The sequence below is a fragment of the Phodopus roborovskii genome, unplaced genomic scaffold, assembly GCF_943737965.1.
Source record: "Phodopus roborovskii unplaced genomic scaffold, PHOROB, whole genome shotgun sequence".
NCBI classification, from domain to species: domain Eukaryota; kingdom Metazoa; phylum Chordata; class Mammalia; order Rodentia; family Cricetidae; genus Phodopus; species Phodopus roborovskii.
The window spans coordinates 19,345,294-19,417,382 of NW_026126418.1; the positions used below are offsets into that span (position 1 = coordinate 19,345,294).

The following is a 72,089-nucleotide window of genomic DNA, read 5'->3' on the forward strand; positions in this document are numbered from 1 at the left end:
ACCCACCTATCATTCCTTGATCTTAGTTACTCAACTGTCATCACACCTAAAACTTTAGAGAATCTGCTGACTTCCCAAAAGAACATTTCCTTTATGGGCTGCTTCATCCAATTGCACTTTTTTGTCCTCTTGGCAGCCACAGAATGCTTCATACTCTCCTCAATGGCCTATGACCGCTATGTAGCTATCTGCAATCCCCTTCACTATCCAGTGATTATGTCCACAAGGCGCTCTCATGCTCTTATCACTGTGTCTTACATGATTGGCACTATGGATTCCTCTGTCACTGTCTTTTGCTTAAGCACATTAAATTTCTGTAACTCCAAGGTAATTCATCATTTTTTTTGCGACACATTCCCAATTTTAGCCCTATCCTGCAGCGATACCTATGATGCTGAAGCCATCATATTCATTTTAGCTGGTTCCACTCTACTGTTGTCCCTTATCACAATATCCTCATCTTATGTGTCCATTCTCTCTACAATTTTAAATATAAGTTCTTCTTCAGGTAAGCATAAAGCCTTTTCCACATGTGCCTCTCATCTCCTGGGAGTCACTATCTTTTATGGAACTATGATTTTTACTTATTTAAAACCAAGTAAGTCCTACTCCCTGGGAAAGGATCAAGTGGCTTCTGTTTTTTATACTATTGTGATCCCCATGCTGAACCCACTCATTTATAGTCTCAGAAACAAAGAAGTGAAAAGCGCTGTGATTAGAGTTGTGAAAAAGAGAGAGACCACTCAGAAATTAAAATAACAGTATGGCTACATAATTAAATTTTTCTTTTTCCTACTTCTTTCCCCTCTCTGCCTGCATAAGTGTGGCAGCATTGTTTCTTCTTCCGATTTGTATAGAGATCCCTTCCCATGAACAAATTTTGTGTATTTCTTAGAATGTGACTTTAAAAGTCTCTGTCATTTTTGGAAATTGAGACATACATATTAAACCCAGACTCTAAATATTTAGAGTATTGGGGCAAATAGCATGTGATGTGAAAAACATACTTGTGATTCTTAAGTGTATGCACTAGTTAGTATATTATTAAATGTCCGTGTTAAGGAACATAGCATTGACAAATTAACAATTTCAAAAGTCATACTCTTTATAATATGAAAGAGTTCATTATAGGTACTATCAATACTGTTTGTGAAATTTTAAGCCTCAGTTCTCTTAGTTATGCAAAGTACATAATAATCCTATGATATGACTCTGAAGAAAATGAAATTCATTGCTTATTATCATTCAAGATATTGCTAAATTTTCACTCATAGTATTAAGAATATTCACAAATATTTAACACATTTTTCAGTTAATTTAATCACAATTATACAAATAGCTCAAAAGAAAATCAAAAGTTCTGAAAATTGGTTTCAAGCTAAATTATTGAAGTTAAATGATAAGGAAATGGCATATCATAATATTGGTGGCAATATAGAAAATATTTAAAGTTGTTTAGGAAAAGAAGTACTGTAATAATTATTACATTTTTATCTATGTTCTTATCAATCAATAATTTAGTTGTATATTTATATATGTATAACAATAAAACTCATAATTTTCTATACTTTTTGCAACTTCCTTCATTCACTTAAAAGTCTAATATTTGAGCATCTTTGTTACTGCAAGTTTTCTTGAATGTATACTCAGTATGTGAGCAAGATCTTCCTTCTTATCTTACTTTCCTTTAGAGCTCATATCCTCTAGATGCACCAGGTAAGAATACTAGATATAGTAATATCCCCTTTGTGTGCAGCGCCTAAACTTTTAAAAGTCAGGTCATGTAGGATACAACAAGTATTTATTTCCAATAAACTGCTTCAACGCTTTTTGTATTATTAATTTTCATTGGTAAAATATTTAAAATACATTTTTAAATTAAATGGCTGACAGAGTTTTTATTGTATTATAGAAAAACAATCTAATGAATACTATTGACAAAACATTTATATTTTGTTGGAAGTCATAAATATTTTCTGATGGAGTAGTAAATTTATTTTGTTTTAGAATTGTATGTATATATCTTATCTCTGTTTATATCTCTTATTTCAGCATTGTATTAGAGAATGTATTACAACTCCATTGATGTTTAACTTTACTGCTGATCTCTTGTAATTATAGGTATGAGTTAAGCATTTATATATTATTTTTGAAATATATGTAAAGTATTTATTTAGAATGATATGGATTTACTATATTTGTCTCTCTCTCTCTCTCTATATATATATATATATATTCAATTATGCTTACCTTTACAACTTCAAAATACCAGTTTATTCAAATAATAAGAACATAAATATTTCTCTATTTTATCTCTTTCAAAGACTGGAATTATATGTATTCCCCAGGAAACATTATGTGTCATTGTTCTTCATTGTGTGTAATCTATATTGTTGTTATTCCTAATTATTTATGTTTGTGATAATAACCATTTAATAAATGCCAACTATCACTTTCCTGGTTAGTTTTAATATGTGTTTATTACTTAAATACAAATTTTAAAAACATATTATTCATGCAGATCTAATTTAATGTTTTGTAAATGATTTATAGGAATGTGAAGGCATTACACCTTTCAACATTAGAGTTCCTTTCATAGTTTCATAAATGTGAACAATGTATACCCATAGAACTAGTGCTACTTTTAGAATCGGTCAGAGAAGTCCCTGTTCTCAGTGGGATAATAGTGAAGAAGTAAATAAATTATTGTAAGTGCTCATATCTAAAGAATTTTTCGGTAGTATATACAAGGTATTTAGATTGTCTTTGCCCTTGTTATCATTACCCTCTGCTTTTCATTTTCCTCCAATTACTGCTGATTTCTTCCCAACTTATGCCAGCCCCCTCCCCTACTTCAATATATCATGTGTTTCTTGATTTTGTGCAAGTAGCCACATCTGTTGCATGCTCATCATTGTGTCATCCATGACACACGACACAAACAAACACCAGTGTTTTGTATTACTCTTCTCAATCCCCCCAGCTTTCTGTCTTTTTCAGTGTTACCTGGACCTAGTGTGGGAGTGATAAATGATGACTTATTTATGACTGTCATTTATTCTTTGGACTTTGTACAGTTGAGAGTCTGCTCATTAACTATTACCAACAGAAATAAGAATCGCTCCAATGAAAGCTTGGAATGTCACTAATCAATGTGTTTAATCACATACATCCTGAAGGCAGTTGTCAGTCAAGATTTTTGTTTGTTTGTTTTTTTGAGATGTGATTTCTCTGTGTTGCTTTGGAACCTATCCTGGAACTAGCTCTGTAGACCATGCTCACCTTGAATTCACAGAGATCCACCTGCCTCTGCCTCCTGTGTGCTGAATTAAAGCTGTGTGCAACCCATCTTAAAATGTTTTATTTTGGGAGGTGGAGGGGTTAGTCATATTTTAACTTGCAAATCTACATTGCTTTAATGATATCTATCTCTATGGCTAGGAAATATACATCTTTGTGTTAGTAACAGTAGTAAAAAACTCTGTAACTTTATGAACTTTCAATATTGAGAATAATATTCAATTTTTGTTGAGATATCCTACCTACTCTATATTAAATGTTCAAAGAATTCAAATGATTATTAATAAAATTTATAGTCGATATGAAATATTTCATATTTCTTATTTAATTTAATTATTATACCTTTTCATATTATATGCGCTATAAAATTTACATTGCATAACTTAGTGTAGTAAGGATGATGACAACATCGTAAACAGAAGTAACAACCAAGAACACTTTTTTTTCTCTTGAGTCTAATTTCATTTCATGAGAAATATAAAAGCTAGGAAGATATAGCAATAGAAATAATAGATTCTTGAGTCATGGTGATATCATATAGAGTTTAAAAAGTATAGATTAAACAATCTATATATAAAATCATGTGAAATCACAAGCTTACTTATTTTTCCTATATATTTCCCTTCTAAGAGCTGTGATACAAGGTATTACATTTCTCAACAACCAGTTATAAAAAATAATCTCTAATATGGCTCTTGATATAACATAGACCCAATTCTCACTTTCTGATATTTGTGCTATATTTTCTTACAACATAAAATTTATAAATATGGGTGTGCTTCTCTCTTTTTTCTTTTCTTTCTTTCTTTATTTTTAATTCTTTCTTATTTTATATATCTATCCTAATTCACTCTCCCTCCCTCCATCTTATTTTTCTACATAGAAGAATGAACACAAGGTCATAGACAATTAGCAAATTCTCTGACTTTGACACTTGTGTTATTATTGAGTATCCATTGGGTAAATTCCAAGAGTGGTATTGCTAAATCTTGAGGTAGATTGATTGCCAATTTTCTTAGAAACTGCAATATTGATTTCCAAAGCATCTATATAAGTTTGCACTCCCATTAGCAATGGAGAAATGTTCCCCTTATTCAACATCCTTTCCAATATCAGCAGGCATCAGTGCTTTTGATCTTGGCCATTTTGACAGGTGTAAGTTGGTATCTCAGAGAAATATATAGTTCTCTGATGGCTAAGGACATTAGGAAATTTGTTTAGTATCTTTCAGGAATTTGTGATTCCACTGTTAATAGTTCTTTGTTTAGATTTAGATTCCATCCTTCAATTGGATTATTTGGTCTTGTATTGTCTAGTTTCATTTTATTCATTGTATATTTTAGAGATCAGTCCTTTGTCAGATGTGGGGATGGTAAAGATCATTTTCCCATTCTGTAGGGTGCCATTTTGTGTTGTTGAGTTTTTGTATTGCAGAAGCTTCTGTTTCAGAAGATCCATTTATTAATTGTTACTATCAGTGTCTATACTACTGCTACTCTACTTAGGAAGTGGTCTCCTGTGCCCATGTGTTCAAGGATACTTCCAATTTTTTTTCTATGAGGTTCAGTGTGGTTGAAGTCTTTGATCTATTTGGATTGGGGTTTTGTGCATGGTAATAGATACGGTCTATGGCATTCTTTTTCATATCGACTTCCACTTATGCCACACCATTTGTTGAAGATGCTTTCTTTTTTCCATTTTATAATTTTAGCTTCTTTGTCAAACATGAAGACTCATAGGTATGTGAATGGAATCTTTGGGTTGTTTTTGGTAAGAAGATTGACATTTTCACTATGTTAGTCAGAATATGAAAATATCTTATATATTGTTTTTTATTATTTGTATTTTACATATCGATCCCAGTAGCTGCTCCCTCCCTGCCCTTTTTCCCTCTCTCCCCCCTTCACATGCACCCTGACCATCCTCTCCTCCAATCAGTCCCCACTGCACATATAGGATGATGCCGTCCAGGAGGGGTCATCTAAGTCTGTCAAGTCATTTGAAGTAGGAACTAGGACTTCTCTCCTGACTCTAGGTTAAGGAGTATCCCTTAATGGGAAATGTTTCTGCACAGTCCTTTTGTGAATCAGGAATACATCCTGGTTCCACTCTCTGAGTTCCCTTAGAATGCTCAGGCCTTCTAGTTGAGACCCATGTTCAGCAGGTCTGAGTCAGTCCCATGATGGATTCTCAGCTATCAGTTTGGGGGCCCATTAGCTCCTCCTTGTTAAGGTAAGCTGTATCTATGTTTTTCTGCAGCATGGTATTATCTTCCCTCTCTGCATCTGGATTCTAGTTCAGCTCAGTGTTTAGTTTTGGGTGTTTACTTCTGTTTCCAATAGGTACTAGATGAGGGCTCCATGATGCATAATGGTGGATAAGCTAGTCATTGATTTCATTATCCAGGAAGGGCATTTATGGTAGCTTTTCCACTGTTGCTCAAATTGTTAGTTGGTGTCAGTCTTGTAGGTCTCTGGATATTTCTTTAGGTCCAGTTTTCTGTTCAATTATACAATGGCTCCCTCTTTTATGTTCTCTCTGTCTCTCTCTCTTTCTCTCTCTCTCTCTTCTATCTTCTATTACCCCCAACTCAAGCTTCCTAGTCCCATGTGCTTTCCTCTCCTCCCCTTCTTTTTCTCCTAGTTACCTCTCAATTCACTGCCCCCCTCACTCACCATGTGCTCTGGAAAACTTGTCCCTTCCTCCTTCTGTGAAGGACATTGCATGAATCTCTTAGAATCTATCTTATACCCTAGTTCCTCTGCTGGTGTTAATTATAGGATGGTGATCCTTTGCTCTATGTATAATATCCACATATGAGTGAGTACATACAATGTTCCTCTTTTTTTGTGACTGGGTTACCTCATTTAGGATGGTTTCTTCAAGTTCTATCCACTTGGCTGCGAATTTCAAGATTCCATTTTTTTCTGCAGAGTAGTATTCCATTGTGTATTATGTGCCACATCTTCTTTATCCATTGCATATTGTTTTAAATTCTATTGATTATTGTATCTGAACATTATTACTTGAGATTCTTATGCATTGCATTGTCCTCAGAAATGTTGATCAAGTGTGTGATTCATGGAGAAGTAACTCCATTAACCACAAAATAAACTATAATCTGAAATTCTAAACTATGCATTATTTCCTAAAAAATTATAGGAAAATTAATTTCAGTATAAAATAAATCAAGATACATAAGGATCTTTTATTCTTCTCTGTCACTGTGAAAAATTGTCACCTTTTCTGATATTGAGAAAATAATCCTCAATGAATTATTTCACCGTTTTGAAAACCATGTTTTAAATTTCAGTTCATTCTTTTCATTTTTTATTTTGATATTATAATTTAGCCTTTCCATTCATTACTTAAAACCCTTCTATACACATTCTCCTTGATCTGTTCCAAATTCATGGACTATTTCTTTCATTAATTGTCTTTACATGACTTATGTATTAGATATTGGTATTAGATAACTAATTGATATTCTTTTTCCTCTCAAAACTCTTTGTAGGTAACTTAGGCACATGTAGTCCTATGTAAATGACTTAAGCACAGGTAATCTTTCCCAAGTATACTTTGACATGTTTATTTTTGTCTTCTTCAGCTCATATTTAGAGACTTTATTCTGATTATGTACAATGCAATGATCTTTCACCATTTCACCACATGATATCTCTATCATGTTTATTAATGTCAGATATCAAATTTATCTCTCATTTCTTTGTGTTTTCTTGGTTTTTTTAAGTACATGAAAGCATACTTCAAAGTGTCCCTTGCTTACATAGTAAAGGCTAGAGAAACTGGGGTACTTCATTTATGTTTATAATGTTAGTAGTTCTAGTCCACATACTAAAAGCTGGATCTTGTGTAATATAAATTTACTTATATTATAATGTTTATAGAAATCTTACATAAAATAATAATATCAATACATGTAATTGTTTATCTTAAAACTACTACCCAATATTAATATACTGAGTTTTCAATACAAAAAATAGTGTTGGCCCACAAAATGAAATTCTTTATAGAAGTAGAAACTGCGTTAACATACTGTGACTCAGAGTTTAGAGTGATATTTATTTGCTTCTCAGAATTCTGATATATTCAACATTTTAAAATATGATAATGGTCCTCTGCTAGAGGCCTCATCTGGAGAGTGCCAGACCCAGGCTAGATCAGTTTATCCACATTGGTCCATCCTGCTGGATCCTTGACCTCCATTACTTGGCCTCTGCTGGAGACTGATCTTTAACCCCCATTGCCTGGCACCTGCCAGATGAGAGACTTCCTAGAGAGCTTGGACCACCCAGAGCTACAGACATTGAACTTATCACCCACCTAAGCCCACGGGGGGAGTATGAGAGAGAGAGAGACCCTACCTGCACCTACTGGAAGAAGTAATAGGAAGACAACAATATGAGAAAACACCTAACAATAGAACGACAAGCAGAACACCACCAGAATCTAGGGACTCTACACCAACTAGGCCTGAACACCCCAAAGCAGATGAAGCAGAAAGAACAACTTAAAAATACCTTAATAAAAATGATAGAGGTCCTCAAATATGATGTGAGAAAATTTCTTAAGGAAATGGGAGGAAAAACAAAGAAAAACAGGAAGAAATGAACAAATTTCTGAAAGTATGAAAAGCCAAGAAAGAAACAACAACTAAACAGGTGAAAGAAATCATTCAAGGCTTGAAAGCTGAAATAGAGACAATAAAGAAAGCACAAACTGAAGAAATACTTGAAATAAAAAACCTGGGCAAATGATCGGGAACCAAAAACACAAATATAACCAACAGAATACAAGAGATTGAAGAGAGAATCTAAGGCACTAAAGATAAACTAGAGGAGTCGACTAAAGAAAATAAAAAATCCAAAAATCCTTAAGACAAAAAACATGCAGAAAATGTTGAACACCTTGTAAGGGCCACACCTAAGAACAATAGGCGTAGAGGAAGGCAAAGAAGCCCAGATCAAAGGTGCAGAAAACATATTCAACAAAAAATTGAAGAAAACTTTCACAATCTGAAGAAGGTTGAAAGTACAAGAAGCATACTGAACACCAAATAGACAGGAAGAATGTAAAAATACCCCTCAACACATAATAATTAAAATACCTAACATAGAGAATAAAGAAAGAATATTAAGATCAGTGAAGTAAAAAGGACAGGTAACATATAAAGGCAGATCTATCAAAATTACACCTGACTTCTCCATGGACACTCTCAAGGCAAGAAGGTCCTGGATAGAGATGTTCTAAAGTACTAAGAATCCACAGATGCCAGGCCAGGCTAATATACCCAGCAAATCACTATAGATGGAGAAATCAAGATATTTAATGACAAAGTCAGATTACCAAATATCTATCTAAAAACCAAGCCCTACAGAAAGTTCTGGAAGGAAAACTCTAACCCAAGGAAGTTCACTATGCTCACAAAGATATAGGCAATGGATAATCTCATTTCACCAGAACCCAAGTGCAAAGCAGTAAAGCAGGGCAAATATATTCACAATACTACTGCCAATAACAAAGCTAAAACAAACAAGCATTAACAATCAATGGTGCTTATATTCCCTCAGTATTAATGGTCACAGGCTAGCAGAATGGATATGAATACAGAATCCATCATTTTGCTGCATACAAGAAATTAATATAAGTTTCAAAGATAGAGATTACCTCAGGGTAAAGGGTTGGAAAAAGATCTTCCAATCAAATGGCCCCAAGAAGCAAGCAGGTGTGGCTATCTTAATATCTAACAATTTAGACTTCAACCAAAATTTAATCAAAGAGATGAAGACAGTCATTTGATATTCATCAAAGGAGAAATCCATCAGCACAAAGTCTCAATTCTGAACATCTATGCCTCAAACACAAGGGCACCCACATTCATAAAAGAAACAGTACTAAAATTCAAAGCTCATGTAAAATCCCACAAACTCATAGTGGGAGACTTCAACATCACACTCTCAATGCTAGACCAGACCACCAGTCAGAAAGTTAACAAACAAACAAAAGAACTAACAGAAGTTATGTCTCAATTAGGTTTAACAGACATGTATAGAACATTCCATCCAAACATAAAAGAATATACCTTCTTCTCTGCTCCTCTGCTCCACATGGAACTTTCTCTAAATTCATCCACATACTAGGCAATACAACAAACCTCAACAGATACAAAAAAAAAAAAAATGGAATATTCCCCTGTATCTCATCAGACCACCATGCTTTAAAGTTGGAATTCAACAACAATAGAAATCCCAGAAACCCTAAAAACTCATGGAAACTGAACATAGTGCAATTGTACCATAACTGGGTCAAACAAGAAAGAAAGAAAGAAAGAAAGAAAGAAAGAGGAGTTAAGGAAGGAAGAAAGAAAAAAAGAAAGAAAGAAAGAAAAAAGAAAGAAAGAAAGAAAGAAAGAAAGAAAGAAAGAAAGAAAGAAAGAAAGAAAGGAGTTCATAAAATTCAATGAGAATGAGGACAGAACATACCCAAATTTATGGGACACCTTGAAAACAGTGCTATGAGGGAAGGTCATTTCATTCAGTGCCCATATGAAGAAAACAGAGGATAGTCACAAGGTTATCCTACATTCAAAACAGCTGGACAAAGTAGCCCTACAGACTACAGCCAGGATTTCTGAATCTTCTTCGAATCCCCCATGACAGCGCCCCTTACCAGCAGGAAGTAGTTTGGAAAGAATGACGCCCAAATTCCCAAATATTGTGTATAAATGTTTGTTTTCATTTAATTGGACTTTGTTATATAAAATAAAATAAAATATAATAATAAAAAAAAGAAACAAGGGGGATTCGAAGAAGATTCAGATATCCTAGCTGTAGTCTGTAGGGCTGTTTTGTTCAGCTGTTTGGAATGTAGGATCAGCTTGTACTCTGTTTCAGGCGGTCTGGTGTGATCAAACCACATTAGTCTGGAAGGAATCCACATCTTTTCATTTTCTGTGGAAACAAAAATAGAAATACTTTTCCCCAGTAACTTGTTCTCCAACTTAAATTTTGGAGTCAAAGCGTTTTTTTTTTTTTTTTTTTTATTATTATTATTTTACATGTCGATCCCAGTTCCCTCTCCCTCCCTCCCTCCCCCCAAGCCCTCCCTCCCTCCTTCCCTCCCTTTTACCCTCTCTACCCTCTCCCATGCACTCTAAACACCCTCCCCTCCCAACCCCCCACCACAATACAATATGTAGGGGAATGCCATCCAGTTGGGGTCATGTAGATCTGACAGGTCCTGTGAAGTAGGGACTAGGGCTTCTCTCCTATCTCTAGAATAAGGCAGTTATCCCTCCATGGGGGATATGTTTGCAAAGTCCTTTTGTGCACCAGGGATACATCCTGGCTCCACTGTCTGAGGTCTCTTAGACTGCTCAGACCTTCTGGCTGAGACCCATATTCAGGGGAGTCCGAGTCAGACCCCTGTTGGCTTCCCAGCTATCAGTCTAGTGGCCCTTAGCTCCTCCTTGTTCAGGTAAGCTGTCTCTATGTACTTCTACCGCATGGTCTTGTCCTCTCCATCTGCTTCTGGGTTCTAGTTTGACTCAGTGTTTATGTATGGGTGTTTGCTCCTGTTTTCAACAGGCATTAGTTGAGGACTCCATGGAGAAGTTAGTTGTTGATCTCACTCTCCGGGAAGGGCATTTATGATAGCCTTTCCACGGAAGCTGAGATTGTTAGTTGGGAGCAGTCTTGTAGTTCCTTTGACCTTTCTTTGTGTTCAACTTTATCTTCAAACCAATATTGGCTCCCTCTTTTATGTTCTCTCTCTCTGTCTCTGTCTCTCTCTCTCTTTCCTATTTTCCATTCCTAACCAGGCTCAATCCTCCTAGTCGCACATGCCTTCCTCTCCTCCCTCTCATTTTCTCCTACTTCTCTCTCCATTAGCTGTCCTCCCCCACTATACCTGAGGTCTGGTGGACTTGTCCCTTCCCAGTTCTGTGAGGGACTTTATATGAATCTCTTAGAATACAACTTGTATCCTAGTTCCTCTGGTGATGTGAATTATAGGCTGGTGATCATTTGATCTAGGTCTAAAATCCATATATGAGTGAGTACATACTGTGTTCCTCTTTTTGTGACTGGGTTACCTCATTCAGGATGGTTTCTTCAAGTGCCATCCACTTGCCTGCGAATTTCAAGATACCATTATTTTTTTCTGCAGAGTAGTATTCCATTGTGTAGATGTGCCACATCTTCATTAACCATTCTTCAATTGAAGGGCATCTAGGTTGCTTCCAGGTTCTTGCTATTACAAATAGTGCTGCTATGAACATAGTTGAACAGATGTCTTTGTTGCATTGATGTGAATCCTTTGGGTATATGCCTAAGAGGGGGATTGCCGGGTCCTGTGGTAAACTAATTCCCATTTTCCTGAGGAACCGCCATACTGATCTCCAAAATGGCTGTATGAGTTTGCACTCCCACCAGCAGTGGAGGAGTGTTCCACTTTCTCCACATCCTCTCCAACATAAGTCATCACTGGTGTTTCTAATTTTAGCCATTCTGGCAGGGGTAAGATGGTATCTCAAAGTTGTTTTGATTTGCATTTCCCTGATAGCTAAGGATGTGGAGCATTTTCTTAAGTGTCTTTCAGCCTTTTTGATTTCCTCCATTGAGAATTCTTTCTTCAGTTCTGTACCCCATTTTTTAATAGGGTTATTTGGTGTTTTGTTGACTAGTTTCTTGAGTTCTTTGTATATTTTGGAGATCAGCCCTTTGTCGGATATAGGATTAGTGAAAATCTTTTCCCAGTCAGTGGGCTGCCGTTTGGTCTTGTCAACTGTGTCCTTTGCCTTACAGAAGCTTCTAAGTTTGAAGAGGTCCCATTTATTAATTGTTTCTTTCAGTGTCTGTGCCCCTGGAGTTATGTTCAAGAAGCGGTCTCCTATACCAATTTGTTCAAGGGTACCTCCTACTTTCTCTTCAAGACAGCGCCCCTTACCAGCAGGAAGTAGTTTGGAAAGAACGACGCCCAAATTCCCAAATATTGTGTATAAATGTTTGTTTTCATTTAATTGGACTTTGTTATATAAAATTAAATAAAAAATACTCTATAAAAAAAAAAAAAAAAAAAAAAAAAAAAAAAAAGAAACAAGGAATCAGTGTAGGCAGGACTTGATTTATATACTGCCTCACTTCTTGTTCATTCTTTGATCTTCACTGAAGGTAAATTATGACCAGTCGGCATCCTGCTCCTGCCATCAGTCTCTTACTGATACCATATCTTCTTGCCCACAATGATACACTATATCCTCTTAGAATTATAAGTGAAAATAAGCAGTTATTCTATTTGAAATAAAGAACAGGGAGAAGCAGAAATAGAAGACAAAAGTTATATTTATTAGTAGTAGTATCACTGGAGGGAATATTACTGCTAGTAGTATTAGAACAACAGCAACAACAACTTTTGCTGCTGCTACTCATGCTGCTTTTGCTACTTCTGGTAGTACTATTCTGGGCAACTAACGGATGTTTAGACTGAGAAATAGTATTTGTCTTCTGTGTAAAGAGCATACCAATTGGACATTCATTACCAAATAGTAAGCTCTGACAACTTCAGGGAAAATAATATTACAAAGACTGACCGTATAGTATTTATGTATTTTGAAATATAAAATGAAACTATAGTTTATGAAATAGGCTATCAACTTGAAAGACAAAAAAAGGGGGGTGCATGTGAGAGTTTGAAGTAAGGAAAGCAAAAATTCCTTAATTGTATTATAATGTTAAAATATAAGATAAATGATTAATTATGATATTTACTATTCAGAAGACAATAAGAAAATTATAACAGACAAGAATTTTTAAAAATACAGAGAAAAAGTATTAAACAGACACAAAACCATAAATACACAAAATTGGAAATGATTATGTAAAATCAAACTACTGGTAAGATTTTTAAAAAATGCTTCAAAAACCTAATGTGATACAAAATTAACAACAACAAAAAACAAACAAAACCAACAACAGAAAAAATAACAAATGGAGTTTGTAATATTTTGCCTTTTTAATGTTGGGTATGGGTCATTCCCCTAACTATTTTTATATATCTACTGACAGTCCATTAGAGATAACTGATTTTGACTTTGCTTGTGGTTGTTAACAGGAGATACTGTCTTGCTTAAGTGTAGTATAGGTTCTAATAGGTCTCAATAATAAAAACTTGGAGTCAGATATCAGTGTTAATTCTGAATGGTCAGAGACATAAAGAAGCCAACCACAAGAGAAATCTCTTACCCCTATGAATTCCTCAGACCAAAGGGGAAATCCTGTGCCTACTGCATCCTCAGACTGAATGATGTCTCTAGTAAACACTCCTTTAGTCTCTAACCTTATAATGCAACACTGAAATTGGTTCTCCAGTAAATTCCTCTGTCTGGGTCTGAATACCTCTATGATCTGTTTTATTAAGTTTTTCTAAAACTTGCATCTGAGCACTCATGTTAACCAACTTATATAGTGATGAATCAAAAATGATAAAACTATTAATATTTATAAATGACATTATACAAGTCTCATCTGAATTAGTTAATCCTCTTATCTGACAGTTATATTTTCTTCCTTCCTTTCTTTTAAACCAGGGTTTCCCTGTCCAGCTTCAGAGCATGTCCTGGAACTAACCCTTATAGATTAGGCTGGTCTCAAACTCACAAATATCTACCTCTGCCTCCCAAGTCCTGAGATTAAAGGCCTGTACCATCTCCTGGCAACAGGATCTATTCCATTTTGAAACCATCCAGTGTATTAGCATACAGAGACTTAAATCCCCCAATTTAATAGTGTTTAAAAACTCTCTAATTCCCCCCTTTAAGAATTGCCAGTTGCCTTACCAAATCTGCTGACAAAGTTGGTAGAGTTTAAGGTTGTGTAGTATATCTGATTGGAGAAAACAGTCTGTGAATAGCCTAGCTGGAGACAGTTGCAGCTGCTAACATGTAGGTGTGAGCTGAGAGTGTCAGCCTGAGGAGAGGGAGTCTAGAGAAAGCTCACAACATGGGGTAGAGGAAGCTGGATGCCTAAAAATTACAGAAGGGATTGTGTTGAAGAAGCGTGTGTTGTGAAAGCTGCAGGTAAGTACTGTAGCATTTGGAGCCCTGGTGCCTCTGGAGTTTAGGTCCTATGGAGTTTGTTGCAGAGAGGCTGTGCCACAAAAAGAGAATACTAAATTTCTTTAGAGGCTTAGGGAAAAAAGAGAGAAAACATAGCCTGCTGGGTGGTGACTCCAGCAGGAGCCCCACATGCAGCTCTAGCTGGGGCCAATGGCTGGAAAGCCATATTTTTCATGAACTTGTGCCCCAATTTGGGCATCAAATGTATTGGCTCACATCTACCTTTAATCCCAGTACTTGGGAGACAGATGCATTTAATCCCAGCCCTAGGGAGGTGGATACAGAAGTGATATGCTGGGCAGAGAGGTGACTATAAAGTGGGAAGAGACAGGAGCTCATTGCATTCAATCCGAAGTTTTCTAGAGATGGCATTCAGTCTGAGGAGTCAGTAGGGATAGAATTGCCTCTTTGTTCTGAACCTTTTAGTGTTTTCCTAGAAAAGTTGTCTAGGGCAATACAATTAGAGGTAGCTGACACAGATTCTAGGCGTATACTCATAGAACCATTATCTTATGAGAATGCAAATCCACAGTGCAAACAGGTGCTTTGGCCTTTAAAAATCAATCAGCACCCTTAGACTAATGGGTCCTATATACAGCCAACATTGAATATAATGACAATAACACTGAAGCTTGGGTAGGAGAAGCCATATCTAAAGGTCTGAGAAGACATCAAGTTATCAGAGGTCTTAACTATAGTGACACTGAAGCTTGGGTAGGAGAAGCCATATCTAAAGGTATGAAAAGACATCAAGATAACAGAGGTCTTAACTATGGTGACATAGAAGCTTGGGTAGGAGAAGCCATCTCCAAAGGTTTGAAAAGATATCAAAATGTCAGATGTTTTAACTGTGGTAAGATAGGACATCAAAAAAGAAACTGTAGGCAAATTATTTCTAGAATTAATTGAACAGAAGGCCTCAGCCTCCTAGGTTATGTAGAAGGAGTGGCAAAGGCCGACACTGGACCAATGAATGTAGATCGACCAGAGACAATCATGGAAACCCTTTACCATCGGGAAACTCCTTGGGGGGCTCTCAAAGGCCCCCATGTCAAAGATGGTCCGAACATTCTGAGTTAGAGTGGAGGACAATCTCCCACAGAACAATTAGAAAATTGTGTGCCTAATGTAAAAACTCATACCACTCTGGATGATAAACTAGTGAAGGAAGTTGAATCAAATATGAAAGAAGGAAACAAAAAACATATATTTTGGCAAACCTCTATAAATAGTCATAGGCCTAGATTGATAGTTAAAATGAATAACAGACTGTTTAAAGGAATACTGGACACAGGGGTGGATGTAACTATCATAAAGAATAAATCCTGGCCCCCAAAATGGCGCCTGCAAGAGGTAAATGTTCAATTCTTAGGAATTGGAACCCTGTCTCAGGTAAAACAGAGGACAAAATGGAATGAATATATAGGACCAGAAGGACAGAGAGGAAGGTTGAGACCATATGTGGCTTATATAGTGATAAATTTATGTGGTCATGATCTATTACAGCAATGGAATACACAGATTTTCATTCTTCCAGTATTAGATATGAACCATAAACAACCTCATGAATGTGGAAAAAATATTATAAAGTACTATAAAAGACAGCACCAAAATCCAGGCTGTACAGAAACAGACTACAAGTGGTGAACAAACAGAGGAACCTAAAGCCCTACCCTTAAAATGGCTAACAGATGAACCTCTCTGTGTAGGACAATGGCCTATGATCTCTGAGAAGTTAGAGGCTTTAGAAAACCTGGTTCAGGAACAGCTAAATGCTGGACATATCGAGGAATCAACCAGTCCTTGGAATTCTCCTGTATTTGTTATCAAAAAGAAATCTGGTAAATGGAGAATGCTTACAGACCTGAGAGTCATCTATAAAATTATCCAGCCAATGGGCTCTCTACAGCCTGGAATGCCCTTGCCTTCTTTGATACCTAAAGAATGGCCTATTATAGTTATTGATTTAAAGGATTGCTTCTTCACTATACCTTTACAAGAACAAGATACAGAGAAATTTGCCTTCACGGTACCTAATTACAATAATTCTCAACTGGTGAAGAGATATCAATGGAAGGTTTTGCCAAAGGGAATGCTAAATAGCCCCACCATGTGCCAATATTTTGTACAAAAACCACTAGAAATGATTTGTAAACAGTTTCCACAATCCATAATCTATCATTACATGGATGATATATTGTTAGCTGACTCTAAAGGAGAAATATTAGAAAAAAAATGTTTGAGAAAGTAAAAAAAGTTTTACCTCGCTGGGGATTACAAATTGCACCTGAAAAAATACAAAAAGGAGAGTCTATCAACTACTTAGGATATAAAATAGATCTATAGAAATTAGACCACAAAATGTACAGATCAGGAGAGATCGCTACCAGTCCCTTTATGATCTTCAAATTTACTAGGACAGATTTCTCAACTGCATACCATTATTGGAGTAGAAGGGCATGATTTAAAAAACTTGAAAATGACCCCAAAAGGAGATAAGGACTTGAATAGTCCACGAATAGTATCAGCTGCAGCTGAAGAAGAATTAGAATGGGTAGAAAAGAGGATACTAGAGGCACATGTGAACCATATGGATACAAACCTAGACTGTATTCTGGTTATATTACCATCTAGAGAATATCCTTAAGGGACTTCGATGCAGAAAGAAGATATCATAATACACACACACACACACTGTACCATTTTAACTTCTTTCTCAAAAATCTGGTGTTCATAAGTGTGTGGATTGACATCAGCATCTTGACCTCAATTTCAATGACTCAGCTGTCTGTTTTTATGTCAATACCATGCCACTTTTATTACTATACCTCTATAGTAGATATTGAAGTCAGGGATAGTGACACCTCCTGAAGTTCCTTTATTTTACAGGATTGTTTTAGCTACTCTGGGGTTTTGTTTTCCCTATGTACTTGAGTATTGTTCTTCACAGGTCTGTGAAGAATTGTGCTGGAATTTTGATGGAGAGTGCATTGAATCTGTAGACTGCTTTTGGTCAGATTGCCATTTTAATTGTTTATCCTTTCTATCCAAGAGCATGAGAGATCTGCCCATTTTCTGATATCCTTTTCACTTTCTTTCATTAGAGTCTTAAAGTTCTTACCATACGGGTCTTTTACTTGTTTAGTGTTATCCCAAGATATATTTGTGACTGTTGTAAAGGGTGACATTTCTCTGATTTCTTTCTCCACCCATTTATCATTTGTATAGAGGGGGGCTTTCTTTCTTTCTTTTATAGTAGATCTTGTATCCTGCTACATTAACTAGCTGTGTTTATCAGCTGTAGGAGTACCCTGGTAGAGATTTTGGGGTCACATATGTATAATAAGATATCTTATGTTAATATTGATAGTTTGGTTTCTTCCTTTCTAATTATAGCTGCTTGAACTCCTTTTATTGTTTTATTATTCTACCTAGAATTTCTAGTACTATATTAAATACCTAGGGAGAGAGTCTTTTCTTGGTCCAGATTTTAATGGAATCACAGAGTTTCTCTCTAGTTGACTTGGAAATTGACTTGCTATATATTGCATTTATTATATTTAGATATGTTCCTTGTATCCCTGATCTGTCCAGGACCTTTATAATGAAGGAATGTTGAATTTTGTTGAAGGGTTTTTCATCATCTAATGAAATGATCCTTTTTTCTTTCATTTTGTTTACATGATGGATTACACTGACAGATTTCATTATGTGGAATCAACCCTAAATCTCTAGGATGAAGCCTAGTTGGTCATGGTGGGTGATTTTTTTGATGGGTTCTTGGATTCAGTTTGCCTGCATTTTATTGAGTAATTTTGTATGAATGTTCATGATATAGATTTGTTTGTAGTTTTCTTTCTTTTTTGCATCTTTATGTGGTTTGGGTGCCTCATCCAATAGTTGATAGGACTAGATGACGAGGTCCACAATCAAGAACCATAATGAGCTCCAGGTATCCAGGTGAAGATATGGAAGAAGGAACATATGAACAATGGAGGTCAAGATCATGATGGAGAAATCTACAGAGACAGCTGAACCAAGTTGGTGGAAACTCATGAAGTCTAGACCTACAAGTGTGGAGACTTCACAGGACTGAACTAGGCCCTCTACATGTGGGAGACAGTTGTGCAGCCTGGACAATCAGAGTGCAGAGGGGCCCCTGGCAGTAGGACCATGATACAGACCTGGTGTATGACCTATATTGTTGGAGCCCATTGCCAATGGTGGGATGCCATTCTCAGTTTTAAATCATGGAAAAGGAGCCTGGCCCTGATCCAACATTTTGTATAAGACTATTTTGACTCCTCATGGTAGCACTTACCCATGAGAATATGAGAAGGTGTGAACTGGGGGTGTACTAGGGAAAAGGTAAGAGAGTGGGAGGAAATTAGGTGTGGTGGGCAAAAGATTGGGAGGAGCGGTGGGAGGAGTGGTAGAAGGGAGAACTGTAGCTGGAATGTAATGTGAAATCAAAAACTAAAAAATGGAAAAAAATAAAAAATTAAAAATACATTTAATAATGTGTCTTAGATGGGAATTTCTGACATGTTGGTAATTCACTGTCAAGATTTTCTGCCTTTTACCATGTGAGAAATTTAGTACTTATTGTTTTGAGTCAGAACAACCTGAAATTAAACAAATAATTTTCTATGATTGTAGAGATTGACGGGCCCATCTATGATACATAAAGGAAGAGAATGATGCCAGAATCTTTCTGTAACCAATAATTCAGTATTTAAGACTAGAATAATGACTCAGTTCCCTATTAGTTCAACCAGAGAGCAGTTGGGTATGTCTATAATAGTCATAACACAATTGAATCAATAAATACATCTTTCTTGGAGTGTTGACTTTGTAGTTAACAGCTGTTTAAGAATGTTGATGCCTATTCTCCCTTATTAGACTATATGGAATTTTCCAACACTAATAAAGCTAGCAAACTGGGAGATCCTATTTAGAACAATTGTTTCTTGATTTTTTCAATATTATATATTGTGGGGCTTAAGTTGTCTTCAGTAATAGGGTTTTATTATCTGATTCTGGTGGCCAATCAAGAATAATATCACGAACTTGTATTATTTTTGGAGCCTCTGAGATGTATATAACTAATGTCTCCTGTGGGTGTATGTCACATCTGATACTAATAACACATTGCTTTGGGAACATCATTATCAAGCCATGCAGGATCTCTTCCTTCTAATTCTTTTTCTTAAATGTACTTTAGTTGGATATTAGCTCTTACATTTCAATATTGACTTTCATACACACTTTATTAGGCACAACACCCTTACTCCATGCCTACTAATTTCCCTCTTTTGTAAAATGTCCTCCATATTTATTTTAACCCTTATTCTTTCAAATCTCTTTTGCTTAAGGCATTCCTTTTTATTGGTCCCCTTTTAGTATCCTCTCATGTGCATCGATATTTACTATATAACTAGGACGCATATGTTAGAAATAACATGAAGCATACATCTTTCTAAGCCTGAGTCAACTCACTCATTCCACTTTTTACAGAAAACTTTACTTGTTGGTGGAAATAAATGGGTTTATCCCATGTAAGACTGATCAAGGGAAATGAGAAACTGCTGTCACATAATAAATTTTATGGTTCTAAAATTTACAATTTAACTTTTAAAAGCTACATGTGTGTGTGTGTGTGTGTGTGTGTGTGTGTGTGTGTGTGTGTGTGTGAACAAGTGTGGTTTGTAGCAAAGGTCATGAATTTGAAAGAATGAGGAGGGTTATGTGGGAGGTTTTCTTGGAAAGAAATAGAAGGGGCAGTGACATAATTATACTATAGTCTTAAAATATAGGAGAAATAATTTAAAAATTGAAAGCAATCATAGACCAGGGAAACACAATGAACAACCAACCAACCATTCGACCAAAAGCCAATGTGGGCTTATGAGATGATTAAGTGTATAAAAGTTGCTTGATACACATAAAATCTTGGCCATGACAACCTGAATTTTATCTATGTAATACCAGTGGTGAAAAGGAAGAATAGACCCGTATCCTCAAGCTGTCATCTGACTTCCTCCCACCATGTACCATGGCATGCAAACATACACACACACACACACACACACACACACACACACACACAGTATGGGTAAATGTATAAAGTGATTTTTAAAGCATTTTTGCTTTATTATAATGTTATGATTTGATTTTTTGTTTATTTAAAAGAATAAAATCTGGAGGTAAAACAGTGTTTTATTTGAAGAAATTTGAATTTCTCCACAAAATCACTACTCAAGTGGCCACCCTGTGAGAAAGTTTTCTGGGAAAAAGTATGTTTTAAGAATTTCTCCATGAGGACTCCAGAATTAGGATGATACACACTGCATGCTAACATTTTACCATAAGTTATAAGAATAATTTAATCATAAGATCCTAAATACCCAACCTATACTTTTTTGTATCAAGAAAAGTATTGATGTAAAATACTTTTTATAAATATTATCAAAATAATTTGGTATACAGAAGAAAGTATTTTTTTAAAAATGTTATATGAGAAAGGTTATCAATGTTCTTAACATAATTTCTAATAATATATTATTAATTAAAATCACATGTTTGTAATTTTTAACCATTTACATTTCATATAAATTTGGATTAACAACTAAATTTTGTTCTGTTATTTTTAAAATCTATAATACTATGAACCAACTTTTATCCACAATTTCTTCATTGCCTCTTTTACATCTTTGTTCCTTAGACTGTAGATGATAGGATTCAGCATAGGTATCACAATGGTGTAAAATATTGACACTATCATGTCATGGTTTGAAGCATAGCTGGAACTTGGCCTCATATAACTAAATAGGATTGTACCATGGTAAATAGATACCCCAGTGAGGTGGGAGCCACATGTAGAGAATACCTTTCTTCTACTCTCAGCAGAATGCATGTTCAGAATGGCAAACAGAATGAATCCATAAGAGATCAAAACAATCAGGATGGTGATGATCTCAATGAAGCCCACAAAGTACAAGAGTAGAAGCTCATTTGTGTATGTATCAGAACAAGAAAGAGCAAGCAATGGAGGGATGTCACAGAAGACATGCCTAATTTCATTAGATCCACAGAAAGACAAACTGAAAGTGGCCACTGTGTGTATAGCACCATGCAGAACTCCACCAGTATAGGAAGCAATAATGAGTGGCACATAGACTCTAGGTGACATGGTTACTACATATAGAAGTGGGTTGTAAATGGCTACATAGCGGTCATATGCCATTGCTGCCAATAGAAAGCATTCTGTGGTCCCTAAAGTAACAAAGAGAAACATCTGTGTTGCACATCCAAGGAATGAGATGGACTGATTTTCTTCCAGGAAGTTGACCAACATTTTGGGGGTAACAACTGTAGAATAGCAGGCATCTAAGAAAGATAAAACACTAAGAAAATAGTACATGGGGTTGTGTAACCGAGAATCTCCAATGACCAAAATAACTAGTCCAAAGTTTCCTATCAGAGTGAAAAGATAGATAGCAAGAAACAGTAAAAATAGGAAGACTTTCAGTTCACAGTCATCTGTGAAGCCCAAGAGTATAAACATGGTAGTTTCTGTCATATTCTGTAAGGGAATCTTGTGGACATCTATAGCTGATGCCAATTTTTCCATTTTAGTTTTGATATACATATTGCACATGAAAAGTCCCATGTATCATGTCTGTGGTTGGTTCTTAGGGCATAGTGACATCCGTGGTAATAATGAGGACAATGACAAGTAATTTTTATGAAAGCAGGCAGATCTCACTATATAAGGTAAAAGAAAAAGATGATTATACTTACTCATCAGATAAATTTATAAAGTTAAAAATCTAGCAGTTAAAGTAGTTTTTTATCCAAATAATTTTCTATCACTCTGTTCAAATTATACTTATTTTATGCTACTTTTTCCTTTCAAATATTATACATATTATTTCCTTCTATATCTTGAATTGAAATAGAATTATATCACATCCCCACCCTCTTTTCCCCATGACTCTTTCATGTATCCTACTTTAAAGTTCTGCCATGTCCTGCATACCTACCCACATTCTCAACTTATGAGCCTATTTTTGTTTTATTATTATTCTTACAATTATAAATATGTATAAAGAAATAAAAATACAACTTATTTTCCCATTTTTGTTGTTTGTTTTTATATGCTTTCAGGGATGAGCACTCTGTATTAGACAATATATGGAGAACTCATACTAGGGAGAGGTTAATTCTCCTCCAATCATTAAATTTTTTAAGAGTGGGATCCCATGGAAATTTAACATGTCCATTGATATTACCATTGGCCAGGTCCAGATAGTGCAGTAATTTAATTTTCAAAGAGTCATGAATAAAGGAGTAAAGTAAAACTATTATAATGGAAAGTGTACATCTATGTAGTAGCCATCAGTATTCTGTAAATATATCAAACATTATTTGTTAATATTTCCAATTTTTAATCATAAGAATCCACACTTCTATTACAGGTAAATTTTAAAGCAGAAATTTATAGCAAAAGTTTAAGGAAACTAATCTTAAAAGTTCCTTGTTTCTCTGTTGAAAGTTTCAAGAAAATGCAACTCATTGAATCTAGTAAGCATTCGTAGGGTGATTTCTGCACAGTAACTTTGTTTTTTTTGTTTTTGTTTTTTTTTTTCCTGTTACAGGAGAAGAGTTATAAAGTATTAAAAGCATGAACACAAGTGTACAGAACTGATTCAGTCATCTAAGCATATAAATTAACAATATGAAATGTGGAAAAGGTTGTCAAATTAAATTGAACAATAATATTAATATGAGGGAACTAGAATTAATGTAAGTTTAAAAAAAAAAAGGAACTCATGTAGGTACATTGGCCAAGATGGTTGTTCAAAGTCTGTGTGAATATTTTGTTTTAGTATATATTTTGTAAATGTGTGGTTAACCAACAAAAAAAAATATTTACTCACTTCTTAGAAGATTGTAGAGCAAAATATAAAAATGTAAACAAATTTAGTTTGCTTACTCACAGATAATTCAAATATTAAAAATAATGCATGGACATATTTTGACAGAAAACATTATTTTTTATAGTTATTTTAATAAACTAGCATAAAAGCCACCTGATTAACTGATTTTACAATATACAAGGTAGATTCATGAACTTAGAAAAATGCATTTAAAATATTCTTATTATCTCTCTTTTTTATTTTTCAAGACTGGTATAGGAATTTATTCAAAAATGTTTTCTGATTGGAAAGGGGCCAAAAAGAATTAAGCAAATGAAAAGTATTATAGTGAAAATAATATTTAAATGAGGTTTCAAAAAGTATTAATAGATTATCGAATAAATATTTATTAATAGATTATCGAATAAACATAGCAAAATATATGTTAATTGCTAAGTACTAAGTGAATCTCCTATAAGATCTCAGGTAAAGGAACTATAGAGGATTAAGAATTGCTTCAGAGTCTAAATACTGATGTTAGAGACTTATAGACAGGCTACCCTAATAGAAAGTATTTACTTACAAAATATTAACTTATAGTCACACTCGACTTCATTTATGACACAAACATGGACAATTGCAGAGAAATATTTTATGGATCCATTATAATATATTTTCCAGAATAAAGATTTAATAATTTGCTGCAGGCATAAGTATAAATTACAAATTCTAAATTTTATTCATATAACAAAATGCTAAGGCCATATAAAGTGGCTGTTTAAATAAACATTAAACAATGAAACATAAACATTAAAATCATATATATCATAATATCTTATTTTGAAACTAAATATAATTACTTTCTAAATTACTGTATAAGAAGAAGCATCTCTTGCACAGGTTTTTGGCCTGGTACTATGTCAGTAAAATAATATAGGTTTTCTAAAATTATTGTAATATTTTGACCAAAATATCTTTTTTATATTGATTTCAAAACAAGAATATGCTGTCTGAGTTATGATATAAATTTTAGTTTCAATCACATTTTATTAGAGCACTGAATGGGAAACTGTCAGAAATTTAGACATAACAGGGAAAATACCAAAGCATTCTAGTTTTTCCCAAGACTAATGTTGAAAAATGTATTTCTGTTAAATTACATTAAAAGACAGTTGAAATTTGTGTACCATAATGTTACAAGTGGTCTCTCTAATTTGATTTAGTATAGATGAAAAATTTATGCATAAGGCATTTAAACTACACTTTATAAGATAAAAAATAAATTTCTGAATTCTCATGGACAAATCCTGGCAATAATATTGGAAATACTAAAACCAAGACAAAAATTATAGCAAAAGTATCTACATTATGTGGAGCTATTGTAATCGTTACAAATGATGTACTCATTTTTTATTTGATATACACAATAATTTATGAAAATATATAGTGTTATATCATCTTGTACAAAAGGAAACTGAAGATCATCAAGACATGCAGTGAACACTTTTCAGATAATCATCTAATAGGTAAAGCAACACTCAATATTTAAATTCATTGCCAGCACATTTCACTTTGCATTTATCTTTCATTGTCTACTATTTTAAACTAGAAATATCACTACATAAATATAAAATGTAAAAAAAATCCTCTTTGATACTATATTTTAATAAACTGCAAGTTTAGAAATAACAGCTAAAATTATATATGGGTATATGGCCAATAAAAAATGTACATAAGACTTAAGGAATTATTATGAGAAGTCAAAGTTAAATAAAACTACTAAACATTAAAAACTCACTGGAAGATAATTTTATTTTTTTAATTCTTTTCTTTCATTAAAAAAAAATACCTTCTAAGACATAGCAAAATATGTAAGTAATATTTCATCTTTTTTCCTGTCTCTTCACAGAAGACATTGATTAAATTTGCAATACAACTTTGTTTAATTTGATCTTCGATATTATAGTTAAGTATTCACACTTGTTCTAGAACTTGAAATCCATTGTAACATTTAAAATTCTTTATGCATGAAGAAAAATCCTTTGCTTACCTTGCTTACCTAGCTTACCTACAAAAAAAATGAGCTGCTTGGTCAGTTGGAAAAATTTCTGCTTACAATGTATATAACCAGCTTGTCTGTCACTTAAAGAACATAGTGAGGCCCCTGGGATGATGCTTATTCTTCATTGGGACAGATACTTAGTCATTGTTTTCAACTGTAAACGAGTGAATGACCCTGGAAAACCACTGTCCTGAAACCGATTACATAAACACAATTTGGTCTATGCTTAAACTAAATATCCTCTCAACTTCAAGTGCACAACATCTGGAAAAAAGATTTAATGACATAACTGGAATTTAGCATCTTCAAATATAGCTTATTTATTTGGCTTTATATTATTATACTTGTAAATTGGATGTGAACTAGATGAGAAAAATAATACAAGAGAAAAGACATGCTAAAAGTGATAGGAAAGATGAAAAGGACATAGTATACAGGTAACCCTGTCCAGTGCAATACAAGAATATTAGATCTGCTGTAAATTTTAATTTTAATTTTTTGTTCATAGAGTTAGTGATTTTAGTATTTCAAATAGTTGATACTTCACATTTGGTTCCCATACCAGTATTAGTTTCATTCTTTTTTCTTTTTAAATTCACATTTTATTCCCAAACATATCTTTTAACTTCACTTCTAAAAATAATTCATATATCTATGTATATGGTTCATCTTGTCCATTATAAATTTTAATCCTTTAATTGACCATTTGCTGAGAGTTGGAGTACAGATTTATCCAGGGAAGAACATAGCAATAGCAAATGGTTGGCACTGAATATACACATACTAGTAACTTTACAGACAGAGAAGGTTATATTTAGAAAAACACACACACACACACAAATAAAAGAAAAATGAGAAAAAATTAGACAAAAAGCACAAAGATACCTGTATGTAACATATAATTTTATTTATTGCTTTTTATTAAAATAATTTTAATGTAAAATCTATATATGTTTTTAATTAATTACACAATTAATTTATTTATTTTATGTTCAAGCAGCAATTAGTTCTGCCTCCTTTCCTCCCAGTCCCTCCCCCTGCCTGCCATTCTGCAATCCACTCCTCTGTTTAGTTCAGGAAAGGGCAGGCCTCCATTGACATCAGCAAAACATGGCATATCATGATGCAGTAAGTCTAAGCAACTCCTTATGCATTAAGGTTTGGGAAAGCAATCCAATATGGGGAATAGGGCCCTAAAAGCTAGCAAAAGATAGAGACAACCCTTGCTTCAATGAGAAATCTAAGCTACACAACTGCAACATACATGTATTCTGCCAATGTTGTGTAAGTGTTCCTAAACCACTTGAGATTCCTCTGTTGGGAAATCTCCATTTAGACCTATACCTCATTTTCAAATGAATATTTGGGGAGATTTTTATGTCTAGTTTTTTGAGTTCTCTAAATATTTTGGAAGGAATTTCCATGTAAACATGACAAAGGCTTAAAAACGGATTCTAAGAACAAAATAACAGAGTCCAGCATTGGTTCTTGGTTAGTAGCATTTTCTCCAGTTATCTCTGTTTGCTAAAGGCAAGCAGAGGTGTGGCTCCTTTAAGAGATGGCTTACTGGACTGTGCTTGTGGCATATACAGCTCTTTTGGGAGGTCCCACTATAGAGTACTTGACTGAAGTTTGTGGGGAGTGTGCTGCAAGTTACTTGGTGGATTTATCTTTTGCTCTTAAAGACAAAAATGTTTGTGAGCCTCCTACAGGTTACTTGATGGCAGCATTAAGAGGTGGGGATGAGGATGATACTCATTGCTTTCTCTGCCATGTTAGAAAGCTAAGGAAGGAAGAGCTAGCCACCATAGCAGCCACTGAAGGTCCTAGCAACACCTGCTCAACATTCAAAATACACTCCTAGTCAGAAAAGTATTAGAGATACACAATAGAACAGATTCAGACATAAAAGGCCTTTAAATGCTGGCAGTTCTGCTTCTTAGGCTATCCTAAGGGTCATAGTGATTTTTTTTCCCCTGTGGTCTGTCAGCAGTTCTAAAGCCAGTATGATCTTTGCGCGTAAAGATGTGTTTGGTACACCCTCCATTTGTGTTCCTTGCTCTATTTTAATCTCTTTGTAAAAATTTCACCATTCTTGAGCCACTTTGCCCAGTCAGTGACTTGAAACTCCTTTAAAGGTATGTTACCTGCTTACAGAAGTATTACCTGCTTCTCAGTAGTATTTTCCTTGAGTTTTACTTTATTTTCAGTTGTCCATTAGACATATAACCAGACCTTAAATCTGTCTTGGCTGGGGATAATTCACTCCTTTGCTCATTTGTCTATGGGATCTACCACCTCAGCAAGACAAACAGACTACAGTTGTTCCTCATGACTGACTAAGTGGTATACTACTTTCCTGCTACTAAACCACATTTGCCTTCATCTCAGGTATTGAATATTATATTTATAAACTTGAAAAAGTCATGGCTTTTGTTTTATCATGGTGTACAGACAGATAACTCCATATTTGTAACTTATCTCTTCCTACTTGTTGTAGCCATCCTCCACACTTCACAGGTGCCACCAAGCTTTCATAATGCTAATGGAAAGTGAAAAAAAAAACATCAAAATGTTCTCAGGGTGTTTTTGACATCAGAGGAGAGCATGTAACCAGATGCTTGAAGTTTGTTTTTTAATTCAAACCTTGCTAATGTGAAAACTAGGGAAGTGGTTAATCCTGACTTATTCACACCTCTTCATTATGAAGTGGAGTTCAGGGGTAGTAATTTTTCTTTTGGCATTAGTATTCTAAAAGAATGACCACTTTCAATAATTTATTAATGAGTACATGTAGTACCTTGTTCTAAATGAATCACTCTGAAAGCCACTTTTGATGAAACTGGGTTTTTATCAGTTTTAGACAAAATTTTACTATTCCTCAGACTGGTAAAAGTGAAAACTAAGTACAACATTTACCTTTGGATTGGCCAGTTTCTACATCATGTATAACATGAGTATATACATACAGGTATACATATACACATATATGTTCTCTATACATGTGAATTTTTTATGTGTATATACATAAAATTCCCACAAATTATGGGTATGTATGTATATGCACTTGCCTATAAATTATCTGTGTGTATGTATTTGGAGCTCTACATAATCATACACATCTACACTTGAACACCTATTGGTCCAATATTAAAAGCCAGTAGAATTCTTGTCCAGTTTTAAAATTATGTTTATAGTGTAGTGGTTTTGTGTTGGTGTTTTCATTTTATTACTGTTCTACTTGTGTGTTATTGGTTCTCTGTGTATAGTGATTATAGTTCTTGCCTTCCCTGCATTAGTATGAATGTCTTATTGTTCCTACTATTAATGAGCAGCAAATCACAGAAAGACATTTGATTTTAGGAACTGCTAAGCTAAACCAACATATATGTATGTATATATATGTATGTATGTATATATATATACATATATAATTTAAAGGTATCTCACTTTCAAAAAGAGTTTCTGATTTTATTTCCACATAAGATGTGGATTCCTTCTTGGCTAATATGGTTTGATCAAACAAGATCCCCTGAAACAATAGCCCAAGGAATCAAGAATCCATGACTTGATGTCATTATTATACAGGTCTGTCACTTTCTTGGTTAGAGTTATACCACAATGTTTTATATTATTTGAAGCTTTTGTGTAGGGTGTTAATTACATGATTTATTTCACAGTTTGTTATTGACTGTATACAGGAGGGCCACTATATTTATGTGTAGGTATGAATGCATGTGTGAAAATTATATCCAGCCACTTGACTAAAGGTGTTTATTAGCTTTATTAATTCACTCTGATAGAATTTTTGGAGTCTTATGTACACTTACCCATTTATTTATATGTGGATTAACAATATCCTGATGATATATCTTCTTTTTTGGCCCTATTTAAAACAATCTTATTTTTTATTTCTCATATGTTCTCTTTGAGGAACAGGTTCATATGCAAGTCTTATTACTCTGTTATGTGTAACCTCACACCATTGGCAGACAAAGATACATCAAATTTACTACTTTACAAATAACCTGACTATGAAACCATTACCATAATTCTTTTAAATTTCTATTTCTTAAATTAAATTGAAAGTTCTACAGAGGCTATTAAATCACATCCATGTGATAAATTCCAGTATTTCCCTTCTCAATTCATTTCACATTCTTCAAATCCTTTACGCTCTGGTTCCTACTTCAACATCTTGTTAACTGGATGGAACTTAGAAACCCTTTTAGGTAACTGTGTTGCTTTGTATGCCCTTCTTCCTCTTCTTCCTCCTCTTACTTCTCCTCTTCCTCCTTATTCCTCTTTATACCTTCATCTTACTGAACACCTGAGCTGAAAAATATAATTTGCACATTTGCTAACTCTCATAGTGTTCCATTGCTGTAAAGAGACACCATGACCATAGCAGCTGTTATAAAAGAAAGAAATTTATTTGGGCTTAATTACATACAGTTTCATAGGTTTAGTGTATTATAATTATGGCAGGGAAACATGCCGCATATAGGCAGACATGGTACTGGAGAAGTAACTGAAACTTCTAAGACCAGGTACATAGAAAGAAGGAAGAGAGAGACACTGGGCCTGGCTTGGGTTTTGAAACTTCAAAGCCCACGCCTATTGACACACTTCCCCAAAACAGTCCACATCTACCCCAAGAAGGCCAACTCCTTATACTTCTCAAGTAGTACCACTCCCAGATGACTAAGCACTCAAATATATGAGCATATGGGAACAACTCTTGTTCAGATTTCCTCAATGACATCTGAAGAATATGTTGGCCAAGTTACAATCACCCTGCCCAAACCAGCCTGCTTGAGCATGCAAGGAAAGTACTTCCTTACTGAGCCAAGCTATGGCCTACTGCTATAACCAGAGCCTGCTGCCATAGAGATACCTGATTGTAGATGTCAGTCAGGGAAGGACAATACAGCAAAGGTGGCCACTTGAACCAATGGGACATTGGGAAGTGATATATAGGAAAGCCAGATTTCTGCAATATATGAGTCATCATTTGATACTCTCATTTGACTCCCTGAGACTGGGTTGTTGAATCCTTGCTTACTTGCCTACTCTACAAGGGGTGTTTTTTGCAGGGTAGCCCCCAAACCAACATCTGGCAGCCCAACATGGGAAGCTTCCATCTTGTTTGTATTTGGGTCTTTCCAACTACATCTTCTTGCATGTTTCTTTGTTTATGAGATGAGTGCCCCAATATGGTGAGTTGGCTCCTAACGTTTGGTGTGCTTTTGGCCTTCTTGAGGCTAAGCATGAGAACCTACCCCTCTTCTTTCTTTCTTCCTCTGCATTTCCATTTGATAGCAGAGAAAAGTACTTTTTGTTTCTCATCTGCCTGGCACCTCCACACAAGGGCTGATTCCCCAGGAGGTGAAACCCAGGTGCAGTGCCCTCTGCCACTCTTCAATCAAAGACCCTAGTATGCATATGGCAGTGGCCTACATACTTCCTGTCTCTGCCATTCCTCCTTTCTTTGTCTCAGACCCCACTTGTCTTACAAATTCATTCTTAACTTTATTGTTAATATATCTACTATTCCCTCCTTCTGGTGGAGAATGGGCTATCTACCTTCCCTCATTAAGGAGCCCCTAATAAGAGTGCTAATAACCTTGGGTTCTACCCCAGTATGTCTCTGCCCCACATTTTTCCTTCTTCTAAACAAGATTTCTGTCCCCAGAGATAACCTAAATTGTTCTAAAAGTGCCTGAAATTTGGCTGCCCGTTGGTCAAGCAATACAGAGAGAGCAATCCTGATTCAAGATCCTGCAGCCAACTGGATGCTGGCAGTCAATGCTACTTATTTTCTCATAGCTACCATTGTGACCTTAACTCATTTATAACCTATTGCCCATGGTAAGTGTCACTTTAGCATCACTGTGGGCATCAGCCCTTCTGCCATCATGACATTCATTAATGGGGCTACAAGAGCTGCAATCACCCTGATAAGGATGTCTACCACAATAGAAACCCTTAATGAAGTTGTCTCAAATTCTGCTCAAGCCTTCTAAGCCCAGGAATTAATGAACCAACAGTTATATTAGGTCATCTACATATTACAACAATAAATTGATCGTCTGGCAGAGGAAATAGAGATGGTCCATGAAATGTCTTTAATTGGAATGTGACCCCCATTTCTGGGCAATCTGCCTTATTTTCTACTAAGTCCTTAATGCATCCATGGCCCAAAACAATCTTTTCCAGTATACACAGGGCATCTGTTCTGATTAGTTCCTTAACTACTCTCTTCTGCTTCACAAGATGATTTTCTGCCTCAACATGACTAGAGAGTCCCAGCCATGTCCCTTGAGTCCAGTTTTCTTTCTAAGTTCTGGAATAATATCAAAAAACTCCTTAAACTCTCTTGGTTCATCACTTATACCTTAATTGGGGGTATTGCTTTGCTGTTTATCATTCTTCTTAAGTGTCTCCTACAGCATACATCTCACCAGTAATCCATTAACAAGTCATCTCTCCCACATATTATAACTCTAGAATACCCTGAATATAGACCTCTGGAGGTCTTTTGGGTCTGGCTCTTGGAAATTCTTGAGCCATCAATTTGATGGATGCTTCTCCCACCAGGGCGTGATTCCCAGAGATGTCATACATCAACAGCCAGCAGTGATATATCATTTGTGATTTATTAAAAATTGGCTGAGGATTCAGAAAAGCAAAGTCATCCATAAGACATAGAAGAAAAAACACACCTTTCATCCCAGCAGCCTGAGCTAAAAGTGGTGGTATACACATTTAATCCTCTAGAACTCAGGAAGAAATAGATGGATTTCTGTGAGTATAAGGCTACCCAGATCTACACAAGAGTGAATCAATCTAAAAGAGAACTATAACTCACACCTTTAAGCCCAACATTTGGGAAGTATATAGGACAGAAGCAAAGTCGGTACTAGGCCTTCATTTTCCAGCCACACTAAGCAAAGGTTAGAGTCTGAGGCTTGGTGAGAGCTCATGGAGAAAGGATCAGCCCATTCAGACTGAAGGAAATATAAGAAGCTAGTGGCCAGCTGCTTTTACTTTTCTGATAATTGGCTTGAAGCTTGAACCCCAATATCTGTCTCTAGGTCATTTATTATTTGTACTACAAATAACCTATGACTTCATTTGGCACATGGCAGCATGTTGTTCTCTTTTAGCTATTCTCATAATTTTCTTATGTTTACCTGCAATAATTATATGAGATATGGAGGTAATGCATTCTTCAATGACCTTTATTGCAACCACTATTTTTCTTTAAAATATTAGAATAAAGGAAATATTGTAAGTATAGCATGAAGTTGCTTTTACTCACAGATCTCCAGAGAAACCAGGAATGTTACATGCACAGGATTGTCTTTCCAAAAAGAAAGATGTAAAAGATGTTCTACTATCTAAAAAGCTAATAATTGGAAATTATTAAATACCTGGTAATCTGTGTTATCTGTTTACCCAGACCTACAAATTCCTACAACCAGGATGACAAGAGGTGACTAACATCCCAAATGACCTCTAACCAATTTGTGTGACTGAAACCTTTAAGTTAGTACAGGTGCCTATCTTTAGAACTCATCTTCTTAAAGGAAATGACATGTACCCTGAGATAAATTTCAATGTTACTATACTATTGTGAACAGCTCACAAGTGCCTATAAGCCCATCTTTAGGAGTGTCTGAAGCCTCAGACTATTCCAGACAACAGCAAAGTTCGCGCGCGCGCGCGCACACACACACACACACACACACATACACACACACCAAACACATACTTATAATAATGAAAATGTTTTTAAATAAAAAATGAAATACTGAAAAACCATCACATAACCTTGACTTAGCCTTAATTTTGTATTTTCATGGGATTGTGGACATTTCAAAACCAAGTAAGAAAGCAAAAAAAAAAAAAAAAAATTAACAAACTAATCTTATTTATAGACTTGAAAATATTCTAAATTATATGTCCTTTGATAAATAAATAAATATGAAATGGCCAAGGAGCTGAGTGTACTCTTTATTCCCACAGAAAATGGCCATGATATTTATGAAAAGATATTTTGAATCATTGATTTTTAAAGAAATGAAAAAGTAAGTCAGAGGTCAAGCAAAACCTTTCTTTCAACGACAGAAGCAGATGGGTAATTCTTTACTTTCTTTTTGTTATAAATATGATGTAAATTATTAAGTTTAAATTATAGATCAGAAAACATTTGGACCTATTCTCCGAAGGATATTCCATAAAGGTTTTCGATCACCAAATGTGTAAGTATATAAAATCACCATAAAGTGATTAAATTTATTGTACCTCCAACACCCACTGTACCTTTGGTGAGAGAAAATTTCAGATTTTCAATTTAAATTTTTCACACTGATATTTTAATTGATATTTTCAATATTCATGAAATTTCAAGTAAAACTGTTTATTATACTATCTATTTTGGTTATTTCCACTTGAATACATAGAACTAGGTGTATTCAGCATTCTGCCTATTATACCAAGATATTTCAAGAGATCTTGGGAAAGAGTAAAAATAGAAAGTACTCATTAACTTGCTTAGTTTTGAATTACTAGATCATAGACATGGGTTTGTATATGACAGGCAATGATTCTAATAATGAAGTTACATCCCTAGACTCTTCATCCTTTTTTTTAATCTTTATTTTTTTTGTATTTTACATATTGATCTCAGTTCCCTCTCCCTCCTTCCCTCCCTCCTTTTCTCTCTCCCTCCCTCCCAAGCCTCCCAACCATCCTCCCATCCCATTCCCCCCCACCACTCCACAGGGAGGGTGTTGCCTTTCAGGAGGGAACAAAATCTGTTAAGTCATTTGGAGTAGGGACTACACCCTCCCTTATAAACAAAAAGCAACCCAGTATGTGTGTATATGTGTGTTTATTTATTATACTTATAGTTAATTCAAAAGAAGTACAATCATGCATCTATCAATAGAGAGTAAGAAAGTATTGGTATAGTCACTAATTCATGTTCTTAGATTTTGATATAATAACCATAGAACAACATAAACTATATTCCAGTTCAAAAAGTAATTATTTCACCTTAAATCTTATTTCATTATATTTGTGTATTTCTGTGGGCTAGAAATATATTCAAATACACCAGAGACTCATGTTTTTATTTACTTTTTGATGTAGGAACAAATGAAAAATAGAATAAACTCTGAGGTACATAGACAGCTACCAAGATTTTATCTTTGATATGCATCAATGATGAAAGCTGCTATAAGATATACTTCTAAAACCTGCACACAATTTCATCTTAAAGTAATAGTTCTATAATTCATTCTAGAATTCTTCTTGTACTTGAAAACTCATTTTATGACAATAAATGCCAATGTATTTGGAGTTTTATTTGTTGTATTCACATTGGATTTAACAAATCTATTTATGCTTATTTTAGAACTAAACACCACTATTAATTTTCAATAATTTTTGTATAGATAATTCAAAATCTTTTAAATGTTTGCTATTACTTCCCCAAAAACACTCAATAGAACTTCAGTTTAGCAAATGAGAAAAATTCATTTCTCATGTAAATCTTAACTGATATAATTTATAAATACTCCAATGAGACACAGTAGTATTTAAAGAGAAATGAGCTTGAGTGTGTGCATGCATGAATGTTTGTGGAATATGTATGCAGGTATCCATGTGGACTTGTGTTAATAGCGTCAACATAAGTGCTCATAAGCATCTCTAATGCAAATTTCAGGGTAGCTGATGCCCTCTTATGAACTCTGCATGCTCAAGAAATGTATGTGGTACACACATGTACATACAAAACAATATTTATTCATGTAAAACATTATAGCTTAATAAACTCTAAAGAATAATTCAAGGATATAAAAATTATGTCAGAAAAAAACATTATTTAAATATATTTTACTGAATTTAGAACACATATATTAAGTAGAATCTTCTGGTTCATCAATTCTATGATTAGAGTTATTTTAAAGATTCATTTTTTTAACATAAATTGACTTTAATATTTGTTCTGGTCTTATAAAAAAAACCACTTTCTTCTTTTTCCATAGGTATTGAATAGATTCCAGGACATTCCAGATTAATTTCCAATGTTCTGCTGCCAATATTATTTATGAAGTCAAAAGGCATGAATACTTGTGACTTTGTGATTAATTTGGAAAAAAATAACTTATTTATGTGGTGTTTTTAAAGGTGTCCTAGTTCTATGAGAAATGACATTGTGTAGACATCTATATATTGTGCTTGTTTCTGTATTGAATGACAGAAACATTCAAGGTATGATCATATAACTCTCTTTTAACTATCCCAGAGAAAATTAGTCACTCTCAAAAAATATAAAAACAGGTGTTTAGCAAGAAGGTTTTTTCTGTCTCACTCAGTCCTGTTGGACTGCTTTCTCTTCCACCAGTTCCCACTTTGAGGCTTATATTAATTATAAACTGTTTGGCCTATTAGTTCAGGGTTATTAATAACTAGCTCTCACACCTTAAACTAACCCATTTCTATTATTCTAGATTTTACCACAAGACTCCTGGCTTGTTACCTCACATCTTGTTTCCCCTGCTGCTGCTGGTTTCTCCCAGACTCTATGGTTCTTTTCCGTTTACAACACTGAGTTTCCCATGCAACATATATGTAAAAGAGACAATGGAAAAATTATTTATGGATAATATATATTTTCACTTTAAATGTACCAGTGAAAAAGTTTGACAATATTGGGTTAATAATAAAACTATATGCTCAAATTTATTGCTTTAACAATACGGTAGAACTTTTTGAATAAAGATAGTAGACAATAATCATCTCTGCTATTTTAATTGAAATACTTTAAATTACAGCCATTGTATTTCTATAATTTTCAAAGTAATATGTTTACATACAAATTTTGTACATATATATTCTGGTAAATAACAATACAAAATTTCACATGAATTTGTTTATGCATTCTTTACTTCAAAATACTGGATATGATTTTCTGTGATCTCTAATATTATTGGTTTCTGCAACTGAAAGTATTAATAAGCTTGATGTTATACCTAACTGAATCTTATCAATTATGAAATCTTAAGTATCCCCTATTATTTTCCAGTGAGTCCTATAAAATGTGTCCTGTGCATAGATCTATACATCAAGCTTATTATATCTGACAGTTAATTAGTAAAAGTAACATGGACAAATCCATGTTTTTTCCCCCACTGGGATGGCTAACGCACAATTCTCTATGGAGGCAAAAATAAAACATGTACATAAATAGCTATTATTTGCCTATATCTAAAATGCAAATTATAATTGGCTATATATATGGCTTTATACACATGTATATATATTTATATTATTTAAAACATTTTTTACTTTTGAGATTATAATTTGATTAAATGTATCTCCCTACTGTTTTCTCCCTTCCAAACCTTCCACATATGCCTCCACTCTTTCAAAGTCATGGCTTCCTTTTTCATAAATGTTATTATATGAATATATGTATATGTGAGTACATGTAATAAACATACATATTCCCAAATATAAGCTGTTAAGTCTGTATAATGTTACTTGCATGCCTGTTTTCAGGAATTACTGTTTGGCACTGAACCACAAACTAGTGTGCTCTTCTCTGAGGAAGATTATTTTCTGTTAAACCCATGTTTCCTCAACTGCCTATCATTCTCTGTGAACAGTCAAAGTCCTGTGGGCTTTTCCCTGTCCTGTTTGGCATGTTCACTGAACTAATCCTTGTTCAGATCATATTTGGGAAGTCATATTGCTGAAATTGATGGAGAATCTACAACCAGTAATATACTAATCCCACATAATTACTAAAAATAATCTACAAACATTTGTCCTTATATCAACAGATAAGTGTAATGTTAACTGCTCATAAAGGAAACTTCTCATTAAAGCAGAAGGGACCGATACAGAAAAACCTAATCAATCAAAATGTAGAGTTGTGAATGAAGTCCAATCCCAATTCATATATCTACAATACAAATCACTCACCTCAGACTCTGGGAACATTGTGGAAGAGAGGTTGAATGAATGAGTGAAAGTATCTAAGAGTTTACTGTGAGATTGTCATCTAGAATTACCAGAGCAGGAAGAGATTTTTTTCCAGTTTTAAGTTTGAACATTATTTAACTTGACATTATGACTTCCAGAAGATGAAGAGAATGAAAACCACAGTACAAGGCATAGAATAGTCCTTATCAATAATTTATCAGGGAGGTACCAGTACTGTCTAAAACCACAAAGGCTATTATCATTGCCCTTGGTTGCCCACAGTGAGTACATGACAAATTACTCTTGCTGACATATTTTAGCTGTATACCATAGAGAAATCAATCTCAAATGTACTGAGAAACTCCATTCAAGATAGCTAGGATTATGCTGTCAGAAGATATTATGTGGGCTGATAGGAAGAAAATGAAATCAGTGGTCACACATAGGTAGATACTGCATGTAATAATAATGACATGCCAGTTAGGATGTGCACAGTTGTGTAATAACAAAACAAAACATCTCCTTTGTGCCTGGTCATGCAATCATGTCCAAAACTCTTATGTTTGAAGGAGCGATGGATATTATGGTAGAACCTGCTGTCATTCTTTCACTAAGTAATTATGATGCCAATTTGACTTATAAATTTATATTAGTCAGAGAAGTCTTTTTTTTTTTTTTTGCTAAACATCAGTAAATGCAGAGATGCTTTACTTCTCAATGTGTTGAGAATATGAGACTGTGAAGTAACAGTACAATGCAATATTAATCCCCTACTACCCAAGCTCAGAAAATGTAAAGGAAAAAAAAAAAAAGAACAGTAGAACAGAAAAATGAGGTTTAATGCTGACAAATGCTGTCTTATGAAATGACACTCTTGGCATGACTATAATTACAATTACCTGGGCAAGATCAAGCCAGTCAAAATCCTAGCATGATGGGTTGGATAATCTTGAAACTATACGTTCATGAGGAATTTTTAGCAGTTGATAGTGAGTAGAGGAAAGAGGATTTTTTTTTTTTTGGAATGACCTCTAGTAGGTTTCACATGCTCTAGTTGGTTGTCCCCACATCTGCACATGTATGGACAATAATTGGATGTAATAGGTTAACAAAAAAAGAATAAAGTCATGGCATTAGAAGAGGGCATCTTGGGGTGACATGATGATAGTTGGAAAAGGGAAATGAGATTGGGATGCGATCATATTTCATTTTATATATGTCTGAAAAATAAAAAAGAAATGTAAGATATCTTCACACCACTCAATATCATAATGAATAATGAAGTTTATACTTACATCATTTAAATATTTGCATCATGAAAATAAATTATCAATATGATAAATGACAAAAAATAATTTGGTAGAATACCTATTTGTATATTCATATCAAATCAATACATGAGAAGTTGATAATCTGTGGATAATGGAATCACAAATACATACATTTCACAGTTGGACCATGTATGGACTTTCAGAATGACATACCAACCACAAATGTAAAACATTTTTACTTAGGCATGAATGGATACAAACATAATACTGAATGGCTCTCTTTTGAGGAACTCTTATATGAGTTATTAAGTACGTTTCACTTTCCTCCTGATTATCTCTTTCTTTTAATACCATGATTAAAATAGGTATTAGAATCTCTTTCAATAAATTATAGCTCTGTTCACAAATACAAAGACAGGCAAAGAGAAAAAAACAGTTAAAAGTTGATGACTACATACTGAAAGCAAAAATATGGCAAAAACAAAATAGTTCAACATTTCTTCTAGGAATATAGATGCAAATATTTTCAAAAACAGTAAATTTTAATAAATGTATATATCAGATATGGAAAATGTCTCTAGATAAATGAATTAATGGAGAATCAATACAAACAAACAAAAAGTAAAGCAAGCAAACAAAAAAAATGAAGAGACAGTGACAAGGGTAGTGGGGTAGGAAGACATGTATCGAGTAAGACATTTATTAGTACATTATAAAATATTATCTAAATTTCTGTTATTTATAGTGTGTTTTTACTATATATATATATATATAGTAAAATAGTAAATATACATATATAGTAAAATAGTAAAAAATAGTAAAGTATATATATATATATATATATATATATATATATATATATACTTAATGAAGGACAACAGTAGATAGTTCTTACACCTGCAAGAGAAACAATTTAAATGGCAAACATAATTCAGATGGAGATACAATGTTTACAAACAGTTCTATATTTACAGAACAGGATTTTAATGTTCATAGTTAATATTTTGATTTAAATAGTCATTTAAAAATAAACTCTAAGAAGATTTCAAACTGTATTATATATTAAGAGTACTTGCTTCTCCATGGTGGATTTGTGTTTGATTCCCAGAAGCTCTGTAAGGCAGATCAACACTACCTGTAATTTCAGCTCCAGGAGCACTTGATGCTTCTGGCCTCTGAAGGGTTCTGTACTCACATCCATATATTTACTGACCTACTCAGATGGAAAATTAAAACAAAATTTTAAAATATGGGTAGGGTAATACAAATATATAGTAAATTATTCTTATTCATTGTTGAAAGCAAGTATATTTTAACTAGAAGAAATAATACAAAAATGTTAAAATTAGCTTGAGATGATGACTCAGAGGCTAGATTGTTCATTCGATATAATATTATTTAATTGCAGTGACAGTGGTATGGGTGGGAGAAAGAGGAGAATTCACAGGAACTTACAGAAAATTAGTTTCGTATGCACAATGTCGAACAAATATGAAGACTCTTTCAATCAAAGAGAATTATGAAGAACTCTATGTGTGTGCCATGTCACATGCTAACCTTTAAACTCACACATACATAAACACACACACACATGTACAGCTATATTTCACAAATTTACCAGGACTTTTAATTTTCATATGATTTCTTAAGTTCAATAAATTTTTGAAAAATGAGTAATTTAAAATGGAAATTTCTGTTACATATAAACTTTGATGAATACCAAATTATGATATCATAACCTGCTAAGTGTGAATTCATTTCATGCTACTTTTATTATAAAACAGTAGAGATTTGTTTCACTATATAACATTTTAAATTAAAATTTCATTGTCATGGTATAAAGTCCAACTACTGATTATGCAAGTTGGGGTCCTTATTTTTTAAGCACTGTTGCCATTTTGCACCGGTTTGTTTCACTCAACATCGTATTATCCAGATTCATCCTTCTTATCACATATTGCACTATTTTAAAGATAAATAATATTCCTTTGCTTGTATTTACATTTAATTTATCCAGTCATATGGCAATGGATAGTGCACTTTCCACATCATTTCAGATTTTAAAAATGTTCAACAGTGAATATGAACATTTTAATATCTTATCATTGGTTTTGGACAACCCAAAGTTTGGATTGCTGGCATACACAATTAGTAAATGCACAAAGTCACAGATGAATGCACCTTGATTGTGACAATTAGTGGCTAACTTCCTGGCATTTCATTAAGATTTCAAATGCTTTAGGGATAATCTGCAAATTGTGTGGCATCTCCTTAGGGGGAGTTGCAAAGGGTGAAAGAAATCTTTAAATTGTACTCAATAGTGCCCTGTTAAAGAACACATGGATGAATCAAGAGTCACTTCATTACAAGTCACAATGACAGTTTACATGTCCAGAATAAAAAACAATAACTGAGTTAGCTCTGGCTTTCTCATTATATGTAAGTGACTGTTTCTGATGAAGTTTTTGTTTTGTGATTTCTATTTCCCCAAGTTGTCTGAGGAACAATTGGACTTCTCTCTTTTTATTTTATGCCTCCCCTTTTTATTATATTTGAACATATTAAAATAGTATGAGACAGTGAGCAACATATAAACATGTAATACATGTCTTACAAAATATTTGTTTGCATACATGTAACATGTAAATATGTGTGCTTATGAATGTAAATTATTTTAATTATCATGAAACCTAAAAAATGATAAGAAGAGATTATGTATATATGTCATATATGTATGTGGGTATGTGTTATACACACATATCCATACATGTATACATATGAAACCATTGTGCACACATACATGTTTATGTGGCAAAATTTGAAGTTATAAAATTTCAGTCTTTCATTTTCATATATATCCAAATGTTGAAGAAGTGACTTACCTTCTTTTGTGAACTTTTCAAAATAATTTTCAAAATTTAGTGTTTTTAATGGGATTCCCTGATACATTACTAAATTTGCCTTTGTTTCTTGAGGTTTATCATGGTCTCCTTTTCTTTCCATTTGTTTTTCCAAATTATTATCTGTTTTTTTATTATCTTATATTTTATTTTGTTATTAACCCATAGAAATCTGTTTGTTTTCTTATGAGAGACAGAAATAGAGTAGGTCTAGATAGAAGGGGGAGGTAAGGAGGAACTGAGAGAGCCAGAAGGAGAGGCTGTGTTGTGTGAGAAAAAAGTGTATTTCCAATGAAAGGAAAAAATAAAAATAAAATAATTTTCAGCTCTTTTTTTCTCTTTTAAATCTTGCACCCATTTGTCCAAATGGAATTTCAAGAGTCTCCATTAATAAAGACCTGTATTTCTCCTAATTTTCTCTGATTTTTTAATATCTCATGGTTCATATACCTAACAAGAATTTGTTATTGACAGAGGAGTATTGTTCACATGTCATGACAAGGCATCCAGGGAAAAATAGTATTTTAAGTAATTTTATATTAATGTAAATTACTATTTTACAATATCCAAATATTTGTGAAAATATAAGTACTTTTTAAAGAAATTGCCCAATTTTTGTCATCTAGTATGGGATCAGGGAATGGTGCTGGCTATGAACATAAGCTGCATGCATGCACTGGTCTATTTTTACCTGTTCCTTTTATTTGCTTTCTTACAGACCTGAAAATAATATAGCAATTCTCTGGAGAAGCAAGTATGGATACATTTGTCAAGGAAAATGTATTCAGGTTACTGTCAACTAGAGAAGATGCAAAACTAAGGAACATCATGTGTTTGATTGTTGAGAACGATGCTTAAGGGTCACATATATGAAATTTACTTCATCTTCCCTGTTTCTCCACAACCCTAGAAGAATATGTTGCTATTTGAGAACAGAATTAAAGGTTCTACCAATCCTCTGGCCAAAGAAAGTTCAGCATGTACATCTAGCTAAGGTACAGTATAGACACTATGTATTCACCTTTGTTTGTAATTTAAAATAATTTCATTTAAAGACAGTTTCCATCATAAAGCCTTACAGTTTTTTAATTAATATACTATTTTCTCTTTTATTGAAAACATCATTTTTCATGCATCATATTCTGATTATGTTTCCTCCTCCCTATATTCCTCCTAGCTCTAGATGGTGATATCTTCTCTTATCTTTGTTGACCAAGTTGTTCCATTCCTTCCTTTCTGTTAGAATTCTAACTCCCTCTCTGATTCTTAGAATAGGACAGTGGCTGTGGATGTCTGGTAGAGAATTCTCTTGAGTACCTGCCAGGTTTGGCTGGTTCCTGTTAGAATGCATTTCTTGGTATTGGAAGTTGACACTTAAGAATGGAGTTGGGAAAGAAGCAGGGAAGCAGGGAGGGCTGAGATGGTCAACAGGAAGAAGGAAAACAGGTTTGTCACTGGATTTTATAGTCCCCTAGGAATTGAGCCAACAAGGGAAGAGAAGACACATCAGATGTTGTACTAAAGAGAAGAGAATGAGACGAGGGGATTGCATTTGAAGAGAGGAGGGATAGTAAACATCATCTACTTGTTTCCATGTGGTAGGTTAGAAGAGAATGCCTGTGGGAACTGGGGGCTGAGATAAAAGGATGGAGTGGTGAAAAGGCTGTAAGGGAAGATAAGATGAGCCATTGGAGTCAGATCAGACAGAGGGAAGGAAAAGGCCACAGCAAGTGGCCTGGCACAGAGCTAGGGATGAGACTTGGAGATGTGATTTTATTACCAGTACTAAAATGTTCAGTTCAATGCCTGTCAGTGTAAGAAATTTTAAGGACCATGTGGAAAAGTAGGACACCTGTACCAGAATGAGTGTGTGTTATTTTCAGAAGCACTCCATCAAGAACCCACCATATGGTTAAGGCAGCAGATGATTCATATTTAATACATGATTTTCTATTCCTATCACATTGCCTCAGGGCCACCTAGACTTTGCTAACCTATACTTCAGCTACCAGTCTACAAAAGGGGCTGAAGAGCAATGTCCCACCTGTACAGTCCCAGTTACACAGTGAGAAACAGTCCTGGTGTTCATGCTGGATGACAGAATCCTGGGGGCCCCAGTGCTCCATGCAGCTGCAAATAAATGATCAGCCCTTCTTCCTCCACTTTTCTTCCTTCTCAAAAGGCCCCTTCTTGTCCTGTTCTAGACGTTCTTCTCCACTTCTCCCTCTGATTCCTCCTTCTTTTCTCTTACTCTATAGCAGTACCTGGGCTAGTAAGAAAGGGGGTAAACCTCTCAAACTCCCCTTCTCAGACATTTTGATTTATTATCTCCCTCTGAACATTCTCTCCATTTTCTCTTTCTCTTTTTTACAATATAAACATCCTATGGATATTTTGTTCATACCCCCTTCAACTGTAGTATTCAAGCTTCTATCCCTGCCTCCAAACAAAAGGCCTGTGTATGAGTTGGGTTCGTCCTGTGAATATAGACATTTTATGCTTCAGTTATGTACTCTTTAAATTGTGGATGAAAGAAATAGATATCTCATTGGATGCTGTGAGTAAGTAAATTATATTCTAAATTATGGCATATAGAAATTGTATTTAGTTTTATAGCCAATACTATAATAGAGTTCCTGGAGATAACCCATCACAATCCCTTCAGAGTTGGCAGTGCTCCATCCCTGCTTACATAGCCAGTAAGCATCAGAGCTTATTTATTTCTCTTTATTTTGAGTGGAAGAGGTGGGATGTATTCTTCAGTCTTGTATGCCTCACTTATAGGACACATCCTTAGTCTTCCCCAAAGAGACAGCAATAGAAGCATGATGGTATTCATATATCCTGGGTCTATGAAGCCTTTTCCTTTTGCTGGGACTTCCACATGGCTGGACTCATACATATCCTAAAGATTGTGCTGCTTGGAGAGCAACATGTGTATTGACAGCAGCCTAGAGTTGAGCTGAGTCTCTCTGGGCCTCTCTGAGCTTGCTTGGTCCTATGAGGTTTCACCCTCTCTCTTCTCTCTGATGACTCTTCCACATTGCCAGCTGGACTTTCTCCAGAACAACAGGGCTGTGGTAAAGCTGCACAAATGGAGAGCAGTGTGGGCTTGGACCCTGCCTTGTGAAAATGGAACTGTGCCCAGGACTCCCAGAACCAGCACAAGCTGGAGCTTCTCCTGGAAGCTATTTCCTGGAGAGTCAGCTCTATTAGGAGTGGCAGTATCTGATTTCCATCCTCTCTTGCTCTCTTCCTTCTCTCTGATTATGTGCATAAAGTGTTTCTCCAAAGGAAGCCAAACAGGACTTTGCTTTATCTTGAGGTAACTTGTCATCTGTAAAAAATTGAGAATGACTGAAGAGAGTTCATAGGTACTTCTGTCTAATCCAGACACTTGTCTTTAACACACACACAAACAATGAATTTCTAGTGGAACTGTTTAAGAAAAAATAAAACAGATTTCTGTTGTATGACTTCTCAGATAATCTTTAAGCCCACTCTCTACCAGATCTTGTTTATTTGAAAATATGTAGTGCCGGAAAGTACCTAAGTGTTCTGATGCATTGTTTCTCAACCTATGGGTTAAAACCTATTTGAGGGGTCAAATGACCCTTTCACGGGATATTTACAAAATGATTCACAACAGTAGCAAAGTTATAGTTGTGAAGTTATGACAAAATAATTTTATGGTGGGGGATCAGCATATGAGGAACAGAATAAAGAATCTTAGCTCTGAGAAGTTTGCAAACCAGTGGTTTATTGTTACCTATTTTTTTCATGGAGTAGCTATGGAGTTCTAGGAAATGTTATAGAAATTTGCTAATGTATAGTAATTACTACCCAGGAGACATTTGAAGCAGTAGGTACCCACGAACAGTAATAACATTAATAAAATGAAATATTATGCATGAAGAAATTAAAGCAAGCAGAGCTACAGGTGTTACTGTGTATGGCAGTCATCAACACAGAGTAGAGCAAGTAATAAAATGTTAGAGCTTAATACCATTTCTCTAAAGATTAATTAGTTCGCTGGAAACATTAGTACAGATATTAAAGGTATATATCATGCCGCTGAGAAACTGAGAAGTTGTATCAGTATGACAAGACATGATGAGTACTAGTTGCTTCTAAAATTGTGAATGTGAATGTCCTTGGTATTATGGACCTTTTAAATTTTCTTTGCAATATTGTGCTTCATGGCTTGTATCCTAGATACACTAGCATTTTTTATATTATTTTATCTGTGTTTCTGTAACTATAGACTGTTTTGTTAATAGAAAGGAAATTTCTCATGTAGGTTACTGATCCACCAGAAATTAATTTTAGATTTTTTGGAATTGTGACTATTCTTCCATACCTATTTTGTTTATGAAATTGGCCAGAGAGTAGAGGTAAATGAGGCCAGTTATTGGCTTGATAGAAATGATGGGCTGGAAATAGGCAAAGATTTTCAACAGTGAACTGTAGTGTTTCAGAGCCAGCGTGTGTTCTTTTAATCACAAACATACAGGACTTGGAAGATGACTCCACAAGTAAAATGCTTGCTGTCCAAGTATGAGGCTCAGAGTTTAATCCCCAGGACCCATGTAAATGCTAAGTGCAAATCCACACTCTGAGGAGAAAGATCTAGGCAGATCCACAGTACTCCAGGCCAGCTAGTTGATCCAATCAGTGAGTTCAGGTTCAATGAGAGACACTGTCTCAAAAAATAAGTTGTAAGTGACTAAGAACGATTGACACTGAGCTTTTTCTCTTTTTCTTCCAAGCACTCATACCCACACACCTACAATTTATATACTTGCATATATGTATACAGAGAGAGAGAGAGAGATAGGGAGAGGGAGCTTCAATGCACAGTAATTGATTTTGAGTTGCTGTAGTAAAATATTGATATTGCTAAATTGGAAAATAATAGTTATCTTCTTTGCATATGAATAGATTTAATAACTGATCACATAAATCCACATTAGGGCACTCACTCACCTAACAAGATTTTCACAAAACTTTTGACTTGTTATCAGAGTCCTTTTTATACTTATGTGTTTGTGTTTACCTTCTTCACCTATTATCTATCCATTACAAAACAGTACAATTAGATTCTCACTTATTTTAATAAAACCATTGCAAGATTTGCTTCTGTGAATAAAGTCACATTAGTCACAAAAAGTTTAACATATTTTTCTCTATTTCTAGATCTGTTCATTTATAAAGGTTTGTTTAATTTCAAATATTTAAAATTTCAATGTTTGATTAGGTTTTGAAAGCATTACCTTGAATAACCTGTAAAGTGATACTACTAGAATGAACTGATTTTATTACTGTGTCTCTATCCAGGATAGATTTTCAAATAAAACTTGATGGAAAAACAAAACCTCTCAGTGGTGACTGAATTCATCTTGATGGGTATCACTGAGCGCCCTGAACTCCAGGCCCCTTTGTTTGGACTGTTCCTGGTCATCTACATGAGCTCAATGGTGGGCAACTTAGGCATGATCATTCTTACCATAGTGGACTCCAGGCTACAAACACCCATGTACTTCTTCATCAGACACCTGGCTATGACAGATCTGGGTTATTCTACAGCTGTGGGACCTAAGATGTTGATTAATTTTGTTGTAGATCTAAACATAATCTCCTACAATCTTTGTGCTACACAACTGGCTTTCTTTCTTGTGTTTATAATTAGTGAACTGTTTATTCTGTCTGCAATGTCCTATGACCGCTATGTGGCCATATGTAAGCCTCTGCTTTACACTGTCATCATGTCACAAAGGGTGTGTAACATGCTGGTGGCAGTTCCTTATCTCTATTGCACATTTGTTTCCCTTCTAGTCACCATAAAGATTTTCACTTTGTCTTTTTGTGGCTACAATGTCATCAGTCATTTCTACTGTGACAGCCTTCCCTTGCTATCTTTGATCTGCTCAAACACCTATGAAATTGAAATGATTATTCTGGTGTTGGCGGCTTTTAATTTGATGTCCTCTCTTCTAGTTGTTCTTGTGTCTTACCTGCTCATCCTCATAGCCATTCTCAGGATGAACTCTGCTGAGGGAAGACGCAAGGCTTTCTCCACCTGTGGGTCTCACCTGACAGTGGTCACTGTCTTCTACGGGACTTTGATATTTATGTATGTGCAGCCCCAGTCTAGTCACACTTTTGACACTGATAAAGTGGCTTCCATCTTTTATACCTTGATTATCCCCATGTTAAATCCCTTGATTTATAGTTTGAGAAACAAAGATGTAAAATATGCACTATGGAGGACATTAAGAAAGATATGTACCATACTTTCTTAAATAATACATAATTGATGAGTTTTACCAGCCACAATTGGAAGAACAACTACTGTCTTTTTCAGAATGTTTCCCCAGAACAAATGAACATCTTATATATTTAAAGATTGCTCTCCTCTGTGCTATATCATATCATAATGTTCTAAATACATCCATAAAAGTTCACTTGCCTTTTTGAAATTACATATTAGCATTTATATCTCAGCATGAATGAAGACCAGTGGACAACTTGTGAGTCATTGCTCTACTTCTATCATGTAGGCCCTCAGGGTAGTATTCAACAGCAAGGCCTTCAACCTGATGAGCCACCTCCTTGGCTCCCCTTAATAACAGGGATGGAATTTAGCATAATAGTAGAGAAATTTATCTAGTGTAACAGACTGTTTAATTCTATATATCATAAACATTAAGGACAGTGTGTATGCTAAATGTTTGCAAAAAATATCTGTGGATGGGTATGAGGAATTGATTTGTTCTTTCTGACATTCCTATTACAAATGATTTTTTAGCATGAATTGCATTTATTTATATGATATATTTCCTTTTCAGTCAGCATAATACTTCTGTTTATACTTCTTAAGTTCCTATATATAGATATTGTTTCACTCAAATGTCCCTATACTATTTGGAATTCTTCAGGTTATTGTTTTGTTTTCTTTTTGGAAGCATACTTTCTGTTCTTTTATATAATGATTAAGAGATATTATTAACATAACACAACTGGCATTTGGTAACATATAGCTTCAATTTAGTATCTAATTTTGTCTAATGCAGTGTACTTGTGCATATTGGTTAATAAATTCATTATAACATAATTCCTGAGTTCTGACATAGAAATTTCCAAAAGTATGCTTTGCTTTTTTTTTTTTTTTTTTCTTACTGACTTGTCTTTTATGCCCTTAGTGCCTATTTTCTTCTTGAGTCCAAGGAAAAATAACCCCTAATTTTTTTTGTGTGTGTGATAGTCTATTTGTTACATTCACTAGCAGAAAATACATACTATGTGTTGAACATGTAGGGTGGAAAATTATGTTAGCTGCTTTTCTCAGGTTTTCTCTGCATACCAATATACCAAGGAGTTTTTTCTGAATATATCACTTAGAAACATTATATAAGAAAACATATCTGTTATTCCATGTTTCTCTTCTAGTTAGCTTGTAGTGTTAGATAAATTGATGATCATGCTTTTGTGTTTTTGGAACATTTGATATTTACCGTCCCATCTAATATCTGTCCTGTCTTCCAGTGTTCATCATTATTTAACATTCTTGCTATTTAATTTACACTATATAGAAAATAGAGATTATTATAAATAATATTATTATGCAATAAAAATCATCAGCACATCAAATCAAATACTAATATATATAATTCATTATATTACTAAAATTATAACTTACTTCCCTTGGGCAAAGTATTACTAAATTATCATGCTATTATTCTATTTAGTATCAATTATTTTTATGAAGAATTGCATAACCAAGAGAAAATATTTTTCTTTCATAGAAAATGTATGTGGTATGTATGTGTCTATTCACATGTGCATTTGTGGGTGTCACATATATGTTTAGTGCATATATTTCAAAAGTGAGGATATGCATAGAGGCATAGTCATGCAGAGGCCAGAGCAGTACTAGGGCTTTCTTCCTCTTCCACTTTATACTTATTGCCTTGGGACAGGGTCTCTCAGGGACAGAAAGCTTCTCAATTCACCTTAGCTGACTGTCCAATGTTCTCTGTGAGTCTGATTGTCTCCCTCTAGCAATTCAAGGATTATAAACATGTTATACCATGCCCAGATTCTTATGTCTGCTATGGCATGTGAACTAAAGTTCAAGATTGCAGAGTAACAAAAATACATGGTTGGAAAATGTAGAAACATTAAACTTTATTCATAATAAATACTAAGTTAAATTTTACCTTTCTTTCTCTTTCTCTGAGTGTCTTTTTTCTTTCATTCTTTTTGAAAAAGGTCAAAGCTCACCTTTATCTGTGACCTTGTCACCTTAGTCAATGAACTGTCTCTTGGAATGAATACAATGAACACAACCTGGAACTGTTTCAATGAATTCCATTTCAAAATGTTTTACGTTTCCCTTTGTCATATTTATCTAATAACTATTTATAACTATGGAAAATTTTTAAAAATACATTTTAACATACATACTTAAATATGCAACCTCTAAATAGAATATTAATTTCATTTTTGCTGTTTTCAAAACTGAGCTAACTTTAAAATGGGTAATAAGTTTAATTTTAATGTGATATTTTATTAAGTTTAACCCTTTCTAATTTTGTTATTGTTTTAGAAATTTTGCCACAGCAATTATAATGTATAATTACATAATTAATTATACTATATATTTATGTAAATGTTTTAATAGTATTATGCAAAATCATATTTCAACATCATCTTCACCAGTGCTTATCAAAACATATTTTTCCATTCCCCACATCTTCAGTAACTGCCAGTCCATTTTTCATCTATGTCCTTTCCTATCAATCAGGTTCATGTAAATGATTCTCAGTAAATATGAGCTTGGTGTGCTGGATGTATTTAACTGTTTCAATGTTCAAGACCTTTCAACTCCCACAACAAAGCTTTCTTGGGATAGTCATGTGTATCTAAGGAAGACAACATTCCAAGATAGTAGGTGAGATACAAGTCTCTTTTGAAACTTAGTAACATGAAAGGCCAACAGAGGAAATGCCTTTTGTAAGTGCATGTTTCAGAAAGTTCTGCAAACTCCAGTGACAATTTGATAGCCAATCACACCTGTCCTTCCATAGCCCTCTGCAACAAAATTTCAAGGACTGCCTACCCCCTCTGCAGTGCTACTACATCCCAGTGCCTGCATCTAGACAAGACTCCTCAGAGGGTAAAACTGCAGTGCTGCAAAGAGAGTTGGCTCTTCCATAGTTGTAACTCTATAAATAAATGATCCAGAGACTGACATTGGGGTTCAAGCTTCAAGCTGAAGATCAGAAAAGCAAAGCATCCAAGCAACTAGCTCTTATGCTACCTCAGAATGAAAGGCAATCCCAGCTCCACCAAATCTCAGATTGTAAACTCTCCTCAGAGTGACTGGAAAATCGTGAGACTTCAAAATCTTCCTCTCCTCGATATGGTTGGAGAATGAAAATTTGGTAATGAATGCCTGATACTGACTACTGAAGACCCTACTCCTATCTTTTTTCACTTCTAGTGCTGGAATTAAAGACGTATTTTGCCAGGTGCTGAGATCAGGTTTGTGTGAGCTACTTCTCTTTAGGACTACTAGTCCAATCTTGTGTAGATCTGGGTGGCCTTAGACTTAGAGAGATCCCTCTAACTTTTAATCCTAAATTCCACACAGTGCCCAATTTTTACCACCCTGTTTACCATGGTGGATGAGTTTTCTGCAGTAGCTGTAGATTTAGACACATGAAGCTTTGATCTTTGGCCTTGGGTTGTATATGCCACAGATGCTAAGTCCCATTAATTTAATACTATTCCATTAATGACAAGATAATCTATGGTCTTCGTAGAGACCTAAAATTACAGTTGGGCAGATTACTTAGCTAAGAGACCAAACATAGAAAGTTGAGTTCATCTTAAGCTATTGTAAACAGATAAATGGAATGATTATTCTTTTAATGAAATACTGTACTTTTCCTTCCTTGAATTTCCACCCCCAAACACTGTCGCTAGGAGATACCAGGAGGTTAAACAAGATCCCTTTAACCATTCCTTTATAATTTCTCTTCTGCTCTTTTCTTTCTGATTCTGTCTGTCCATACCACAAGTTTTTTTTTGGGGGGGGAGGGGGTCTTTCTTTTTCTCTCTTTTAATGGTGCATTGGGTTTCCCTACACTATTTCTAAAGCTACCCGTCCCTCCATGGGACTCTCTGTCTACTATGACCTCCTAATTATCATAGCTGAGACAGCATGAGTTTCTCTCTTCTTCCTCATCTTGCTACTACTGCCAGGTATGAACATCTATCGTCTACTTTTCCTGATGTTTTATCTAAACTCTATTAAAACTGAATTTCTATTGAGTTTGCTTTTGAAATATTTTATTGATAACAATAAGAACCCTATAGATACATGTTTCCCTTGTATCATCGTCATTCCTCCAGTGACAGGTTCCCTCTGCATATAATGGCAGTTTACCTTGTTCCTAATGTTCCTGGGAGAGGCTGACATTATCCAGACACTACACTCTAGGTCCTCTTATACTTGTATCAGCAAGAACTTTGTCAATAGAAGGGGATTTTGTTGTTGTTGTTTTTTCCTTTTCAGAAACATGACATTAGATGGTGATATGATTTTTCAAAGGAAGCATATTCATATATTTTAGCATGATGTGAATCTGTTCATCATTTTCCATTGTATTTTATTGTGCTGAAAATCAAATTAATACTTTTAATATTTCAGATAAAGTAAAATGAACAAATACTTCTTAGCAGATTGGGGCAGTACATTTTTTGTATAACTGAAATTCCATGTGTATGTATTAATGAATACTCATTTCTCACACCTACCTTCCTTTGAAACCAATATTTTATATTAAAGGTTACACTACTCTAGACTCCTCATGTATGTGACAGGCAGTATTTGTCTTGTAACTGATATATTTTATTCAAGGTCCTGTCCATAAGATTATCTTTGTTATTAGAAGTGGCAGGACATCTTGCTTTAAATTCTGTGATAGTCTATTTGAAACTGCCAATATTGTTGGATAAAGCTCAGTACCAGGCTTTAAGAGAGAGAGAGAAAGAAAGAATTAAGTTGGTTAAAGATTGTCCCTGACAATTATTGGACCATATGAAATACTCTAGGGTAACCAACAAATTACTCAGCAATTCCTTAGGGACTGTCTTTAAAGTTTTTTTTTTCTATAAATTATCTTAAAAGTTCCATGTTAAGGAACAAATTAAAGAATTATCAGAGAAGCCTTATTGCAGGTAACAAAGACAGAAAGTTTCCTAGTGTTCTTGCATGGAGACTATCAGTGGAAATGGCCATCTGTTGCTATGGCTTTCTTTTGTAGTGTAAATGCCCATATCTGACCAGTCTGTGTTTCTTGCTTTTCCATTCTGTGAAGCAATAGCCAGATCCATCTGCTCTATTCTTCATTTTTATTTTTTGTATCTTCTAGTAAGTTTGCAGTGTGGGAAATGACACTTGTTATTTCAGTTGAGGAAGAGGAACCATTCTGAATGGTGAGATTTTTATTTACTTATTTTGCTCTGTGTTATGGGAGAGAAATTAGGGAAAAGAAACCATTCAACCTCCTTCCAAACAGTGATGTATTTAGAGGCTGTAGATATTGTCTCCCAGTCATTCTCTAAGTAAAAGTTTGTGTGAGACTCATTGCCAATCTCCTTGAAATACTAACAGGCTGTTAGTGTAAAAAAGATTTTTAAATATCCAGATATGTGGTAATTGACACTTGCTTCATGGTGATAACTGAATAAATTTTTCTTCATCATTCCATCACATCAAAAATGTAAGTACTCAATATGAACAGTAACGTATGAAAGAGCTATGCATTACTTTCTATTGAGCTTCAATACAGCTGAGATAAAACACCACCATGTCCTTTTAGTTAGTAGATCATAGATGCATAGTAGATGCAGCTAAGAGAGTTATAACTCATTTTTATAAAGCAAACAGCACCAAGAATCAGAAGCAAGAATTAAACCCTATATAATTCTGCATTTAATTAAGGTGTTTCCCCAAAGTTATGATCTGTTATACTGTCATGTTTAAGGAAGATGCTTAGATGAGAGCAGGATATAAAGAAGTCACATTCACACAGTCCATTAAAAGCAAATTTATATAAAATCAATTCTATATATAATTATTAAAATTATGTGATTGTATTTGCAGAGATGACATCCTTCCAATTTCTGTTGTAAACTGTTTAATTAAATGAAAACTTAGGAATATTGGTGAGTATAATTTTTGACATGAAATAATAGCTGTTTTATTTGATTCATTTTTCTGATATCATGATTTGAATTTTTCATAATAATGTGCTGTAAACATGAAGGTAATTCTCATGTTATTTTGCATAGAGAATTCCAAAATGCACTTAAACATTCATACAAATATATATTATATACATATATATATATATATGTGGTATATATCTTATTTAATATAAACACATTAAACATATGCTTTATCTCTATAATAATGCAATATAGAATTATGTTATGAATTGCTAAATGTCAATACTTTTATTCTTAGAATACCATTCTAGAGAATAAAGGGGAATTTTACTACCCTCAATTTTGTAACACCAAAACCAGTGGACTTAGTTTTTACCGATTTGCTAAATTTGTTCATTACAACCATGAGTTATGCATAAGAAAATAAATATATTTTGCTGTACACAAGTGTACATAGTTCATTAAGCATTAAAAAGTACATGGACATGAATAGTATTTATGATAATTCATAAAATGATAATTCATGCTAGCATGGTAATGACTGAATTCACTCTGATGATTAACACTAAATATCTAGTATCCATGCAGTCACAATTAAAATCCTTACAAAGAGTACACACACACCCACACACCCACACACACAAATAACTTTCAGTTAAATTACTGTTGCCATTCAGAAATAAACATATATGTAAATACCTTATTGAGGATATTGACTTGTATATACCATGTTAAAAATGAGAATTTTGTGATACATTTTCCCTCCCAAAAACACAGAAATATCTCTTTCATATAAGACTATAAACCTTTATATGAATTGCATGCTCTAAGTAAATGCTGTGAAAAAAAATCAATATGGGTCCTATATCATATCTATATGAAATATAGTTGTATTATTTTTTCACATAATGACAATGTCATATGATCTGGAATTTAAAAAGTATCACAATTAAATTTGTCATTTTAAAAAATACTTTATGATAACCAACTGTATCTATAAGGATTATTATTATTTTCTTTATTAATATAACATATTTGATACCAGCTTTCTTATAGACAAGGCTGGCCTCAAATTTGCTATGGAGACAAGTAAGATCTTTAACTCCTCATCTATATTCTGCCAGTTCCCAAATTCTGTGATTTCAACACATACACCGTCATTGACCATGAGATACTTAAAAATATTTTACTACGTATTAATTGTAGAAAAACTGGTCTGACAATGACATTTAAATGTATGAATGATATATTCTGAACACACTCAACTCCAATTTTGCCCAATTTTGTCTCTGTCTCTTCCACAATAATGACAATGTTTTCAATTATGGAAACTATGTACTGTAAAAATTCATCCCTAGAAATTCTAATTTTTGTAAATATTTAACACATTATTACTATTATTACTAAATAATTGTATTTATGTGAAGCAACAGCTAAAACTGTAAACTCTAAAATAACAACTTACTAAATATAAAATAATTTTTATTGCTTTCATATTTTTAATCAAAATATAATAACATTTTCTCTACTTTTATTGTAGCCCATCCCATGACCTTTTCCTACAAAACATCCCATAATCCCTTACTCTCAAGTTGATAATCTCATTTTCTTTCATTATTATAGCTACACACACACACAAACACACATACACACACACATACACACACAAACACACACACAAATACATAAATAAAACCAGGTGTGGCTTTTTGTTGGACAGACAATGAAGATATTCATTAGTTGCCAACAAGTTTTGTGTAGAGATAGGACACTTCAATATTGTTCTTCTTCTACAGTGGCATCATACACAATTTTTAATAGACAAAAATTTTAATATTAAAATGTTATTTTATGTGTACTTATTTACACTGGCATATATTTTATGTCTATATTTGACCCATCTAGTTATCATATCCCATATATATATATATATATATATATATATATATATATATATATATATATTACATGTACCTATCTCATGTTTTCAAACACTTCATTGAATTTTTATTGGATGCAATGTGGTATTCACTGCCTTATACACCCTTTAAGTACTATTTATCAGTTGAAGCCTTCTCGGTGTGTCATATAAATACCAATATAAATATAATACTTTTATCTGTTGAGTCTGTCTATATTGTTAAAAATCACTCCTCTATATGTTTATGATCCTGTATTTGTGCATGTCTTCTTGTTTTCTTTAAGCCAAATTTAGAGTAAGCTTTATTAAACACTGGCAGGATATTGGCTATGCCAATATGCAGGATTGGGAGAATATTGACACCAAAATATTTTATTCAGGTACTTGTAAAAGCCAAATGCTCAAGGCTATGTATTTCCCACCATTGTCCAGTTGAGGACAAACATATATCCTACAATACTTCCTGTACAAAAACTTTCAGCCTACCTTTGATTAAGTACATTCTGCATTGGGGCAAACAAGCTTGTTTATGAAACAAAAGCATATGGCTTGTTATCTGACATGAACAGTAGCCACCAGCATTCCAGGAAGTTATCTGTCCTTGGGCAAGTGTGACTTACAGGTTAGAGGCACTTTTGTTTTATAGATTTCTTAAGCACAATAATTAAACAAAACACAACTTTAGTCAGCACAGGAGACCATTGTGTTGCTAAAAGTACTTACTGTGCAAGCATGAGGACATGAGTTCAATTCCCAGTACCCATGTAAAAACATGGATACACACACACCTGCCCCTTCTGAACTGCCTAAATGGTGGTGAGTCAGATTTGGGAAAGAGATGCCCTGAAAGCAGAGTTCCAGGAATATTGTTGTTTCATCAGCCAGGAGTGGCAGAAGGAGCTCTGGTTTGTTATTCACTCCTCAATGAACATCTTTGCCTGGAGGCTGTAAATATGCAAGTGGGAATTGAAATTCCAGATCAACAGTTCTGGTGAAAGCCTTTAGAACTCATTCTCTATATTTCCTTTTCTTTCTTTCTTTTGGCAATTTAAATTATTTTTCTTATTTTACATATTAATGCCAGTTCCCTCTCTCTCCCTTCCCCTTTTCCTCCCTCCCTCACATGTTCACACCTCTCCCCCGACCACCCTCAGATGGGAGATGTTATTCTGTAAATATGTTTCTCATACTGGTTAATGAATAAATCGCTGTTGGCCAATAGGAAAGCAAGATAAGAGGGACTAGGAGACAAGGAGGAAAGAGGAAGTAGTAAGGAGGAGTCAAGATGGAGAGACCAGGAGAGCACAATGCCAGCCCATTCCCCGGTAAGATGAAAGCACGTGGAAATGGGTAGATGAAGAGAAATGGGTTAATAATTAAGACAGAGCTAGCCAATAAGAAAGTAGTACCTGGCCAACAGCATTGTATCAAATACAGAGTCTCAGTGTGTTAATTGCAGTGGTAGGACAAGACCAGTGGCAGAAGGAAAATCCTACTCCTTACAATTCTCCCATCCCATTCCTCCCCCACTTCACAGGAAGAATGATGCCTTCCAGGAGGGATCAACAAAATTGGTCAAGTCATTTGGAGTAAGGACTAGGCCCTCCCTCCTGCCTCTAGGTTAAGGGAATACCCCTCCTGGGGAATGTGCTCCCAAAGTCCTTTGTGCACCAGACGTACATCCTGGTTCTACTGTCATAGGTCACTTAGACTGCTCAGGCCTTCTGAGACACATTTTCAAGGGGTCTGAATCTGTCCAATGCTAGTTTCCTAGCTATCAGTCAGGGGGGGTTCATTATCTCCCCCTTGTTTGGGTCAGCTGTCTATGTGGGTTTCTGTAGCCTGATATTGTCCCCATTTTCTTATCACACGTCCCTATCTGTATCTGGATTCCTCTTTGGCTCAGTGTTTAGCTGTGGGTATCTGCTTCTGTTTCCATCAGCCAGCTACTAGATGAGGGCTCTATGATGGTAGATATGTTAGTCATCAATCTCATTATCAGGGAAGGACATTTAAAGTAGCCTTTCCACTGTTGCTCAGATTGTTAGTTGGTGTCATCCTTGGAGGTCTCTAGACATTTCTCTAGAGTCAGTTTTCCCTTCAAACCTATAATGGCTCCCTCTTTTATGGTATCTCTCTCTCTCTCTCTCCCTTTTTTTTCTTTCATCTAATACTCCCCTGACTCAATCTTCCTAGTTCCAAATGCTTTGCTCCCCTCCCCTTCTCTTTCTCTAAGCTCCCTATCCACTCACTGCCCCCAACATTTGCCTATATGATCAGGATATCTTGTTCCTTTCTCCTTCTGTGAGGGACCTTGTATGTATCTCTTAGGTTCCTCCTTGTATCCTAGTTTCTCTGGAGGTGTGAATTATAGGCTGGTGATCCTTTTCTCCAGGTCTAAAATCCATATATGAGTGAGTACATACCATGTTCCTCTTTTTGTGACTGGGTTACCTCATTCAATGTGGTTTCTTCAAGTTCCATCCATTTGCCTGAAAATTACAAGATTCCATTGTTTTATTCTGCTGAGTAGTATTCCATTGTGTAAATGTTCCACATCTCCTTTGTCCATTCTTCAGTTGAGGAGCACCTAGGTTGTTTCCAGGTTCTTGCTATTACAAATAATACTGCTGTGAACATAGTTGATCAGATATATGCCTTTGTTGCATGGATGTGGATCATTTGGGTATATGCCTAAGAGTGGGATGGCTGTGGCCTGTTGATGTCTTCTTAACCAAATTTAAAGTGTTTTAAAACACACACACACACACACAAAGTTATGATTCAACAATGTTTTGAATACCAATTGTTTTTAAGCTAATCACTATAATGATGTCTTTAACACATATGTTTTTGATACAGGAGAATGAAGGGAAATAATCTCACTGTAATGACTGAATTCATCTTAATGGGCATCACTGAGAGCTCTGAGTTGCAGGCCCCATTATTTGGCCTTTTCCTTGTTATATACATGACCGCAATGGTAGGCAATTTGGGAATTATTATTCTTACCACAGTGGACTATCACCTGCAAACCCCTATGTACTTCTTTCTCAGACACCTGGCTATTACAGATATTGGATATTCTACTGCTGTGGGACCCAAAATGTTGGAAAATTTTGTTGTTGATCAAAATATAATATCATTTAAACTTTGTGCCACACAGTTAGCCTTTTTTCTTGTATTCATCGGTAGTGAGCTATTTATTCTATCTGCAATGTCCTATGGCCGCTATGTGGCCATCTGTAAGCCTTTGCTTTATACTGTTCTCATGTCACGAAGGGTATGTTGGGTTCTTATGGTAATACCCTATTTCTATTGCACATTTGTGTCTCTTCTCATCACAGTTAATATTTTTACTTCATCCTTCTGTGGTTACAATGTCATTAATCATTTCTACTGTGACTGCATCCCCTTGCTGTTGCTACTCTGTTCACATGCAGAGGAAATTGCATTTATTGTTATGATCTTTGCAGCTTTTGATTTAATTGTCTCTCTCCTTGTCGTCTTAGTGTCCTATGTGCTTATCCTCACAGCAGTTCTCAGGATGAACTCTACAGAGGGAAGGCACAAGGCTTTCTCAACATGTGGGTCCCACCTAATAGTGGTGACAGTGTTCTATGGCACTTTGATATTTATGTATGTGCAGCCTCAGTCCAGTCATTCCACTGACATTGATAAGGTATCTTCAATCTTTTACACACTGGTTATCCCCATGTTGAATCCCTTGATATATAGTTTGAGGAATAAGGATGTAAAATCTGCACTACACAGAAGTTGGAGACATATTTCCAACCTCTTTTCTTAGAGGTTTTATACATTGTTAAGCCTACATATCAGGGAGAGATGTGAACCTCTTTTAAGCAGGTACAGAAAGTACACAATATTAAGTCTATACTTAAATATTGTCACTCTTAAAAAGAGCTAAATTTATATGAGCTACAAATACTGTATTAAATAGTCATGAAAAGGCTCTATTTTCCTTGAGAAAACTTAGAGTTTATGACAAAATAATTAATAACCTACACTAAAAAATAGATTTAGGATCTCAATATCATAAAATTAGAAACCAGAGTTGTATTTTTGTTTTACTGAGAAACAATTTTAGGTAAAGCAAAGGGATAACATTATTTGATATTTTTTAATGCTATTTCCCATCTTTATTGTTTTGGATGTATCAACATTTGCATTTAATTAACTGTTTTGAATAATAGTTGGTCACTCTTTTTGAAATATCAAAATATACAAATTATCATTTAAAATGCATAATCTATTGATCAGTATGTGTTTGTCACATTTGACATGATATCACAGTTTTAAATTTTACATCATGTTTTTGGGGTCCATTGAAGGAAGAATTTGAGTAAAAGTTTTTTCATACTTTATACAGTTGTGATTCAGAAATATTAACAAATCTTGAATGAAAATATAAATAATTAAACGATGATGAGCATATTTGTTGAAATATATTTGTGATCTTAACTTTATATAATAATTTGTGTTAGGAAGCAACTCTCCTCTCACCTCCCCCAAACCATATTAAGACAGTTAGATTCCTGAATTTTACTAAAAACCTGGGGAGAGAGCTTCCATTCCTCACAAATCTTTCCAGTTCAAGTTCCACAAATGGCTGTGCCTAGTAATATATGAAATCCTATTTGAACATGAAATGTATGATTGGTTTAATATTACAATTTCTTTCTCATTCATCACATTAAGGGATTATGTAGAAAGCAGGTTCTTGACCTTTAATTATTATTTTTAATATATACAAATAAATATACAAGTGTAACTTGCTGAATCATTTTACTGTTGTTTATATTTATATGTGTTTACACTGGTATCCATTAAGATTTCTTCCATATATGTTGGCATGTCAATTATTGTTGCTATTATGCAATGGGTTGTTAATGCAATCAAGTTCTTGAGACTTCATGGGTACAACTTCTCTGTCATTTTTTGACAAAACTTACACATGAAACAACTTAGTCTTTTGACTCCTACAATCTTTTTGCCTCCTCTTCTGTAATGTTCCCTAAACTTTGGGTGTTGTGGTTATATTTCAGATGTACCAGTTATTTGGAGGGCCACCCCACATTTATTTGTTATCTGTAGTTTGACCAGTTTCGGATTTCTATACTGCTTTCCATCTGTTGCTAAGAGAAGCTTCTTGAGTTGGGGGTAAGAGCAACACTTATCTGCAAGGATAAAGATAAGTATTAGGGAGGCAGTTAGAAATCATGTTAATTTAGGTAAGACATAGAAGTAGGTTCTCCTCTAAAGCCCATGACCTTATTACCCATGGATATTTGATTGAGTTTACTGTTGTACATATGAATTTCCTCCTACTCCAGTGCAACTATGTAGCTATTGGTTATTCCCAAAATATAAGTACTGCTATTGTACCATGGCTTATATAGCCAGGCTGGTCAATTTTGTGATCCAGAAGATTTGCTACTAATGAGGATTTTTTTACCATTTTTATCCCCTGGAAGTTTGCATGGCACTTTCTTTCAGATAGTAGGAGAGTCAGTCCTCACTGTGGATGCTTCCAGTTCAGTTCTTGTTTAGTTCCTCTGAATCCTGAGGTCAATATATGTGGTGTCTTCAGCAATAGGGGATTAACTTCAATTTATTGGAGGAAACCATGACCACGAAAATAATCTGTACTGTTTTATACATCTCTAAGTCTTCTCCATTCAATAACTTGAAAGTTTCTATATTTGGCACTGAAGATTATGTTAGTCATGCCTCTTGTGGAAATATAACAAGAGGTATAATTTGTCTTTAGATGTTCATATATGTATATAAATACATGTGTTCATACATATATATCTTTAATTACATGAATATAAATAATGTTCCCCTGTGGTTTTTTAAGTTCCTTGCAGTTATTCATTCCTCCTCTCTTTTCTCACTGCATAGGAAATAAGGAAACACTGCTAGTATTCATCATTTTCCCCTCCATCTTTTCATCTCTCACATAGACAACAGACCATGTGATAATTTTGATAATGTTACCACATTGAAAGTATGTCTTCCCTTCACAGTTAAATCTATCTATCCAGGCAGTAGTGTAGCCCTGGTTGCCCCAGAACTAACTCTATAAATCAGGCTAGCCTCGGACTCAAGGAGATTCACCTGCCTTTGCTCCTGAGTGTGCTGGGAATAAACACAAGTTCAAACCACTGCCAAGGAATGGAAGATATTTTAACTAGACCTTTTTCTCCATATTATTTGAAAATTTTGTTTAGATTTCTGTCGTATATGCATATATGTTAGGATGTTTCTATTGTTTCAGATTTCAATATGATCCTTCAAATAACCCTCAGTTTTGGCTGTCCCTCCCTGTGTTCATTGCATTGCTTATCACCGCTTAACCTCTTCTTCCCCATATAATTCCAAACCTCTCTTTACATCCTTATAAAGTATTGGTCATGGAGGTCTTAAAGCACTTTTTAACAATATCTGCTCTTGGATTCTCAGCAGAAAATAAAAAGGAACCTCAGGATGAATGCTTTACAAACCTTGGTTTTCTTTTCTTTTTTTCTTCTTCTTTTTTTTTTTTTTTTTTTTTTTTTTGCTTTATACACACTATTCCAACTATATTCATAAGCTTCTGTGATACATCAGATATCAGAACTACTAAAGCAAAAGTTTGCTTTGCTGTAATACTTGATGCTGATCAGCTGCCACTAAGAAATTAGTTTTGATTAAGAAAGGATCAGCAATATTGATGTGAAACCTGAAGATTATCTCCTGGGAGCACAGAAAAGCTGTGTTCCAGAGGCATTAAAGTTGTACCTCATGCTGGCAGCCAGATTGGTAGTATAAGAATCACCCAGGTGGTACTGGTTTTGAAGGCATGAAGGAGTCATGGAGAGCAGCTGAAGACTTGCACTGTGAGAGACCAGGAAATGATTTTGGTGAAGCTGCAGCCTCAGTGGCTCTTGAAGGCCCAAGACTGAATGGCTCACACAAAGCTAATACTTGTCACAATGAGGAGAACAAATGATAGGCTTTTGGTGAAAGTGCAGCCCAGTTGTGGCCAAAGCCCCAGTGTTTTGGAGGTACAAGTACCACAGCATGGACATTGAGAAAAGCAGCAGCAATGTAGTGGAGCCAGCCAGAGCCTAGAAGATGAGATGTGTGTACTGCAGACGGCAGAGCCAGAGAAGTGACTGAAGCCCTTTTCTGAGGTTCAGATATTAGACAGTTACAATTTTATAAATACCCATGATGTTAAAGATGTCAGAGTTGTAAGATACCTGCCAGAGTTGCTAACAGAAAGAACCAGACCAAGAGAAAAGTTTGTTTTAGTCAACCAAACTGAATATAATTGAAGATATGAAGGGTGTTTTGACATTAGACATGGAGATGCAGTTTGAAGTTTACCCAGATGGTTTTTAGTCTTGCTTTGGTTCTGCATTTACTTCCTATGCTCCTTTCCTTCATTTTGGACCAGTGAAGTATATTCTATGCCATTATATATTGAAAGTATGTGATTTGCTTTTTGAATATGAATTTTTACAGGTGATTACAGTTAAGAGATTGTCATTTGTCTCAGAAGAAACTTTGGACTTTAAAACATTGTTGAGACTGTGATAGACTATGAGGATTTTTGAAGGTGAAATAATGCATTTTTAATTATGATATTGTTACAAGCTTATAGAGGCCAGGGAGTGGAATGTGGTAGCTTCAGTGTAATTGCCCAATAATCCCATAATTTCATAGGTCATGGTACTATGAGGAGTTGTAGCTCTGTTGGAATGGGTATGGAATTGTAGGACAAAAGGTGTCACTGTGGGATGCAGGGATGGTTCAACACATGAAAATCTATGAATGTGATCTACCATATAAACAAACTGAAAAAAATCATATGGACATCACACTAGATGCAGAAAAAAGCCTTTGATAAAATCCAACATCCTTTCATGATAAAGGTCTTGGAGAGATCATGAATAAAGGGACATACATAAACATAACAAAAGCAATATACAGTAAACCAACAGCTAACATCAAACTAAATGAAGAGACCTTCTAAAATCAGGAACAAGACAAAACTGCCTATACTTTCTATATCTCTTCAATATTGTAGTTGATGTTTTAGCTAGAGCAATAAGACAAAAAAAGGTGACCAAGGGGATACAAATTAGAAAGGAAGACGTCAAACTGTCACTATTTGCAGATGATAGGATATTTTACATAAATGACCCCAAAAAAACTATGCCATGGAATTACTACAGCTACCTTCAGCAAAGTGGCAAGATATAAGATTGACTCAAAAAATCAGTAGCCTTCTATATACAGATCAAAAAGGGCTGAGAAAGAGTGAGTCAGTGGACGAATAGATGAGAACAACAACAACAACAAAAAAGAAATACCATAATAGATGGAGAAAAAACTGACTCTAGAGAAACATCCAGAGACCTACAAGAATGGCCCCAGCTAACAATCTAAGCAACAGTGGAGAGGCTACCTTATTGCCCTTCTCTAATATTGAGATTGATAACTAACTTCTATGCCATCCTAGAACTTTCATCTAGTAGCTGTTGGAAACAGAAGCAGATACCCACAGCTAAACACTGAGCCAATCTCCTAGAGTACAGTTGCAAAGAAGGAGGATTGATTAACAAAGGGGTCAAGACCAGGCTACAGAAATCCACAGAGATAGCTGACCTGAACAAGGGGGAGCTCATAGACACCCCAGACTGATAACTGGGAAACCAGCATTGGACCAACTCAGAATGCCTGATCATGAGTCTCAATTAGTAGGCTTGGGCATTCTAAGGGACCTCTGACAGTAGAACCAGGATCTATTCCCAGTGCAAGAAAGGACTTTGGGATCACATTCCCCATGGAGAGATTCTCCCTTAAGCTAGACACAGGATGGAGGGCCTAAACCCTACTCCAAATGACTTGACAGATTTTGATGATCTCTCCTGGAAGGCCTCACCCTCCCTGTGGAATGGGTGGGGAATGGGATGAGAGGAAGTTTGGGGGCATGGGAGGATGGGAGGGAGAGTGAACTGGAATCTATATGTAAAGTAAGAATAAATAATAATTAAATAAGAAAAGAGAAAAAATTTCCACCCAAAAATAGCTAAAACAATTCTGCAAAATAAAGGAACTTCCAGATGTCTTACCAACATTGATTTTAAGCTCTATTATAGCTCTATAGTATTATAGTAACATCATGATACTGGCATAAAAATAGACAGATGAATAATGAAATTGAATTGGCTACCTTAATATAAATCCACATACTTAGGATCACCTGATTTTTGGCAAGGAATCCAAAATTATACCAAGGATAAAAGAAAGCATCTTTTTATGTTGCTGTCATAATTGGATGTTTGCATGCAGAAGACTTCAAATAGATCCATACTTATGGTTTTGCACAAAACTCAGGTCTTAGAGGATCAAAGACTACAACATAATATAGCTACAATGAACCTGATAGAAAAGAACCTGGGTAGTAACCTTTGCACATTGACACAGGAATCAGTATTCTCAATATAATACAGACACTGAGTTTGACAATATATGGAATCTCCTGAAACTAAACAATTCTATAAGTCAAAGAACACACTCAATAAGATAAAAGGTTAGCCTACCAAATGAAAAGACACTTCACCAACCCCACATCCGACAAAGGGTTAATCTCCAAAATATGTTAAGAGCTCAAGAAACTAGAGATCAAAATGCCAAAAATCCAATTTAAAAATACTATGCAGATTTAAACAGTGAATTCTCAACAGAAGAATCTCAAATGGCAAAAAAGCATTTTAAGAACTGTTCAACAACCTTTGCTATCAAGGAAATGCAAATCAAAAGGACTCTGAAATACTGTCTGACATCTGTCAGAATGGCTAAGTTGAAAAACACTGATGGGTTATGTTGATTTAGAGTAAGGGGAACACTCTGCCACTGTTAGTGGGAGTGCAAACTTGTACAGTCACTTTGGAAATCATTTTATTTTTAAATGCAGTCATTCATTAACTTGTTATTTTCAACCAGGATACAATTGGAGGCTACTCCCCTAGGGTTGCCTCCTCTGGGCTTCATCACAGTTGAATAAACATATATAAAGTGTTAAATTATCAACATCCATAGCAAACTCAAACCTTCATTTCCTGTTCTTTGGGTAAGGAGATATTTCATGCTACTCGAGGAATTGTTGAGTCTAGACCTAACATTTCAAATATGATGTTATTTCATACTAAGTAATTTCACTACAAAAAAATCAAACATTTAATTCTGTAACTTTTACACTTTTCATATTATCATAAAACTGATCTAACAGGTATGCCTATGAATTATTAACCAAGTTTACTGGGAAAATGAGGAAAACTAGAAAATATTTAAATTGTTTGTATACCAAAAATGAGTATTTGCTGTAGGGTGTTCACCATCAGTTTCCTAATATTCCCAAAGGACATGAAATCACTTCTGTTAATATAGAGTATAAGAACATTGATATATTTAATATTGAAGGTCTTTCATTTTTATATTTTTGAGAAAATAAAGAAAATAAATAATTGCATCTTACTATTCAGTTCAGTAACCAATATAAATAATTACTTATTTAGTTTAAATTCCAGATTTATTATTTGAAAATACTCATACTTAGTAAATATAGGTTTTGCTTACATATCTTGGGGCAAGGGTTGGGGACTCTAGTTTTACAATGAAGTAGTGTAAAAAACAGTCAGTAATGTTTGCTTAAATATCTTGGAGTAATGGTTGGGGAATCCAGTTTCAAAATGAAGTCATATAACAGGAAGCACATAACAAACTCAAAGCACATATATTTTGGTGAAGACTCTATAGTGAATTACAGCTCTGACAATGATAAAATACAAAATTTCCCATAAGGTAAGTATTGAAATGTACATAGAAGGTGTACCTTCTATCAGCCATTCAATAAAAGCAAATTATGATTATTGCTGACCTACAAATGTATTATTAAAAGATTATAATTAGGATATATGGAAATCTATGTAACTATGTACATGTACATTTTCATTAAATTTATGTGTTGAGCATATACTGTCCAATAAAATATTATGAAAGCTCTTAATTAATTTGGCTATTAGCTCAAAGTGTGTCTTAGTACTCTATTCCTCAAACCTGTCTTTCCATTGTATATCTAGAACAAAGCCTGACTGAAGAGAAATTGAGTTCCAATTCCTCATTTACCAAAAGAATATTAAGTGTATTAAGTATACTAAAAATATTTAAAAAATCATTAACAACTTTCATATTCTTTAAAGAATATGGAGATGTGGACAAGGTATCATATACAAGTAACAAAATCTATTGAAAACATAAAGCAAGGTGATTGCTATGAGGTCAAGGCCATCTTGAGCTATACAGCAAAATGGCATCTTACATCTACCTAGTCAAAAAACATAATATATATATATATATATATATATATATATATATATATTGTTAACAATAAAAAACGTATGTTCTAATTTGTTTCATAGAAAATAATCCATGTATACATTGGAGAATGAACATGTATACCAATGTATTCTATGATTCGATTTTTAAAAATTTTATTTTGGCATATTTTTCTCATACATTTCTCCCATATTATTAATGAATATTAATATTCACTGGCCACTTTATACAGGATTTAGCAAATTATTCTGTAGGATTTCTGACACATTCAGAATTCTGATTCTAGTACAATGCACTCTCCATATATAACAACTCAACAGGTTTTATGTCATAGGTTATTTTTGTTTTTGTTTTTATAATTTTTAAGATAACACCACTAATGGAATAAGCAGTAGTTTGTATAACTGACATACAGTTTAAGAAAGATTCTACTTATATATAAAATACATATATATTATACAGAATATATTATAATTATATATATACATGTATATATTTATATATACATGTCAGAGAGAGACATTTCCAATTAAAAATGTCATGAAATTGAAAGAAGGTACAGGAGGAATTCACAGGTTACATAGGACAACTTGGAAGAAGAAGGGCAACAGAAAATGATGTAATTATATAATAATATCAAGAAGAGAAAAATTTAAGAAAGAAATAGCATTAGTTAAGAATCAAGGTAAAACAGGGACCTTATATGGGACTAAGCTAGGATCTCTGCATATATGTTATGATTGTGAGGGCTGGTATTCTCATGGGAGTTCTAATTGTGTGAGGAGGTTGTCTCTGATACTTTTGTTTGATCTTGGAACCATTTTTCTCCTATTATGTTGTCTCATTCATCCTTAATAGGAGGTTTTGTGCCTAGTCTTATTGTAACTTGTCATGCCATCTTCAATTGATATCCCTGGGAGGCCTGCTTTTTCTTAAGGGAAACAGAGAAGGACTGGATCTGGGGGAGAAAGGGAGGTGGAAAGAAGGACTGGGAGGAATGGAGAGAGAGGCAACTAAGGTCAGGATTTAATATCAGAGGAGAGTTTTTAAAAAGATAAAAACAAAATTAAAAATAAAACCTGGGTTAATATATACACACCCCATATCATTCAGCAATGAGTGGTATATTGAAATTTAAATCACCACCATGTCCTTGTCCAATCTGTAATTCTTAAAATCATGTGATATGTGTATGTATCCATTCCTCATTCAGTCTCAAAATGTGTTTCTGAATAAATACACATATAAAGACACAGATCACCTTGTTTGTAGCAAAACTACTCTAAACCCTTTACAGTAATATGAACTATGATTTGCTGATTACTTTCAATTTCTTCTATGAGACTTCAACATGGAAAACACCACTGAAGTTACTGAATTTGTACTGAAAGGCTTCACAGAAAATGCTGGCCTGGAGATCCTTTCCTTCTTCCTCTTTCTATCAATTTACCTCTTCACACTCATAGGGAATTTAGGACTGATTGCTCTAGTCATTGGGGATTCCCGCCTACATAACCCCATGTACTATTTTCTGAGTGTGTTGTCCTCAGTTGATGCCTGCTATTCCTCTGTTATCACGCCACAAATGGTAGTTGACTTCCTGTCAGAGAAGAAAGTCATTTCATTCATTGGCTGTGCTGCACAAATGTTTCTGGCTGTTACATTTGGTACAACGGAATGCTTTCTTTTGGCAGCAATGGCTTATGATCGCTATGTGGCCATTCACAATCCTCTTCTGTATGTAGTAATCATGTCACCCAGAGTCTATGTGCCACTCATCATCGCTTCTTATGCTGGTGGAATTATGCATGCTGTTATTCACACTGTCGCCACTTTCAAATTGTCTTTTTGTGCATCCAAAGAAATCAGTCATATTTTCTGTGATATCCCTCCTCTCCTGGCAATTTCTTGCTCTGACACCCACATCAATCAGCTTCTCCTCTTCTACTGTGCTGGGTCCATTGAGATAGTCACTATCCTCATTGTCCTGATATCCTATGGCTTCATTCTCTTTGCTATCCTGAGGACTCGCTCTGCTGAAGGTAAAAGAAAAGTCTTTTCTACATGTGGTTCTCATCTGACTGGAGTGTCTATTTTTCATGGTACTGTTCTTTTCATGTATGTAAGACCAAGTTCCAGCTACGCCTTGGAGCATGACATGGTAGTGTCAATATTTTACAGCGTTGTAATTCCCATGCTGAATCCTCTTATTTACAGTTTGAGGAACAAAGATGTAAAAGAGGCAATGAAAAAAGTGTTTGGGAAAATACAAATTCATGGATAAACCAGTATTGGCTATAAATCTTATATTAGAAAAATAAAACTATTGTTCTGTAAATAAATGTTTCTTTTCATTCATTAATATATTTCAGTCCTCCCTAAGTGTGAAATTAAAAGCATTGGTTAATGCTTCTTTAGTCTGTATTTAAAAATGGAAAGGCTATATCATCCACTTTCTTTTTTAATGTTCAAAATCACATATGTTCATATGTGTATTTTATATAGTGCTTATAGTATATAAAGTATGTAGTGTACAAATAATATATATGCTTCTATTTATCTATATATAAATATTTAGACCCTCTTCAACATAACAACTTTAAGTTGTTTCATTTCTTTATAAGTAATACTTTAAATTATCTCACATTTATAATTTTAAACAATTTTATTATTACATACAACGGCTAAATAAAACATTGCTGTTTTTCTTGTTCAGTTCCCACTTAGGCAGTCAGGTTGGCTAGACCTTATAAATGTAGCTTCTGACATTACTATAAGACACAGTCTCACAGCAAACTTATTGATCCTCTGAGGTTAAAATCATTCCACTCCTTCATCTACAATGCCCCCTGAGACTTATGTGCAAGTGCTTCTGTGCAGATACATTCATTGGGACTGGGAACTAGAACAATGCAACTTGATTGGTTGTATTTGTCTGTAATTGTCTCTTGTTGCAAAGCGCCATCTTCTTGTTGAATGAATGGTAATTACTAAACTGGAAACATAGATAAAAAATAACATTATACACACTGAGAAGATTGTATCAGAATATATGTATGTGTATACATATATGCTTGCAACAGAAATAATGAAAAAAAAGTGAAGCCATGAATTTGAAAGAGAGCAAGGAGTTGTGTGTGGGTAGATTTGGTACAGGGTAGGTGATAGGGGAAGCAAGAGACAGGTAATGGTTCACTGGGAGCAGGAGATACAGAAAAATTCAGGATATAGTGAGTTGGGTCTATAATGAAGCAGAGAGTGGGACAGAATTTGAAATATGGTGCAGTGTTGGCAGGTGCCTCTGTCCCTCCTGGTTGTATCTCCAAGTCTACCTAAAGTATTTATTCCATTAGTTCACTTTCTTAATCCCTCCCATAGTTGCTATATCTCCCATTTGCTCACCCATTTTCTACCTTATTTACATATGATAGATAAATCATAATGCAGTAAGATATCCAAGTTTCACATGCAATCATCACCTTGCCCTCTGCCACAGATTTAGTGGGCTATACTTGTTGTGTTTGACTACATGATACATACAAGTCTAAGAAATTTTTGCTAATGAAATATTTTCATAAGACTGGCTGGTAGACAATTCTATCAGGCATTATTTTTTTCTTAATTAATGATTGATGTGTCCATGGTGTTTTATTACAAGAAAACCTTAAGAAAGACAGGGAACCTCCTTCCTGAGACTATATCACAATGTACTAAACTCAGTCCACTAACCAGTACATCAGTCTTAGCTGATGTCTCATCTGTAGTTAATTAATGACTTCAAATGTGCTTTCCATATTATCCACCTCATACTCACATGTAGAAATTTACTTTTTTTTTTTTTTTTTTTTTTTACTTCCAAGTCCTTCCTTGCTATCATACCAACACAATCCTAAACAATTACGGTTTGATTCTTTGGCCAGAAGCAGACATACTCCACAGTAACAGACACCAAAGCAAGACTCTTCATTACCATAGGAATACATAAATCTGATAAAGATGCTAAACTCCATACTACATGTCTCTTCCCTATCTTTGTTGCCTTGATATTTGGCCCTCCTTCTTACTCACCAGAAGAAAAGATAAACAACCCTAAGCAATGCCATCATATAATGTGATTGTTAAATACAGAAAAAAATTAATTTTATTCAAGAGAAAAAGATTAAATTTTTAATAACTGGTATGTCATGAACAGTTCCATGTGAATGGTCAGCATCCAGTAATTCTTCTATGACAACAAATTGAAAGTTCCTACCTTATTAGCGATTACCATCATGTTACCTATCTACACTAATTAAAAGCCTGCACAAAAAGTACACATTAAGACAGTCTTTCTTAGTCCATCTATCAGAGGACAAACCCCTGACAAGACAGGCAATATCAATGAAAATTCCTGGAAAGAAGTTATATTTGCAAAGAGTAGTTGACTGATTAAAACAGCAATGGTGGGAAGAAATTTGAATGTTGCAGGTCCACAAACTCATTACTTAATCTCTGGCTAGCATTTACTTGTTATATAGCCATACCTTCTTTAAGAAGAAACAACCTGTAACTAACAGATAAAATTCTTTGGAATATACTAATTTAGCAGACCATAAGCTACCACCAATCCAAAAACTAATAATGCTATTAAATAATACCTGAGACTTAGAAAAGAGACTTCATCTTTCTGTAACCATATATCTTTGACATTTCTGACAATGTATTTGAAAAGCAACATGATTCATGGCCTTCTTTTCTAAGTTACTGTAAAAGCTTCATGAACCTGCTTCAAGATTGGAACAGAGAATTTGGGATAACCAGAGTCAATATGCCAAGACCAAGAGACACAAATATCAAGAGATATTTACTAAACTGTTTCTTAATCCCCTTGAGGTAACACAAGCACAAAGTAACTGCATGAATATCCTCATTACTCTCAAAGAATCCAACCA

The 72,089-nt window shown here is 34.5% G+C and overlaps 5 protein-coding genes across 5 annotated transcripts in view; 4 read left to right on the plus strand and 1 right to left on the minus strand.

Annotated features, from left to right (window-relative positions):
- The window catches only part of LOC127222047 (olfactory receptor 8H1), a 948-nt gene extending 189 nt beyond the window's left edge, over positions 1-759 (plus strand). The window contains exon 1 of the mRNA XM_051183958.1: positions 1-759. This exon is cut by the window's left edge and continues 189 nt beyond it. Coding sequence (XP_051039915.1) covers positions 1-759 — 759 coding nt within the window.
- A 20,336-nt stretch (positions 760-21,095) lies between these two features.
- LOC127222048 (olfactory receptor 5T3) lies at positions 21,096-22,064 on the minus strand. Its single transcript, XM_051183960.1, has one exon. The coding sequence runs from the start codon at positions 22,062-22,064 to the stop codon at positions 21,096-21,098; it is 969 nt and encodes a 322-aa protein (XP_051039917.1).
- A 24,881-nt stretch (positions 22,065-46,945) lies between these two features.
- On the plus strand, positions 46,946-47,887 carry LOC127222049 (olfactory receptor 8K3). Its single transcript, XM_051183961.1, has one exon. It carries the CDS (start codon positions 46,946-46,948, stop codon positions 47,885-47,887), a length of 942 nt encoding a protein of 313 aa, XP_051039918.1.
- Positions 47,888-58,612: 10,725 nt separating this feature from the next.
- LOC127222050 (olfactory receptor 8K3) lies at positions 58,613-59,554 on the plus strand. The gene has a single exon (XM_051183962.1). It carries the CDS (start codon positions 58,613-58,615, stop codon positions 59,552-59,554), a length of 942 nt encoding a protein of 313 aa, XP_051039919.1.
- An 8,955-nt stretch (positions 59,555-68,509) lies between these two features.
- On the plus strand, positions 68,510-69,442 carry LOC127222052 (olfactory receptor 1086). Its single transcript, XM_051183963.1, has one exon. It carries the CDS (start codon positions 68,510-68,512, stop codon positions 69,440-69,442), a length of 933 nt encoding a protein of 310 aa, XP_051039920.1.
- The last annotated feature ends 2,647 nt before the right edge of the window (positions 69,443-72,089 follow it).

Bases quoted from the DNA above. Each gene is read 5' to 3' on its own strand.
- LOC127222048 (XM_051183960.1), bottom strand. From the start codon at position 22,064: ATGGAAAAATTGGCATCAGCTATAGATGTCCACAAGATTCCCTTACAG.
- LOC127222049 (XM_051183961.1), top strand. From the start codon at position 46,946: ATGGAAAAACAAAACCTCTCAGTGGTGACTGAATTCATCTTGATGGGT.
- LOC127222050 (XM_051183962.1), top strand. From the start codon at position 58,613: ATGAAGGGAAATAATCTCACTGTAATGACTGAATTCATCTTAATGGGC.
- LOC127222052 (XM_051183963.1), top strand. From the start codon at position 68,510: ATGGAAAACACCACTGAAGTTACTGAATTTGTACTGAAAGGCTTCACA.